The sequence below is a fragment of the Cydia pomonella genome, chromosome 8, assembly GCF_033807575.1.
Source record: "Cydia pomonella isolate Wapato2018A chromosome 8, ilCydPomo1, whole genome shotgun sequence".
Lineage (NCBI taxonomy): Eukaryota > Metazoa > Arthropoda > Insecta > Lepidoptera > Tortricidae > Cydia > Cydia pomonella.
Window position 1 is genome coordinate 2,412,778 of NC_084710.1, and position 72,089 is coordinate 2,484,866.

Here is a 72,089-nt window from a genome sequence, read left to right on the forward strand (position 1 = left end):
TATGATAAGGTAAGGTGGGGTAAGACTGACATAGTTTATATTGCTCGGGACAAGACAAACAGTATGAGGATTCCATACAAGTGTTTGTCTTGACCCAGTGACAGTCTTACCTCACCTTACCTTACCACCTTACCTTATATTTGATATCAACGTTTATAACAAAAATCTTATTTTAAGTAACTAATACTTAATACTAATTTTTCTATCGATACATCACTAGACTCTGTCAAAGCTCTTCACTGACTCTGGCGTAACAAAGTGTGGACGTGCCATTCTATCATATTCCATAATAATTTGATGACATTCCACACTCTGCCACTACAAAGTCTGTATATTTACCTTGGCCCACTACCTACTCAATAAATAATAAAAAAAAACTTATGCAGATAAACGTATGATTAAAGCTACTCTTTTCAAACTTGCTTAAGAGTCGCTATTACAGAGCCGCCGCCATACAAACGTAGCTCCACTCTTATTTCATAACGACATGCTAATAATTATTTGTTTTACAATGCCCCCTTGTTCCCATTGTTCCAATTGTTGTTGTTGTTGTTGTTGTTGTTGTTGTTGTTGTTGTTGTGTTGTTGTTTGTAATTACCGCTCGTGCTAATATTTTTCAAAACACGATGTTTAAACAAACTCTGTCTCCGAATGCAACACAAAATTTTTCACCACACCAACGCGAGAAAAAAACAAACTATGAAATACTACTAAAAAAACAAACCAAATCAAATCCAAATGAAAGTTATAAAAAATGTATAATTCAAAATAATTATTTAAAAGTCAATTCTGCCAGATAACATAAGAAAACAACTCAAAATTTGCATTTGAGTACTTAGCCCCACATCTAAAGATAAAATGCAACTGTCTCATTCGTTTTTGAACAATGTCTAGGGCCTTCGGTGTGGCGAAAAATAACATGAAACTTCGCATGAATATTGAAGCAGTGGCGGAGCAAGACAAAAATTTGGGGTGGGCAAGGTACAATTAGCGAGGCCCTCTGGTGGCGCAAGAAATAACGATTAACTTTTTACGGACCTCGGACCGCGAGGCCGTAGGCTATGGCCCACGTCGCCCACGCCTAGAGCCGCCTCTGTATTGAAGTAACATTTATCTATGCCTGAAATTATTTTTCATTGCTATAAATTGTAATACAAAGGAAACAGAGCAAGTAGAAGATTTACATACAAAAACTATAGGTAATCGCTATATTTCGTCTGTGTTGCAATTTCTAGCAACAAAAAATAATCAGGCATATCTATATGTTACTTCAATTTTCATACCAAGTAAATTCAATTGTATGAAAAGGTGAATTCGGCGGCTCTGTACTGGCAACTCTTAATTAGTTAATACTTGGAAAAATTAGACACCTTCAATGATTAAAAATCGTAAGCAAACACGACCCTAATATCAATACCATAGAAACGACGAGCGTAGGCGCATCGTTTTCGTCAATCCATTCGTAAACGTATTCGAGATGTTGCTGTTCCCAACTCAAGTTTTCGATGATGAGGTTTAGGGCGCTTTGGGCGGCCATTTCAGAATCATTGAGGTCGCTGTTGATGGAGTTCGCCCAGTTTTGGTACTGGAAAATAAATAAATAAATAAATATTATATTACAATCATGCAGATCGACTTAGTTCGACAAGTACAGGATCGACACTAGACCGGGCCGGGGCCGGGCTGGACCTTCCGGCGCTTCGTTTTCTATGAAAAGCATCACGTGATCACCGGTCAGCTGTCATAGAAAATGACGTTTCGTGCGTGAGTCATCCTTAACACGAAAATGCCTTTTCAAAAACGAACGAAAATGCCTTTTCAAAAACGAACGAGAATGCCTTTTCAAAAACGAACGAAATTGCTTTTTCATACAAGCGTAGTCCTAATAATTTCTGGATATTAACATTATTGAAAGTATTTTGATAGAATTGGTTGTATTTCAACCACAGCCCCTTAGTTTGTATTTCTCAATATTTTTATTATTATGAGAGTTAGGATCATTTAAAAACTGTATCAAATCTATTTTTCAATAGTAGTAAAGTCAAACGTATGGGCATGGCTATGGTTAATATACACCAAATTATGCAAACATATTTTCCATAATGTATATCCAGAGAGACAAATGAGGACGACGTTTGTATTTGGATAGATGGACAATAGCGAAACTATAAGGGTTCCTAGTTGACGTCGTAGAGCTGTGTGAACACAAAAGATGTAGTCTCATGAAATAAACATAATACTGGCAAAAAAAAAATTTGGACAAATTCGACTTAAACCTTTTTAAACCGGAGGCACAGAAATGACCAACAGAGGGTTACTTATAGTCATTTTGGTTGTTGGTCCCCGCCTGCGATACTTACCATCAACAACAATATTCTTGTGGGGCTTGTTTTCCTCTTTTTTAGTGTGCGGTCGGGTTTTTTGTTTTTTTTTATAATATTTTTATTTATTTATAACTTTTTAGTTACCCCCAAAAATTTCCTATCCTATGACACTCCCGTGATCAAGACGAATCTAACGATACGTCATACATCAAAATAGATCAAACCGTTTAGGCTACAGGAGGCCACAAAGAAACAGACATACATACATATACACTCGAAAAACATTACCCTCCTCCCTTTGACAGTCGGGTAAAAAGACATTTGTTCGCGATGATCACAGAACATGTACAAACATGTACAGACAATAATAGCAGAATCCCAGCTGAGCATGATGCTAGCTGTAAAGCCAGCGCCGGTCTTCCGTAGGGCAGATACATAACCCAGATAGCTACCTAGTATATTTCGTGTCATCCACGATGACGCTCAGATTTGTCAAATCTAACCTTTAATAATATGAAAATATGGGTCAAGACATGCGTCTTCGTGAATGACACGATCTATACTCTGTATCTTTAGGTATTCAGGTAGTTGTAACATTTATTGGTATATACAAAAAAACAGCCTGGATCTGTCACTGAACGACCTGACCTTCACCTACATTATTTTAGATATACCTAATGATACAAAGTAAAATGTTAGACCGTTTGGATACTCACGTCTATGGACAGGTCACCACCCGCCAAGTATTCAGACATATGCCAAACGATGTCTTCCAATTTCTCAGCTCCTCCATACCTGATAATATTAAACATCAAGGGTATTAAACATTTTAGAAAAAAATGAGATGAATGGTATATGGGCGTTATTCACAAACGTCTGTCAACTCTAACAAGCCGTTGAGCCGTTTGTCTCTATCTAACATTTTAACATTTGTTAGAAAAAAAAATTAACAAAGGTTTGTTAAGGTTTATGAATTAAGGGGGTTAGTGTTCGTTCACTTATATAATTATTTAATGGCAATCAACATGAAGTGACATAGGAGAGTGATATATTAAAGGTGGTCGCCGAGAAGATGGACAGTCCTATGATCACCCACTGGATGTCCATGCATGTGAGACCACATAATAATTTTAATTTAATTTAATTTAATTTGATTTAATTTGATTTGATTTTATTTAATTTAATTTAATTTAATTTAAGTTATTTAATTAATTATTTTAATGTAGATTTTATTTATATTCAGTAAATTATTAGATTATAAATTATTCATTATATTTAAGCAAAACTATGGATAATTATGTCCGAAATAAACGATTTCATTTCATTTCATTTCATATATCTATCCACATTAATGTATGAAAGTATGTAATTTATATAGTTTTGACCATAAGGACTAAAAAACTTGAACAATGTACTTATTGAATTAGAATCAGAATCAGAAATATTTATTATATAAACTGTGTAGGTACAAGAAGTATAACTAGGTACATTTTTGGATTCGTATCAATAGTATTAACATTACGCCGCATCTGCATCCCGACATACTTTTTTACTTTTCTGTGATTTTTACGGTCGTCTTGCTAAAATTGCCTAAAATACTTACTAATGGCGTTATTCATAAACCTTTGTGAAATCTAACAAGCGTTAGTCCCTATCCATCATTTTGATATTTTTGTTTGTTAGAAAGAGAGAAAATGTATAACATAGGTAAAGATACAACATTTTTAAGAGATATATTTATGAATAACGGGATAAGAAACTCAGGTACTCACATTGTTCTCACGTTAGCAGTGTTCCGTGAGAGCCAGTTGAGAGCAGTGCCAGCGTTGTCCGTGCTGGACTCCACTATGGCCTTGAAGATCCTGTTCCTGTCCTCAGTGCTATAGGGGCCGTTGGAGGCCAAGGTTTCTGCGAGATATCTGTTGAACACGACTCGATGTTAATTCGCTGTGTAGATTGGTTAAGGGACAAATACCAAGTGTACATATTTCTTGGGAGTCCACTTCTCAGCGTACTTAAGAATATAATGCAATTGTTAGGTTTACTGCAAAACACGGAAAAAACCATGTAAAACAAACGTTAGAACCATCTCGAAGGTCCAACGGATTATCGACTCTTTTTTAACAAACGATTACGAATCCAATAATAGGTAAAGGGCTTTTACTCCAGATTACCATTTTTAGGTAGTCGGGTACACGCCAGGGGTGGCCCCTCATCGACCTACCTACGTCCGACCTATTTACGACGAGATAAACGCCATGTCTCGAGAGCAAGCCAAAGACGCAAGAATGATGTAGCGCTTTCTGTAGGAGGGAGTAGAATGCGTTGATGACATTTTTGCCTGCTTCTCTCACCATGGCGCAGTATACTGCTGGTCTTTTTAGGTGCTATGCCAGGATTCTAAGCCTCTGTACCATTGCAATAATTTAGCCCATGGGCTATCCACAAGAATTTTCAAGTACCACTACGGATTATAGTAAATTGACCGTCAGCCCATTGGATCCGCTGGCGCTAAGACTGTGTGCTATTTACGTCGAGGTACACCATTGGCTTTATTTCGGGCGTTATATTCGGCCGAAAAACCTCAATGGCCGTCCTAAGAATTCGAATACTAGAAGGCCTTTAAGTGTTTTTAGTGAGTCTAATGAGGGTATTAGCTACTTACGTTGAAATAAACTGTGTGTCTTGAGAGCAAGCCAAAGACTGAAGAATGACGACGCGCTCATACATCGTCGGTTCTATCTCCAGGCGCGCGTACAGGGCGTTGATAACGTCGTTACCTCCTTCTCTAACCATGGTGCAGTAAACTGCAGGCCTTATTTCATGCGGTATGTCGGGGTTACTACAAAACAAGGATTCTGTTAGATCAGGACCTTTCTTTCGAAGGCTGTAACAAGTTTTACCATAGGAGAAGAAAAGAAAGCATTGATCACAATCAGGTCGAGGTTGAAACACGCTTACCGACCTATAAGGCGAAATATTCGCTCTTTATTTTAAAAATCAAAATAAATTTTGCAAGAACATCCTCGAGTCTTGGAAATGATTTTAATGGGACTCGGCGTTGTTTTTTACTGTCAAGTTATTATATAAAAAATTGACAGTAAAAACAGGAGTATTTTTAATCTTGTTATGAAGTTGAAGCCTTGTGTTAAAACTCGAGTCCAAGATAGAATAAAGAAGAAAAAACAACATGCTGGCTACTGTCCTGTAGACCTAGGCTATGTCCAACTTACACAACATCTCCATCATTAGGATTCCAGAACCAATCAATGGCTGCAGCCACACACGGCGCGTAGCCAGCCTTGCAGGCGTGCTCCATGACCAGCCCTCGCGTCATTGCCACATCAGAGTCCTCGGTCACAGAGATGTCAGGGTAGAAGCCGATCTCGTTTTCCACTCTGCCTACTGTCCGCCGGACCATTCTCTGTTAAGTGTGCAGTTAAATGATTATATCAATATAAATTGGCATTAAAAAATAGAGTCAAACTTATGAACTTCTCAACGATTCATATCTGTTTCTTTGTTAAAGATGTTAATAAACTATACTCCTAAACGCCTATCTAATGAAAAGCGTAACGAATATTATTATGATCGCTGTTTTGAGATGTCGTTTTTTTTTGTCGAACTTATAAAGCATTAGCAAAAGGTTAAAAACTTTAAACTGCGGATATAAAGGTACCCTAAAAGTTATGATTAATCTGCCTCCATTTTATTTTAAATTTCATCAATCTGGCACCAACGGCGGTCACTCAGTACGAATTAAATTGTAAAAAAGAAAAACAGTTACCAAGTAAATGTCTGGATCCAAATCCTCGTCGTCTTCTACCATTGCAAGAAGCCTCTTCTGCAAGAAGTTCATGTTCCTGACGAAGGCCTTCCATGGCGCATAGTTGATCTCATGTTCCATGGTGAGGACTACTTGGAAGGCGATGTCGTAGTCCAGTACACCGGCTCTTGCGAGGTTTAGGGCATCGTCTACGAGCTACACAAGGATAATTTCATTACGTATCTAAATTTTAACTGGTACCTTAAAAACTTAGGTGTACCTAAGCTATCTGGATAGCATCTGATTCTATACATATTAACTACTCCACTCCGATTAAATAAACAAAGTAAATACCACCAGCTAAAGGCTTTATTAAACCTATTAAACGAGCTCATTTAGATTTAGACAGCGCGCAACTAAACAATGCGAGTATATTTATATTGCGTACTATTATGTACTTCAATAGTCCTGGATGTACTATTGAAGTACTAATCTTAATACTGCGCATGCAATGTACTTGCATGTTAGTTTGCGCGCTGTCTATTTCTACATGAATAAATAAATAAATATTATAGGACATTATTACACAAATTGACTAAGTTCCACAGTAAGCTTAATAAGGTTTTGTGTTGTGGGTACTTAGACAACGATATATATAATATACAAATATTTATAAAATACTTAAATACATAGAAAACAATCCTTGACTCAGGAACAAATATCCGTGCTCATCACACAAATAAATGCCCTTACTAGGATTTGAACCCGGGACCATCGGCTTCATACGCAGGGTCGGTACCCACTAGGCCATTCCGGTCGTCATCCATGAGCTCGTAAATCTAATGTACTATCTAATTTAGCCGACCGATCAAATATCGCTATGTAAATAAAAATCGCATGAGGGTTCGCGCACCGTCACCGTCTAAATAAGCCATTTTATTGTCTTTAAAAGTGAATGAGAAAGTTGCGTTTTAATTTGCAAGTTTGCATTGCCCATGCCCATAGATACTAATTCTGATGAACGACACTAAACGTTGAAAGATTCCCACTAATAACATCAATCCACGCGATTGTTTGCCAACCCTCATTTGTCCAACTTCATAAGCAAGTTCAGCAACATTTGATTGATGGCTGTATTAAAATTCGATTAGACTTACTGTAGCGCGGTTGAGCGGGTGGATTAGTTCGCGTTGCTCGGGATCTTCCAGGGCCCATATAATCCTCTCCCATAGAGCCAAATCGTAGTTGACACGGTAGTAACCTGGCATATATTAAGTATTATTTACATATGTAATTTATGTGGACGGTATTTTTATTTGTAACAAAATATTTTAAGAGATTTTTTTATTTCCATTAAATAAACCAATCCCTGCTCGTTTCGATGTCAAATTAACATCTCACGGCTATTCGATACAACTTTTAAGGATAACTTTACTGCAGTAGATCTCATTAATTTAGACACATGATCCTTACAAAAACAGATTTGAAATTAGATATTTCAGTATCACTCTTATGTTCGAGGGAGGCCTCCAGAAACTCTGAGCCGTAATAAATTAAACGATTTACCTCTCGTCTATCTTTGATAAGGATCTTGGCAGAATTTTACAGTCATCGTAGTGATTATATGGTCTTTGGTCATCGTTACGATTTTTTTACGAGAACGATGTTTTCTACTCTATAGGCACCAAGTTAAGAGCCCATGAGCTTAGACCATCAATCATCCACATACGAAAAGTTTATGAAAAAGTAAAACTTACTGTGCAAAATGTCAAAACAGGGATCTATGTAAGTATTTTACTCTACGAGACTTAGCTGGGACACCGGTTATCGGCGACCACGACCAGTGTAACCTGCGTCGACTCGTAACGTCGGAAATAAAGTAAAATGATTTTATACGTATTCAAAACGCGAAATGTTTAAATTTTATTCTGTACCCCTAGTGTAAATAAATTCCATTTTGAAACGTGACGTACGCGTTTGCATTTAGTCTCATTTTGTATTGGATTTAGAAAGAGCGCGCCAAGCGGGACGTTTTGGAAACTCAAAATCCTATACAAAATGAGACTTAACGCAAACGCGTTCGTCACGTTATGATGTCGATAAAATTTACACTAGGGGTACTGTTGTTTGCATACGTGTCATACACATTGAATAGTACAGTCAGCATCAAAAAGTAGCTGATCAAACAACGCGTCAAACATATCTAACATTCTGTAAACAACTTACCAAAAAGTGATGATTCTATAAGTAGAACAATTAAGACTGTGAAACATACTTTTGAACTTGAATTTTAGAGATTTGTGTATATTTGGAGTCGTGGGGTCTTTGTAGTTTCTCATAGCTTAGAGGTTAGGTCTAGAATAGTTACATCTGTTTTACTTTTCATTTTGCTTTCTTGTATCTTAATGCTTGATTTTTTTTTGTTTTGTCTCGCGTAGGATTAGTAAATAGTGTTTGCCTTTAATTGGGTGAATACTCCGGTATGATTTTTGTGGTTATTATTTAAGTCCAATTGTATTTGTATTATACCTGTTGGCAAACCTTATTAAATAATTAAAAATATATATATATATGTATATATATTTGGAAAAGTTATCTGGAATATCAGATACTTTTGGCGCGTTGTTTCATCCGCTACTATTGATGCTGACTGTACCTATGCTTAACTCGTTTGCATCTTTCCTACGTCTCAAATTTAACCTAAACCTAACCTAAAGCTAAGACTCTACTGGCGGAATACATTTTTTCAGTACTTATGAATCAAATAAGAAAAACGGGATGTGTGTACCAGAGTAGTTAAGTTTTATTGTATTGTGATACCAAACACATTTTAGAATAAAATCACTTGTGTTAACACAGTTTAGAAAAACTTCACTTGTGTTAATACATTTTAGAAAAACTTCACTTGTGTTAACACATTTTAGAAAAACTTCACTTGTGTTAACAAGTAAACTTTTTCTAAAATGTGTTTGACTTCTAATGAAAATAACTTCATTCCACTCACCTTGTCCCTGAATGTTAAACAACAGGAAGTCTTCTTCATCCAGCGGAACGTTGATGGTCATAGTGTTATCCATCATTCTGATTTCGTTGATTTCGTAGTTGGGGCTGATGTTCGACGTCCAAGTGACTGGGATCTGGTAAGTTACTTGAGCCCCTGCGGTGAACCCGAACTTTTCCTAAAGTAATGAAGAAAGATTTTGATGAATGAATGCGGTTGGAGCGAGACAGAAGACAGGGCATGCTACTTTCACATGCGTAATAGTGAGAGTCTCCGCGGCAGGGTACTTCTAAATTGCTGTATTTTGATCTACCCGTCTTACGTGTTAGAAGATTAGATAGAAGACATGCTATTGTGATCGCTACAAACGCGATCTTAGTCGAAGGGTAGAATAGATATTAATATTCTAGGATAGTCATATGATCACCGGTCACCAGTAACACTTAGAAAAGGAAGTGCCGGAAGCCTCGGACACGGACCTTTCTAGCGTGAGTCATGCTCGTACTTTATGAAATACCTCAATGAGAAAAACGCTGCCCTCTCTCAACTCTAAGGTAAATGAATATATATTTTGGGTAGTGTTCTAAATTTAAGCTTCGAGGCGTAAACTACAAGACTCGAGTCGCGACTGCTGAGTCTAGAAGCCTTGAACCTTAAAGCCTCGGCCGTATAAGCCTCAATTTAATAAGTTCGCGTTGCTGCTTACGATTACAGAAACCTCGAGTCTTTAGGCCTCAAGCTTTAAAGCCTCCTAAGTTTTGAAGGTTTAAGTCTATAAGGTTTGGAGCATTTAAGTCTTAAAAGCTTGTAACAAATTAGATCAATCTATGCCATATTTGATAGTTATACAAGGTGCCCGTGAGGAACCCGAGCGATTTTAACAGCGTAATCCTGAGGTCATTAGAATTTAAAAATATTATATAATTTTTTTGTGAATAAGGGGAAAAAGAAAACAAAATTGGACTTTATCGCATTTTTGTTTGTAAACTATCAATTAGAGTGGATAAAACGTAAAGTTAAAGATTTATTTCGACTGCAGATGAATTTTATGAGAATTTACTTTTTGTGATCTGTTAATCACTACACTCAGACATGACAAAGTGGCAACGTAGTTAAGTTCATAATATTCTATAAAAAAACACAATAATACTTTCTGCCTAGAACGCTTATTGTTTGAGCTCTTAACGCTCGACTCATGCCTTCGAGGTTCGGGGGGCTTGAGCTTTCAATTGGCCCGAGTTTTTAAAGCTTAAGCTCTCTATGAGGCCCGAGTATTAAAAACTTACTCTTAAGAGCTCGTAAAAAGCTTGAGTCGTTATGGTTCTGAACCGTTTTTGAGCTCAAACCTTCAACGTTTAAGTATTCAAAGCTTGAACCTTCAAGGTTTGCGAGTCTTTAAGGTTTCAAAGTCTTCAAGACTAGTCTTTTAACAACACTAATTTTGGGACAATCTTACACTGATCGACCTAGCTCCAAACTAAGCAAAGCTTGTACCTACTATGGGTACTAGGCGACGGTATATATACTTACATAGAAAAATACATACTTATATACATAAGAAACAAACATCCATGACATGACATGATGATACAAATGTCTGTGTTCATCATACAAATAAATGCCCTTATCGGGATTCGAACCCAGGACCATCGGCTTCATAGATAGGATCACTACCCACCAGGCCAGACCGGTCCTCATAAAGAGAGGCTGGTAGCTTTGATGCAACCTTCGTTTCAAGAGCTGTATATCACACACCAAGCCTCCAAAGTGACCAAGGCCTCCAGTGCCCAAGGCGGGATCGAACCAGCGTCCTCTGCATTCGCGGCAGATACCTAAAAACGCTCGACCACCCGACTCACGGCGGCATTGGGCGAATTTTCTCACGTAGATCTATGTAATTCTTTAAGGTCTTACGGCGCCCTTTTCCAACTAATACTACTAGTTTAGACTTCCAATACTAGTTTTACGCGGTCATCAGACAGATGCGGATCCGCACGCCGCACCAATGTGTGAGCGAGCCACCGCAATGCACTTATATATCCATCGTAAAAATCGCCTTACATACCTGGGTAAGCAGAACGCCGCCTTGCCTCAACCCGACGTGAAGAGTCGGGTAGCCATTCGACTGAAGCCACGGCTCCAGAAACTCCGCTATGTCATCCACCATGCTATTGCCGTTGGTCCACCATTCAGCGTTTATAGCGTCGATAAAGAATCGCGAGTTTACTGTTTCTAATGCCCTGATTAGAATAAAGAAAACAATATAATTATAAGGCTGCTTTCCCAGAAAGGACAAATGAGCGGAGATTGGAGACGTACGAGAACCAACCAATACCATTGATATAGCGGAGCGCAGAAGAAATGCGAGATATCGTTATCGTCACAAAAACAACCAATCAGATTTATGTAACAGTTTAATACACGGACAGTATTTTGTTAATGTCCTTGTCTGACAAGTTGACTAATTTGAAGTTTGCTAAGCACGTGGATAGGAAACCTGAGTTCATTATTTCAGATGATGCTAAAATTGTACTACGAAATTCATTACCTGCTGTTCAAGAGTATCTGTCCAGCTGTCCGAATGAAATCCTGTTCCTCACTGCCAAGAATATGTTTGAGCATGTTCATTATCGCTGGTGCTTTGTATTTCAATAACTGATGGCCTGCGATGTGGTCCCTTATTTCGTCTTCTTCGAAGATATCTTCAGCAGGCTCTAGAGGACGGGCGATGGCGTAGCCGTCTCGGTACAAGGCTTCTTGGATGACGTCAGTTACAAATACAGTGTTGAAGTCCACGAGTGTCACGTCTAATAGTTGGTTATTTTGGAACTAAAAAGGAAGATTATTGATCACAATTGACCTTAGTGGTTTGTATTTCTCTTGTATATTTGAGCTTTTTAATAACTCGGATCCCGATTCAGATTTCACTTGTTACGGTTTCGATCTTATTTCGATAGGAGCTGATCGCTCACGCTGATTGGTGCATGTGAAATGAAGTGAGACTTGTGCATGAGATGAGCGTCAATAATTAAGACAATCGACAACAACATATAAATACCAGTTAAAACCAAAACGAATAGTTACATTAGAATCGAACCCTTGTTTTTCTTTAAGTTGTATATTTTACTGAGGTGTACCGATAAAGAGTATTCTGTCGATCTCTTGGGTGCCAAAGATTAAAAATGTTGCCGATATAGACGAGGTAAAGTCTAATCATTTTATTGGCTCAAGTTTACTTGAGTCCCTAGAACAATGCCATTGAGGTTGCTAACAAAAGCGTGCTACCCGGTGCATAATATAGGCTATATTAAAGATAAGTCGATAATACTACATTAGTAAAGAGGCCGAGAAACAAAGGGTTGCAGGCCAAGTAGATAAAGACTTAATAGTAGAAGAAGGATAGGGATACTTGGCCGGCAACCCCGTTTCTCGCCGAGATTTGTATGGTGCTTTTCTCAAACTTGCAATAAAAATGAAATTGTAGTAAATTTATTTTATTCGTAGGTTTACACAGCTAAAACATATTAAGAATCTACTACTATTTGATGCTTAAATGCCAAGACATAATTTGACGTTGCAAACAAAAGAACGTTGCTTTACAGGCCTAGGTGTGTAAGGCTGTATGAAATTCCTTTACATATCTTCTATCTTCACTCATCGCACCGGATACGTTGTATTTTCGGACCTAATTTGAAGTAAAGTCATGTCTACATTTCATTGTAAGTTTGAGAAAAAATACTTTTCAAACGGGCTCGTTTCTTCTTCGCAATGCTTAAAAGAAAGTTAGGCTTTGTTTAACAATTTAGTGTTTGTCAAAAAGTCACCTTAGTTTATTTCTACTACAGCCACCACTGTTATAATATATTTTAACAGAAAAATTATCTTACTTCTTTATTGAGCTCGTAGCCTGTGTAAGACGCAAGGCCTTGGATCACCCATTGGAAGCGCCAGTTCTCGGGATAGATGACATATCCATACCACTGCCTAGCTACTGCGATGGCTATCTCAGATAAGGCTTCCTTTCTCTGTTTCGCTGAATTAACCCGTTCCATCAAGAGGTATGGTTCCCTAGTGAACACAAAAATAATCTATATAAAAGCTGATTGCGGATTAAAACGTTCAATCGGTATAATCACAATGCATTGGGATCAAATTTTAAGAAGTATTTATTTTAAATAGAAAATAACAAAAAGTAATCTTACCAAATGCAAACCGTCGACAAGGCATACCAATCTTTATGCACATCAGGTAACGCAATAACAAGCATCCTTCCGTCTTGGTCCAGAACGATTTCATTATAAGGTTTCTGAGTCCACAGTTCCAGGTTGTTGAAATAGGAATTGATGGCAACTGAAGCCTGGTTCTCTTGGTTGATGACTCCTGGACGAGCATAAAGTTGCACGCCAGCAGTAGGGTTGTTGATGTTGTTAAAGTTGTGAGCAACCATGCCCCAAAGCACCGCAGGACCAAGCAATGCTTTGAATTGACCGCTAATAAAATATATAAAGTATTAGTCAAGATATCATCAAAACGATATCGCGAAACAAACTATTAGTTAAAGATGTACTTGTGTTCCTAATTATTTTAAAAACTGTAGAGATAAATCGGCTGTGACAAATCTGTAGGACATAGTTCTCTTCTATGGCCCTTGTCGTTTCTTTGTTCGTCATTTTGATTTTTTAGATTTTTTTATTACTGTAAAAATTAGGAGCGAAAAACAATTTCATACAAAATTTTAAATGCTTCTAACTCCTACATAATAATATATGTTGTTATATTATAATAATTAAAAATTCGAAAAAATCAAACGTACGCATAGCTGTGTGATGTTGATATACGAGTACAACAAATTGTGACAAAATATTTTCAATGATGTTAATGAAATAAAAAATGAAAAGGCTTTTTCACGCGGGTCCTCCACTTTCATCTTAAGGTGTAAACCATTTCAGATTGTATTAATTATAAAACGCAATATTACCATTAATCTATTATTACCACGTATAGAACCAGCACAAAGAACCAGTATTTTGCGCCAAGAGTTGTTGCCGGCGGACAACAAACTATGAAAGCGAAACGTGAATCTCGCAGTGGATCAAGGGACACAGCAACTCAAGACAAGGGACACAGGAACATGCTGAGACGCAACACCAAGGTAAAACACCAACAGTACTGGTCTAACCTAGGCACATGCAGGCAGGCGAAGGAGGCCCTCCCGACAATCGACCCCGGTTTGTCGAGGAGGCTGAGACAGCTGAAGAGGCCACAGCTCCGGCTTTTGACTGGGGCCATAACCGGCCACGCCCCACTAAACAAACACCTACTAACCCTACGTGTTACAGATAGCCCCCTCTGCAGAGCGTGCATGGAGGAAGAGGAGACAGCCGCCCACGTCATTCTTGAATGCCCAGGGGTGGCAGAATACCGGGCACAATACCTCGTTTCTCCGGGGTCTCTCCCAGAAGTCGTCGGCAACATCAAGGGTCTGCTAGGCTTCCTGGTAGAGTTGGGTTGGCAGGAGTAGTGCCGTCAACCCACCATCACGCAAAATAGGCGGGAATGGCGACGTCAAGTTGCGGAAACCAAGCCCGCGTATACGAATACGAATACGAACTTGAATCTCGCGACCAAAACGCGTAAGCGCTATGAATTTCACAGCACCTTCGACGTTTTGGTCGCGTGGTTCACGCCCCGCTCCCCTCCCCTACAGGTTACGATTGCTAGTTGCGACAATTTCATTGTTTGGTATGGCACCACTATACGAAGTAACAATAACTCAGTCAATATTAAACGACTAAAGTTTACTTACTTAGTGTTGTCTTCTAGAGCAGAATTCATGAAGATATTATTGTATGGGATGTTATTGAAGGTGAATGAGATAGTCGATGGTTCCGTGAGCTCATCCATGCAAGGGAACACCCGCCGGGCGTTCGTAGCGTGCAGGTTCATTGCCAAGTAGTTGCTGAAATTAAAAAAGAACTTACAAATTGCTCTCAGACATTAATTTTGTCGAAATATACTATCGAATACAAGTTTTTTGAGTAATTGGTGAAAATGTAATGTCAATTTTAAACCACAAGTTAGGAATAACATATAACAAATGTGGTTAACAAATACACACAAATGTATTTAAGAATTATTAGGTAATTTACACTTATAAATTACTTTTTTATTACTTCGTATATGTAACATACGATAATTATGAACTACAGAATAATTATCATGGACAAAATGTACTATGTAATGTTAACAAAAATGTAAGCTCTTTAAATAAAATATAATATGCCATTACATCCCGTCGAAATCGCCTTGAAAGAATCCGAAACCAGTTTGCATACTTCCAGTATACTCTATTACTACTATATAGTTCGAAGCTTCTTGCTGGGGCTCTATCTCCAACACGCCGCCATCAACACTAAAATCTGCTGAAATCGCATTCACTTCCGTAAAGATTCCAGTTCGAACTGCTTGAATATTAAGATCTTCAACGTGGAAAACAATAGGATCATCCATGGTTGCACTAGTTAGACGCACTTGAATTACTGCACGACCGGAAAAACTGTTTCCATTGGGGGTTATTTCGATGCTGTATTGTCTTGCTTCTTGACCTGGTCTTACATTTCGGAATAGAGACCGAGTTGCATTTGTTAACATTGTCACATTGGATTGTACTGCATTATCTTCTTCTGAAGGGAAAGGAACAAGAACTGATTCTGTTGTAGTAAGTACTTCATCTTCCACAGTGGTAGGTGTTTCTGTATCGGCAACTGTTGTAGTTAGAGATTCTATGTTACCTTTTGTGGTAGTATCAACTTCTCCATTTGGATCAAAATCGTCGCTTTTCGCATGTTCACTAAACGGAATCAACGGTATTCGAGGTAACTCAGGTTCCGCAAAAGCAGTATCAACTACGTTCAATGATTGTATTTTCCTTTCTATTGGTAAAGATTTTGCGAACACACTCAATAATATTAGGTTGATGAGGATGAGACACTTCCACTTGGTCTTTCTCCGGACCATTTTGGGATAGATAAAATGGCCGGAACAGTAAAATGTTAAATAATTCCTGTCATGCGAACACAACCACTTTTGGACTACTAGGAGAAAGAATGAATGATCCGTGGAATTAGATTATCGGATACTGTCATTCGAGACACAGATAAAAGTTTATCGCATTCTTTCGCTTCTCTCAAGTATTGAGAAATTTAGAGATAACGATTCAGCGATCGCGATATCGCGGTCAGTGGTTAGGAAAGCTGAAGAACTGCATTCATAGTAGGTATTTTATATCAAATTATAAGTAACACTCACGAGTAAGAAAACGTGTCATGTCTCTTTATTATTTTCTGTCTTTTTCCTTGTTGTCTGTTACCTTTCGTGATTTTTCTCACTTGATGGTCTCATCGGAAGATCAGCGCTGGAAGCCACCAGCATCATGCGGAGATGAGGCCATTTCGTGGCACTTTATACATTCTTTGTTTTTGTTATATAATGTGTCTTGTTTGTGTTTACGAATAAAACTTATTCTATTCTATTCTATTCTATTCATGGTGTATAAAATCCTCCATACATAGTAATTACATTGCAATTCGTATTAAAATTGTCTACTTAGATTACGGTTAAATATTGTAAGGAATTATTATAATCTTTTCATTAAATATTATAACGTATACATATAATGCTATACAAGGTGCCCGTGAGCATTGCGAGAGATTTTAATGGTGCTTTCCTGATGGCAACACAAGCAAAAAATGTTATATGACTTTTTTTGAAATTCGTTTTTGTTTTTTTTTTCTCTTTTTTGAACACTCCTCCTTTCCTGTACATAAAACGTAATTTTTATTGATAAACATATAACCTAAAATTAACTAAAAAGTTTTATTTTTATTTGGGGGTAGCCTCTCGAACACATTTTTTTAATTTTTCGATGTCAATCAATAGGTATGTCCAGACTAGACCTCAAAGTGACAATACCGCAGTCAAAATTGGTTTTGTACCGACTAATGGTGAAAGAATGATTTCGAAAAACATTTAATTATCTCTGAAACTAGGCCTAATCCAGAAAATTTTATATGACATTTTAGTTTCTAAATATTACCAGGAATACTTAGTTAAAATGTCTCGCAATGCTCACGGGCACCTTTTATGTTAAACTAATTAAATCACACCGATTTAATGATTTTTTTATTGTGATAATAATTTTACCAAATTGCGTAAGTGTCTGTTATTATCAAAATACATTATAATCTTAGCTGTTTAACAATTAAAACAGAGCGTTTGAAGTTTGAACCTGTCCACTCACTAACATCGCCTTGGCAACAAACTATTTGGCTGGTTAGTTATTTAGTTTAGCTAGTTAATAAACTTAGTTAAGAAGTGTTAAGAGAGGTATGGGCATTGTGAACGTCATCTCGCTTTGTGTAGTAGGGCACAGCGCAGCGGATATCATTCCAGATCTAGAGCAGAGCCCAACTGGGGAAGTACCTCCACCTTACAGAATACCGCAGCCAAATAACATTAGACCCTACTCATAGTGTTGTGTTCCTGACGGTGAGTAAGGTTGCCAGAGCTCAACGAGGGGAGAGGGGGGGTTAGGGTCAGAAACGCGCATGTAACTCTGGAGTTACAGGCGTACATAGGCTACGGAGACTGCTTACCATCAGGCGGGCCGTATGCTTGTTTGCCACCGACGTAATATAAAAAAAAATCACTCAAATCAAAACATCTCTTTATTTTTTTATGTTATTCAAAACTTGGTTCATATTCGAAAATCTTTATCCTTTCTGGTCCCTATTTCACCACGCTACATTTGTAAAAAATATTACAGAGACATTTGTCAGGGACGTGTGTTGAGTGACACAATTGTCAATTGTGTTTAACACGTTTATAAGCACTTCTATACAGAATAAATTTACGAGAATCAATTTATGAATTGTCAAGTGACAGTATTGACAATTCAAGTGACAGCTGACAAGTAAAGTAAATTTTGTACAGAAGTGCTTAAAAACGAGTTAAAATTAACATGTCTTGAAATACCGTAAAATGTGCCTACTTTGCCCATTGGGTAACATATTATGCAACAGTTTTTATGCATGAAAACTATATCATAACCTCATTTAAGTATTACAGCATGACAGTTATGATGGCCTACTTTAAATCAGCATATAAATAAGTAAATAAATATTTGGGGACAATCACACATCGACCTAGCCGCAAACTAAGCAAAGCTTGTACTATGGGTACTAGGCGACTATATACATGCTTATATACATAGAAAACACCCATGACTCAGGAACAAATACCCGTGCTCATCACACAAATAAATGCCTTTACCGGGATTTGAACCCGGGACCATCGCCTTCATAGGCGGGTCACTACCCACTAGGCCAGACAGGTAATCTACCAACATACTGACCACAACATACCTAATAATTTTAAACTTTAAACTAAATTTCGAATTTTGAAGCAAGTAGACACATTTTACGGTACCTATTGTGCGAAATTTTTCACATTTGTCATCAACGGAACATTTGGATTTCCTCTGCTTAAATTGATTGACACAATCTTTGTTTTTCAAGAATTCTGCGTGATAAAGTATTGGTAACAGATAGGTACAATCTATCTTCCACCTCCTCGTTTATTTTTTACCACTTGTACGAGAATATTTTACATTAACTGTTGGGTGTTGAATTCATCCGATTGCAAAACTATTGCGATATTAAAGATAGATTTAATTTCAATTTAAATCTTCCTATATAAGTAGATAAAAAATGTAATGTCACTTTTACTTATAGATTTACTTTACTCATTCACGAATAAACTGCCTTGATTCGTATTGTTATGTTAGTAAGGGTTAGATTTGACAAATTTGCGCGTCATCGTGAATGACCCGCACTATGGTAGCTCAAATAATAGGTGGTACTTACTATGCTTCTTCACGTGCATTTCGTTTGCGAAGTTAAATAAATGAATATGAACATGGTGCTACTGAAACTGTCAAGTACCGTAGGTCCATATTTAGAAAACGACTGAATTATATGTTAATGCTATGTTTATCAGACATTTTATGTTAACTATCGCTAAAATAACATTGTTATAAAGGCCGGGAAATAAAGGGTTGCAGACCAAGTAGATATAGACAGCCGAACGTAGTGAAGGCGAATAGGGATACACGGCCGGCAAACCCGTTTTTCGCCGAGATTTGTACATTGCTTTTCTCAAACATGCAATGAAACACAGCTAAAAACAAATTACGAATCTACTACAGTATTTGATGGTTGAATGCCAATACGTTGTGTCACAAAAAAAAGAAGGTTGCTTTACAGGCCTAGGTGTGTAAGGCTGTAAATTCCTCTACATAATTATCATCTTCACTCATTATACCAGATATCAGATACGTGTATTTCCGGACCTAATTTGAAGTGCCGCCAGCATCCTTGGTACAATGCCTCAAGGGCCTATTTTAGAGTTAATCTAGTTATAGTAATACTCTGTATATATCCATTATGTATATTGTTATTGTAAATAAATACTTATTTATACATCGATTTCACGTAAGTCATGTCAACATACATTGTAAGTTTGAAAAAATATGTCTTTCCATTATCAGCAGACCACTTTTTGAATCGAAAATCTGCTTAATAAGCCGAAGCTTATTCAGACCTTGAACTTTATAAAGCCTCTGAGCTTCATGATTAAAAGATACAACGCCATTGAGGTCAGAAGCAAAACTCATTTATTTCCAAACTACCTTCAGCTGTCATTACAATTCAATCCTGCAAGTACCTATCTAAATACATAACATACCTTTCCACCATAATCAACAAGTCTAAATCAACACTATTAATTACAAAATCATTATACAATTAATAATCATTAGGTATTCCTATGATGTCGGGCCATAACTCTGGCGGTGGTATTTCAATAGGAGGATCTTCTTCTGTTGTCGACTGAGATCCAAATTCAAGCGGTTGTTGGTCCCCAGTAGGAGCTTCCACCGGCTGTCTCAATGCTCGAGCTATGATTTGATCAGCATGACGACGATGCAGCTCTCCATCTTCCGTTCTTACCACATAAGTACTGGGTCCCTCTATTGCCTCAATCTCGCCTTTTGCCCACTTAGTTCCTGGCGTGTACATTCGCACGAGCACAGGTTGATGCAGATGGAATGCACGCACGCACGGCCGCTGCGCTGCCTGTTCTAGCTGTTGTTCGGCACGGCTCGGTGTGCTCTCCGGGTGCAAACTTGATATGGCTGTTCTATATTTGCGTCCATTAAGCATTTCCGCTGGTGTTTTATTGGTAGAGCTGTTAGGGACGGTACGCAAAGCGTATAAAGCTTTCGCCAGTTTTTCACTCCAAGGCATGTTTGTGGCAGCCATTTTCTTCAATTTATTTTTAAATGTCTGCACAGCCCTTTCTATTTGGCCATTGGTCGCTGGGTGGTAGGGCGGAGTAAATATGTGCCTGATATGGTTCCTCCTCAAAAATGAATTGAAATCTTCGGACGTAAATGTCCTGCCGTTGTCGGACACCAAGACATCCGGCAAACCTTGTGAGGCAAAGATGCGTCTCAAAATTGTAATTATAGTATCCGAGCTCATAGATGCAACAATTTCTGCCTCTATCCACTTGCTGTAAGAATCGATTAATAGCAAGAAGGTTTTTCCCTGGAAGGGACCAGCAAAATCGATATGGACTCGACTCCAAGGTTTGTCCGGCATTATCCATATTTGCGGATCTTTAGGTGGGTTGTTTCTCACAGACTGGCAGTCCTCGCACTCAGCCACCACCTTCTCGATATCCTTGTCCATGCCAGCCCACCAAAGGTACCCTCTAGCGTATGCTTTGGTCTGTACAATCCCGGCATGTGGAGCATGTAGCAATTTAAGTACCTTTTTGTGGAGCGAAGTAGGTATGACGACTCTGTTACACCACAATAAACAATCTTTATTGTGTGAAAGAGCATCTCTGCGGATCCAATATGGTTGCATTTCAGGATCTGTATTGGAGCGCGGCCACCCATGGAGTACGTTAAATAGCACCTTCTGTAGCATCTGATCTTTCTTGGTTTCTTCAGCAATTGCTTTTACATCCAGGTTCCATCCCAGTGGTTGCTCTTCTAGCAAAAGTACCTCGCCTAGACAGTCTACATTTGGGTTTACAGAAGACGTCTCCGGTTCTGTCCACCTGCTTAAAGCGTCCGCATTGCCAATCAACTTGCCTGGCCGATATTTGATAGAATAACTGTACCCGTTAAGTTTTAGCGACCACCGTAACATTCTAGGCGATATTTGGTCAGGAATTGGTTTCTCCGGGTTGAACAGACCAACTAAGGGTTTGTGGTCAGTGATGATGCAAAATTTCCGTCCGGCCAGGAATTGATGATACTTAGTTAGGCCGAACATTATCGCGAGGGCTTCTTTGTCAATTTGCCCGTAGCGTCTCTCATGTGGTTGTAATGTCCGAGACGCCATCATCACTGGACGTTCGGATCCATCTTCCATGATGTGGACCAACGCGGCTCCCAAACCATAATCTGACGAGTCGCAAACCAGTAACAAATCTTTATTTAGGTCATATCCGACTAATGTACAATCCGACGACAAAAGATTCTTAGCTTTATTAAACGCAGCTTGTTCCTTCTCACCCCAAGTCCACGGTGATTTCCCTTCCAGCAACCGGTACAATGGTTCAAGCAATGTTGCTTTGTCAGGCAAGAATTTCTCGTAGTACGTGTATAGTCCCAAAAATGCTCTTAATGTCTCTTTATTTGTGGGCGCTGGTTTACCCTGAATCTCTTCTACTTTGTCCGGTGTCGGATGAAGCCCCTCGGCGTCCAGCATATGGCCCAAAAAGGTGATACTCCGTGAAGCAAACACGCATTTATTAACGTTTAGTCGAAAACCCAGATCTTGCAGCTTTTTCAGTACTGCGTTCAATCTCTGGTTATGCTCTTCCATATTTCTCCCTGTGACGGCCACATCGTCTAGAAGACACGCGACTCCTTCCATGTCTGCCAGGGTGGTAGACATAAGCCTCTGGAAGATGCCCGGCGCAGCGCTCACCCCGTAAGCTAAACGATTCACCTTCATTAGTCCAATGGGTGTATTTAGTGTTAGCAGCGTCGCGGTATCATCGTCCACCTTGAGCTGGGTGTACGCCTGCTTCAAGTCCAATTTGCTAAATATGCTTCCCCCGCTAAGCTTCACGAATGCCTCTGTCGATGTAGGGAGCGGGTATGAGTCAGCATCTATTGATGCGTTAACCGTAGAACGATAGTCTCCACAGATACGCAAAGATCCATTATCTTTCTTAACAATTCTTAAGGGAGTTGCCCACTTTGAATATTTGATTGGTGTTAATACACCGTCCTTAATCATCTGACGCAGCTCATCCTCCACTTGCTGTTTTAGTGGGAATGGTACAGGTCTCGCTTTCATGAATCGTGGCGCGGTCCCGGGTCGCACATGCAGTGACACTGGTGGCCCGGTGTACTCTCCCAAACCCTCCATAAACAAATCTGGGTATTTATTCTTCCATTCAGCTACTTCCTCTTCTGACCAGCCCACGCCATCCACTTGCAGCCCCAGCTTCTTAAACCAGTTCCTACCGAGCAAGCTCGGTCCGCAGCCCGCGACCACCAACAGTTCACATTGAGCCTCCTTGTCGCCTAAAACTACTCGTACGTGTAACAACCCTAAAACTCTTAAAGGGGCACGGCTCCACGTAACTAGTTTCACATTTGTGGTATTTAATGGGGGCGGGTTGAACCACAACTTTTTAAATGTCTCCTCGGATATTATAGATCTCGAGGCTCCGGAGTCTATTTCCATTAATAATTTGGTTCCATTAATATCCACATTTGCTCTAATCGGTTCACAGTAATCCTCCGCGCAGACATAAATTCCATTCATCATGTCTTCCTGGTCAGAGTTGGAGTCGCATGAACACTTGTCATCAGTCAGATGGACCTTACCTAGTTTCTTATTGCAAGCCGAAGCAATATGCCCATGTCGCTTACAATAATAACACTGAGCCTTACTGAAAGGGCACCGCTCATTCGGTTTGTGAACCCGGGCACAATGTTTGCAATTCACTATTGACTGTATTTTATCAATTTCCATCTGGTCACTTTCGTTATGTGGAGTTTGCTTAGATGTACTAGCACGCGCTTCAGGGTACAAGTCTGGGAACGTCGCCTGGTAGTTAAGACAATACTGAACGGCCCCCGTATACGTGAGGTCCTTGGTCTTCAACAATTCGCGGCGCAGGCGCTCGTCGCGCACCCCCAGTACTAGTCTATCTCTCAACTGTCGCTTAAGATCGGCAAAGTTACATTTAGCACCGAGTAAACTTATCGCGCCGATGAACTCTTGCACGCTCTCTTGTTGTAATTGTATGCGTTTATGAAACTTTCCCGCTTGTAAAATTTCATTTACTTCCGGCTCAAAAAACTGATCCAAAACACGGATAATGTCCTCAAATGAAGCACTTGTTGGCCTCTGCGGGACCAGAAGTGATGCAATGAGCGAATAAGTGTCCTTGCCACACTGGGACAGAAACAACGAGCGCGCCCGAGCCGGGTCCTGCGCTACGCCCGCCACGTCCAATGCACATAATAATTGTTCCTTATAATCACACCACTTGTCAGTTTTTGGGTTGAATTGTCCGAGAAGCACCACATTTGAAAGATTACTGTTCATTTTGCACACAAATTACATTAATTTACCATAGTCGCCAATAAAAGATACAACGCCATTGAGGTCAGAAGCAAAACTCATTTATTTCCAAACTACCTTCAGCTGTCATTACAATTCAATCCTGCAAGTACCTATCTAAATACATAACAATGATTAATGACAAGTTGGAGCAAAAACGGAAGCTAGATTTCGTGTGATAGTGCTGGAACAATGATGTATTGCTTGCGGCTAGGGCATTGTCAGGAAAATAGAGGCCCTCAGACTGCTACATAGCAATAACAAATGTATATTTATGCCTTGTCACCTATCGGAACCCTATGGTTTCCCTACCCTAACCCGTAGATCTATATCTACCTATAATGTAAAATATTGCCTGCAATCGAAATGATGTCATTGGAATTATTGAATTCAGAAATAATATATGATTACGTATCTTCTGGTGCTCTAACTTTGGCTGTTATAAAATGTTATACAACATTGTGTGACAGGGACATCATGACAGTATTGATAGATTGATAGTAATTAATTATGTTGTCCCTGTCACACAATGTTATATAACATTTTAAACAGCCCATGTGGGAGCATCATTATTTGCTTTTGTAACAGTATATTCCAAAATATAATCACCCACTGTCGGCCGGATTCGAACTTTAAGCTACGTCAAATGGTCTAGATACGATATGGATCCGATATTTCAGTGTCCGCGATATTTACGTATTGGTACATTCAAAGCCGTTAAGAATCTGAACATTAGTAACGTTTTTTCAATTGTAATCTGCCTTTTTCACACTCATGAAGTGTTCATATACAGTGCCCGGCGATAAATATTGCAAATCCGAATTTCGGCTTCGTAGAGCGTTGCCTCTTTCTCACTCCTGTAAAGTGTAGCTTCCAAAAGGTACCGGTTTACAAGGTTTCTTGCCAACGGTTTAATGTAGAAAGTGGTTGTTGTTGATAGTAGGTATGGAGCATGATGAACGAGTGATTTTCAAGATTTCGATAAGTACAAAAGGTGGTTTAAATTTAGGTGCCTCTAATTGGTCACGATACAAAATATGTGGAGCGCTCCTATTGGTGCTTTTGAAAAAGCCTCCGAATACTAGCCGAGCCCGATGGCTGCGTCTAGCAGTTTAGCTGTTTTATACAATAGTAAGTTGCATTGGCAACACTATTTTTTAGCTCTTTCAATGGAGTAATTGAAACATACATAATGTTCAAGAGAAACGGATACTTAAATACTTTTGACATTTGATTTGTATATGGTCGAGATAAACTTATAGCAGATTAAAATAAAATGAATACAGAAATAAAATAAAAATACCCCACAAACTATTAGCCCCGTCAAAAATTAACTTTTAAGCCCCGAACTGTTCCCTACCTGGCCCAAACGTTCCAAATATGCCAGCTGCGTTGCCACGCTGAATGGCTAAGGATATTTGTTGGACCAGATAAGATCCAGCCCGGGGGTCGCAGCCTCTGTCCCTCAACCGGCGTCCAATATCTCTAACCAGCTTCTTGGCCTCGGCGCACCATGGCCCAGCCGTCTCGACAGCGACTGGAATAAAGTCATACACTGGTCCGAGGTTGGCGTATTTCCCATGTTTAAACTTAGCAGCAGCCTCAGCCGCTGCACCTGCCTTCTTACTTGTGTGGCTGACATGAGTGGGAGCAAAAGTACACACACATGTGGCATCCCACAGCAGGCTCCGACCTTTTGCCCACGGGACCAGTGTTAGACCGTCCGGCCTTTTGCCATCTGTACGGCTTAAACCAGGGGGTTCCAAAATACAGGGTATGTTTGCATAATTATGTTATAGACAACGACTTTCTGTTTCATATGTTGCAAACTTCACAAGCTGAGATTTACATTTCGATAATAAAAGTTATTACTTATTAACCATTGACTTAATTCATGCGTGCTTAGCAAACTGCAGTATGTTCGCAAAAGAATGTATGTACCTACAGGTTATTATAAATAAAAAAAGCTTTGTACTCACATATTATCATTATTGAATTCTCCCGTCCAAAATCCAGAACCAGTGTTACTCAATGAGCCAGTGTATTCAATGAACAGTGTGTACAGTGACATTTCGACCCCAGTTTCAATTTCCAAGAGACCATCATCGACGTCAAAGTCAGCAGCGTTCATTGTTGAACTTCCAGTGATTGAGAACATTACAGAATTTATATTCAGATCTTCTACATGGAAAACAATAGGATCCTCTAGTGTATTAGCATCACTTATTATCACTGAAGCTGTTAAACGTCCGCTAAAAGTGCCACTGGCTGAGTTAGGTTCAAGTTCTACCAAGTAGCTGGATACGTGCATGCCAGGTCGAATTTGATTCCTCATGGTTATATTATTTCCTTCTTCAATGCCATTTTCAATCATTATTGGTATATTATCTGGTGATTCGGGATGGCTTGGTTCACTTTCGTCGATACAATCTTCAAGCAAATCGGATTGAACAACTTCCGGGTTCTCAGGCGTGTCTATTATTGGTGTTGGTACCTCTGGATGAATTGGTAAATCGGGGTCGACTCCTTCGATTTCATCTTCTGTTGTCTCTGGTAATGGTAACTCTGGTAAAATGGGAAAATCTGGATCATGTTCTACGACATCATCTTCGGGTAAATCAGGCAGTGACGATTCTGGTACTTCTTGAAGAATTTGTAAGTCCGGTTCTTCTTCAATTTTTATTGGCAACGATGACACTACACCGAGAATGAAACAGAAAACAAGTACAGACCGCATTTTGTTCGCGGATTAAAAATTTACTTCTCGAACGTGGTCTTGCATCGATGCGTAGATCTTGGGCATGAGTTCTAAACTGATTTTTTTATCCGTCAATATCTACTATAAATTGATTGATTGCTGTAGCTAAATGACTTTTTGGTTTTTCACAGTTGTAAGATAAAGCGTTGAAATATTTATCAGACACAACAAGGTTAAGTATGGCCAAGTAGATGCTTACGATCAAACAACGCACTTTGAGAATACCTATGAGTCATTATCACCAAGTGATGTATATGTATAGTCAGCGCCAAAAAGAATGGACTATACTGCGCGTCAAAAGTATCTACTATTCTCTAATAACAAAGGGAGACATGTCTCTATATGTAGAGCAATTAGATTAAAAAAGATATGTTTGGGCGCGAATTATAGAGATATATCTCTATTTGTAAGAGTATTAGAGGGTGGCAGATAATTTTCATGCGTTGTTTCATCCACTACTGTTGATGCTGACTGTACCTACTTAGTACATTAATTAATTCTGCGACTTAGCCTTCTTAAGGCCAAAATGTTTTTTTTTTAAGTAAGTTTAATCTTATATATACATGCCCATATTTTTAGAAAATGTTGTAGGTATACTTCTATTTGAATGTGTCAAAAAATTAAATATAGTCCACAATCTCGTCACGATGTTAACTTGATAGGGTAGGTGGGGAAGTAAAATGTAGTAAAACTATTGATTATTTTAAGGTTTTCTTAAAAAAACATCTTTATTCTGAAAGTTCTCGGAACGTAATTAGTAGGATCACATGTGATGCTTAAGTATAACTAGTTTGTTATTTGGTTCCTTATCTTTATTTATTTCCTTTAATAATTAAATACAGCAACAACAACAGAGAACAGGACTAAGAAACTAGAAGTGATGCCAGTTGCACTGTTCCTGAAAGTCAGACTGAGCCAAGAGTTGACCCGGGCGTAGTTGTCAGTAGACCAGGAGATGGAGGCAGCGACATTCTCCCTGATGGCGCCGATGGAAGCCTGCTCTCCGGCTGTTAAGATGGCTTGGTGACGGCTGACCAGCTCGTTGATCTAGATAAAAGTAGGGATTAGTTAGTTGGTTATTAGTTACTTCTTTATACAAGACAGACCGATAAGTCTCCCACGATGTAAACTGACGACCTGGTTAAAAAATTAGGGAATCCTTGGACCGACAAGTTTGTAGGACCGGTCGTGAAAATCCTTGAAATCCATAGACACTGATGGTCATAATAACGATCTAACGAGATGACTTTGAATTGGGCACAAGAGAGTTTCTCCAGATTTAGGGAAGTAGAAAGGAAGTAAAAAATATTTTTGAGAGGTAAAATCGTTGCTACTTCGTTACATCTTTGGCACATGGGCATAAATTATTGATAGCTATTTCCCTATTGTTTGAGAGATGAAATATCATAAAAAATTACAACGAATGTGGAGTATCTGAATCTATAACCCTGTAGATACGTCGAATTCTCTGTAATGTTTCAAGTGTATGAAAATTGGACATGTATGTAAACAGGGTGAAATTTTTGTTTACCATATATCATACGCTAAGGGGTGAATATGTGTGTCACACTGAATAACTTTTAATATGGGGCCAACCCCGAAATCTCGTTTTTTTTTTACAATTTCACTCTGTATTTAACATCATGAATGCTCGATACACTTGGGGAAATGTCATCAACCCATGAAACGTACCTTGTCCAAATGCGCCTGTGTTGTGAGCCGACTGGCAAAAGCATTGAGGATGTTGGTCGTTCCGGTTAAGCCTTGCACTCTGTATGAAAAAGGATACGAAAACAAAAGTAAGTTTTTTTTTCAATCTTCTATGTTTTGATTAAAAGAGCTGTCGCAAAAAGTGTTAAAGAAAAAATAAGCAATGTATCCAGCCAGGCCAGATTTTATCCAAAATTTTTGAAAAGCACTAAGCTGTAATTGTCAAAATAAGAAAACATTTATTTACTGACTCTCTAGCTATTATTTCTAGCTTAATAGTTACTTGTTGCACAAGGGAGCAAAGTTGTTGTTGAACTTGTCTTGCTAATATTGATATACGAGCAAGCAAAGGATTCCAACATTGAACCGCAAGTGCAGTGAGCGGTTCGTAAAGTGGAAACCTAAGCGGTGCAAGAGTTTCAAGGAACGAGGGTTAAGCATACTTTTCTGCTGAGTGAAACCTAATTTTTTTACAAAAGGTAATCTTATACAAATCAAATCCAAATGAACACTAATTTATATTTAATTAATCATATGTCAATCTTACATTTGAATAAACCCAAAATTGCACTTTGCTACTCTTGTGGATAAAATGGAACTTGCTGATGTGATATAAAAAGTTTACTTGTGTAAAAAGGTTGAAGCATTTATTATTATTTTTCATACTAACCTGGGCTGAATTTCAGGCCAGTTTTCAATGACGAACTCCAACGCTGCCTCCATACCCTGAGGACTCGAGTTGATAACGGACACAACAATCGTATGCTTGTCCTGCTCTCGCACGGGCGATTCGTCATCGATCACTTGGTTCAGATAACTGCGGAAGTGTACAATCATCGTGAGTTGCTCCAGTGAATCATAGTGCGTCAGAATTTTACGTTATTACCTATGATTGTAACGCTAAGGGCCGATTGCACTAAGCCGCCTATCACATTGAAATTAGCACGACACGCCGATATATTAACGTATGTGCGTATATAATCCTTATTGCACAATACATGAAGGTACAAATGGCGGACTTAATGCCTTAAGGCATTCTCTACCAGTCAACCAATGGGTTAAACCAGAAAGATAAAGTAGGTGCAGTGTCTTTTAAAGTAAATGAATTTGTAACTGAGACTATATATGAATATAAACTATATATTGATAAACTATATATTGTGATGTCCATGCTCACACACCAGAGCGATGTGCCAATTCGCATCCTTCACATTGGACCACCTAAGTCTTTTGATAGTTTACTCGTACACCGTTCAAATTCAATAAATAATAAATGTGGTGCTAATGAAAAACATGGGCTTTAACACAAAATAATAGGAAATCCCTAGAAATATACCAATACAATACAGAGAGAAGTATCCTCAACGTCAAAAAGAAAGACAACATAAGACTAAGCAGCATAAGAAAAAAACACAAAATTAATGGATACTATGTAACAAATAAACTTAAATGGTAATGGACTGGACACATGTTAAGAGAACCAGGCCAGAAATGGTCAAAAAGAGCAACCAACAGAGAGGATTGGAAGGTCTTAGGGGAGGCCTGTGTCGGTAGCCAAGTCCACCGATGTCAATAATAATATGAAATTGTCATTTCAAATTTTTAAACCTATAAGAATGTAATATTTTAAAATGAGGTTGAAATAAATGGTTATTTTAATTTATTTTATTTAATGCAAAGCAAATGTCGTGGCTTACAGGAACTTGGCCAAGGACTGCGAAAACTGGGGCCTATTCCACCAACAAGAGCCATGCTCTTAAATGATGATGATGGTGCTAATAGAGGAGATGAAACATTTGCATAGTTACCATCAAATAGGATTCGAATTTTTATATTACAAAGATCAAAATTATGGAGAAAAAAGCAAAATAGCTCATTATAGTAAAAACATAAATTTGATCTTGAAATTCTTAGCTAAGGTTCCTTTCTGACAGTTATGGTCAATGGACGATCCTAATAAACTTCGGTATTCGTCTTTTACTCACTTTTGCCTAATTATCTCATTGCCGGTACAACCCATAGCGTTCAGCAGGATGGATTGTTCGCTGGAATCTGTGCTGGCTTCAAACAGCTGCCACAAGAAGTTAAAATTATCTTCGTCTCCTCCGCGAAGACCGGCGCAGTAGACCGTTGTCTGGATGTCAGGGTTGAGGCGTTGAGCTAGGAAGAGAGATGTTATTTTTAAGCATAATCTATTCTAATATTTCGATATGATGGTCTTGTTGTGGGGAAGCTTTAGATGAGGGCAATTTACAACAGTTTCTGTGGATAATTGAGGAGGGTTAAGGTCATGGTACTTCCCTTGCGCATTCAGCGCAGAACTGGCGTTCAATTAAAGATACTCGACACTCTATGGAGCTAATATCCAGGGATTCTTCGAATTTGAACCCCGTAGAAAGTCAGTATAATAAAGATAGTATTAAGATCATTTAATAATTCCTTATTCAACAAAACAGGCAGAAATGTTCATTTATCTTTTGGCTGATATTATGACTCTGGCGAGGAAGAAAATGATAGACTAGTAAATATAGGTAACAAAAAATAAGTGAATAATAATGGGATATAGGAGTTTAGGATAATGGTTATTTAAATGTAGAAGAAGAAACAAATGCAAAATAAAATCGTAATGAAAATAGACAAAGGTAATAAATAAAATTGCGTTAATATAGAACTTACAAGGATTATCTCTGAACTGCTGTAGCAGCTCCGACGCCCTATCAAGACAGTCTTGGTTGCCGTAGCGGCAGTTGAAGTCCAACATGATGGTCCTGTGGTAGGCGGTCACATGTTCCTCGGTAGATAAAGCGTTGAAGCCCAATTCCTCGTACATGGGCGCCGTGAGCTTCAAGACGTATTCCTAGAAAGATAAGGTTTGGTAAGTATTTTCCACAGACGGTATGACTAGTTGGAAGATACATAAATATCACAGAGTACAATATAAACATTATTTGTTAACTACCAGACATCCAATTTATATGGGCTAAATTTAATGGCACGTCAAAGTTTCCATATCAATAAACTCAATTACTTTTGTACATTGTGTCCACATAGTCCATTTACTGAGTGCCATCTAGTTCATCTACTGGGCCTTACCGAACATCAGCATCGCGGAGTGTGCCATGTGGCTCATACCGTGACACCAATGAGGAGTGAGGGTGAGAGTGAGGACCATTTAGCGCAACTCTCAATTTTGTGTAATTATTTTTAGCTAGTTTTAAGGTTATGTTTTTGTGCTAATAAATGCTTTTTCTTTGTTTCTCTTTCTAATAGACAAGTTTCCCAAATACTAGTGCTCTCTCCCAGCTTTGCTTGAAAGTGAATATGTTTAGGGTTCCTTACCCAAAGGGTAAAACGGGACCCTATTACTATGACTTTACTCTCCGTCCGTCTGTCACCAGGCTGTATCTCATAGTTAGACAGTTGAAATTTTCACAGATATTGTATTTCTGTTGCCGCTATAACAACAAGTACTAAAAAGGCGAGTTCGACTCACACTTGTCCGGTTTTTTTGTATCTAAGCATTATTTCAGTGTCGATGGTAAAGTTTACACAAATCATATTTGAAATTATAGCCAGAAAAATGATCAGTGATCGAAGATGTAACGACTGAAGTCTCTAAAACCATCCCGAATACCTCTGGCTTTTTCAATGGTCTTATATCTATATTATTATGTACTTTACTATAATAAGGGATATATTTAAATGCAACCCATATCTGAGTACCCTCATTTAATATTAAATATACCCGAATTATAAGAGCCATATTTCCTGCCTCATATTTCTCACAATACATTCAATACGGTGCTCACGTATTGAAAAGGTCAAATCCATGCCTATTCATTTCGATCTTCCATACCTTTTCCCCACAGACTTCTTTAATTGCACTCCGTATTTGGAATCGTTTACGGAAACTTGTTGTTACTACACATAGTAAAGGTGACATTTGGATGACCAAATGCAGCAGCATTTCTGTCAATGTCAATAAAAAATATGTAAAGGAAATTACCAGAGACATTTCCTACGCCAACGACGCAGCAGTTATGCCACAACAGTAACATTGTTCCCGTTCCCTGGTTTGTCTTTTTTAGTGTAAACTTGTTTACGTGCAATAAACTTATATACAAACATACATTTCTAATATAAATAACGAACCCTAAGCGCTACTACTCTACAGAAGTAAGCGATGTATCCACGAGTTGTCTAAAAATATTTCTAATAAACAAAAACACACATTCTCTTTTTTTCCGAGCAAATATGAACTTGTTATGAACTTGACCGAAAACTCGTATAAAATGTGTTATTAAGTAAAATAAAAATCACTCTGGTAGGTACTTATATTTTGGTCTATAGGGAGGGTGCATGAACTGTAGGCGGCAGCACAGGAGCCGTCAGATTCTTGGCGCGAGGCGTAAATGTGATGTTTATTGTTCCGATGTAGCCCACAAGATGGCAGAACCTACTATTCACAAGAAAACACGTGACGTGTACATGTGCATGTTTATGGTTACGATTCAGGCCACAAGGTGGCAGACCCTCCAACGCGCACGGTCCCTATCACCCCGATTTGAAGAATGATTAAGACACGTTTAAGATCTTTAAAAGATCGATAGCTAAACGACATGTCAAAATTGACGTTTATTTTGATTCCGCTGTGATCCCAATAAGATCTATCTACGATATTTCGAACGTCAAAGTGACATTGGTTGCCCGAATCGAGCTGCTTCTGTAAATTATACGACATACACACAATATCTAAATGAGAAATCTAAACCAGAACTTATCGTTATTGTATATCATTCTTCGAATTGGACCGTAACTATGGGTAAGTGATCTATATTTTCCTCTGAATAGCACTTATTCAGAGTCAAGGGGTAATAATACCAGCCTGTTAGTTGAAGACTGTAATGTAATAACGTGACTTATCATATGTATCTGTTTCATTGTGGAAATGTAATATCACTGAAGTATTAAGTATTATTAAGTAATTTTATTTGATGTTGGGTTTGCCATAAGTAATCATCATTGAAGAAGAGTTTTTGTACTTAGTCCCTGGGATTGGTTTAGAAATTCGAGTTGTAAACATTTTCGTACAACAGGAAAACGGTAAACGTCAGATCAGTTGATATTTTTTTACTTACTAACTACTGCTTACTCCTGTAAACATGGGTAGTCCTGGAAACATGGGTAAAGCCCGACCAGAAATATACAGGGTGACCTTAGCCATTGGACGAACCCTGAAATACCACGTAGGGTTACTTCTCAGGAATGCTCTGACGTTAATATTTTTTTTTATTAGAACAAAAGATAAAAAAATAAATTTTTCGAACACTGTGTTAATCTTTGGCAGTGTTTTTGACAATTTGTTTGAAATATTTGATAATGATGACATTTTTCAAAAGTCAGAAACTTATTAATGTCATAAATCTCTTCTTCCTCGCGTTGTCCCGGCATATTGCCACGGCTCATGGGAGCCTGGGGTCCGCTTGACAACTAATCCTAAGATTTGGCGTAGGCACTAGTTTTTACGAAAGCGACTGCCATCTGACCTTCCAACCCAGAGGGTAAACTAGGCCTGGTTGGGAGTAGTCCGGTTTCCTCACGATGTTTTCCTTCACCGAAAAGCGACTGGTAAATATCAAATGATATTTCGTACATAAGTTCCGAAAAACTCATTGGTACGAGCCCGGGTTTGAACCCGCGACCTCCGGATTGCAAGTCGCACGCTCTTACCGCTAAGCCATCAGCGCTTTTTTTGTAGTGTCATAAATAAAAAAGATAATCAAAAAGGTTGAAGAAGGTTCCATACTATTCTTTGAGGATATTACCTTAGGAGCTACTAATACATACAGGCTGCTCCAAAGCAAAAAATGGTACTTAATTTGTTAATTTCTTCGAAACCGCTACACCGGCTGTTATGATACTTTGTACAATGGTTCTAGATACCCAAATGCATATTTACATTTCGGCTTCGTCCAATGGCTAGGGACACACTGTATAATCATTGTCAGAGAGCGCTGTTATTCTCATGTATAGGGTGACATTTCAGTTTAGGATGCAAAATTTAGTTCCATTCAAATTCCGCAATTTGGCGCGTGATCATATATTACTGGTCAGGCTTTAATTACTTGGGAAATTTTATACGCTGCTGAACCACTGAGCACCACGTCCAGGTAGTTCCAGGCTCTCTGGACAGATCCCCAGGGAATGTAGTCCTTCTCATCCTGCAGGTACAAGGAGAGCTCGAACGGGTAGCGGTAGTTCTGGATACATGGGTACTTACTTGGAAAATGTCATACGCCGCAGAGCCACTGAGCACCACCTCCAGGTAGTTCCAGGTTCTATCTCCAGGGAATGTAGTCATTCTCATCCTGCAGGTACAAGGAGAGCTCGAACGTATAGCAGTAGTCCTGGAAACATAGTTACTTGGAAAATGTACGCCGTTGAGCCACTGAGCACTCGGTCCAGGTAGTTGAAGGCTCTCTGGATAGATCCCAGGGGAATGTAGTCACTCTCATCTTTCCGGTAGAAGAAGAGCTCGAACGCGAGGCGGTATTCTTCGAAACTGGTATTCTTGGAAACATAGTTACTTACTTGGAAAATGTCGTACGCTGCAGAACCACTGAGCACCACGTCTAGGTAGTTCCAGGCTCTCTGGACAGATCCCCAGGGAATGTAGTCCTTCTCATCCTCCAGGTACAGGGAGAGTTCGAACGCGTGGCGGTAGTCCTGGAAACATGGTTAATTTAAGATGGAGCTAACACAAACTGAAAATTCTATGGATTTTTACCCGTTTTTATCAAGGGTAAATGTCATTAAATATTCACGCGGAAACTGGATTATATTTGCAAGGGCACCAAAACTTAAAAAGGTAAAAACTGTCTCGATACAAAAAAAAAACGAAAATATGACTACATTTCATTTATTTTCGGTAGTATATTTCGTGTCATTCACGATGACGCACAGATTTGTCAAATCTAACCTTTCATAATATGACAATACTAATCAAGGCACGCGTCTTTGTGAATGACACGACCTGTATACCGTTACCGTGCATTCGGTAACAATATAAGTTTATATAACAGAATGCGCCATATTTGACAGAATAAAGAAAGTTTTATTTATATTCATGAATTCCTATTCGTCTATTCAGCGTCCTCCTTGACTGATTTAAGACAACTTTTTTGTGATTACAATCAATATTTTTGCATTTATCATTTCTTGAGTTATTCTTACCAATTCTTATGCAGAATGTGATGCTTGCTTTTGAAATATTCTCTCATTTAAATACTTATCTTTCTCTGTATATGAAAACTTTTATCAAGAATTTATGGTAACCATGTTTTAGGTAAAATATGCAAAGAACTTGTACTAGGTAGGTACTTGTACTGTTTTAAGGTATATTTATTTTCGCAAATAGCTTTCACTCACTACTTGGCTCAAATTCCAACAATAATAATCCATATACATTCTATACTCGCCCCATCACGATAAAAAGCGTTTGTGACGTTGAAAGTTACCGAATTTCACCGACGTAAACAAATAGAAAAGATTTTGTAAATTTTACCACTGAATGCCAAAAAATTGTTAACCTAAGATGTAAGAGAAAATATCTCGAACACAATAAAACATTTACATCAACAAAAGGACGAAGGATTGCGTAATATTCCATCGTTTGAAATTGGCCGTACCGGTACGGTCACGTCTGAAAATATCGATACGAAATATGTGCCAAAAATATGTACACTCGCCTTTATTGCCCATATATTAAGGTAGTGTATACATATTTTTGGCACATTTTTCGTATATTTTCAGACGTGACTGTACCATCAGGTACTAACATGTAATTAACTATACTTGACGTACGCGAATTGCCATAATTAAAGCCCGACCAGAAATATATGATCATTGTCAAGAGGGCGCTGTTATTCTCATGTAGGTACGTATTAATTGGGTGACAGTTCAGTTTAGCATGAAAAATTTAGTTCCAATTTAATTCCGCAATATGGCGCGTGGTCATACATTACTGATCAGCTTTTATATAAGTTGCTTATAGCAACACTCTATCAGGCTAAATATAAATATGTCAGACTTGAATACTGACTTTCTTAAGTAATACAGCATATACCTCCACCTTACAGAAAACCGCAGCCAAATAACACTTGACCCTACTCATAGTGTTGTGTTCCTGTATGCAGAATATCTCACATTGTTCTAGCGGGAATTCAAATTAAGAAACTAGGACAATGTAAATTAATTTCTCTCCGTTAGAAATGCAAATGGGATGAAAAACTACACAATTTTGTTTACAAACTTTTTTTAGCTTTTAGTGAAGCATCGAAACAGCGTGTTTTTTCATCAATTAACAATTCTCTCTAATAAGCTCTTCTTTGTTGGAATATTTATGACATCATTTGAATAATTTCAAGGAACTAAACTAAAAATTAGGTACTTACATGCATCCATGAAAGACTGCATGAAATAGAATAGCAGAGATTTCATTAACATTTTTTCTAAAACGAAATTCAAAACAAAATATATATATACTTCACAATCTTTAAGTAATTTTTTTTTAGGAATTCGTTCATACTAGTTATAGTAATCATCTGTATATATCCATTATGTATATTGTTATTGTCAATAAGTTCATACTCCAATTTCTAATTATTTAACATCATAATAAATAGGTAAACATAACAACGAAAAGCAAATTCCTTGACTGCAAGTAATGAGATTTGAGTACGCAATATTTGTCATTTCTATACACTCGGTATAAACTATATATAAAATGAAAAGTGAGCAAGACCTCCAGTACCAATGGTTGGGGACCGAACCAGGTTTCTCTGTATTCGCAGCAGCTGCCTAAACCACTAGGCCACCCGTGGCTCGGTGGCATGGCTCGATTTTTCTCAAGTAAATGCCATCTCTTAAGGGCTTACGGCGCCCTTTAGCCAATTCTAAGGTAGAAGAGTGTGGTTCGTACCTCCTATACAGAATTTCTACTTCTATACATTATTATTTTCACACACACACACACAGAAACATTGGGCACAATTGGGCATTATACAACTGTGGAGCTGCGCTCTAAGTGTATGGCCTGAGTGGATGCTCGAGTTGGGCGTGCAGCGGGGCGGAGCGTGCGGCGTGCATGTTAAACAAATGCAAACGTATAGGAGCGGCCTTAGTGCACGCTGCTCACATCACGTGTAATTATACTACTACATTAACAAATAATTTATTTGTTAATGTAGCTTTTAATTGAATAATAATTATAGCCTTATGATATTTACTAAAAACTTCTAAACTTAAATATATAAAATTTTGTACTTTAGCGTGTAGCTGTGCTCTCTCGGAAAGGTTTCCACGGAAGACCAGCGTCGAGATCCTTAGGTGGTATCTTGACATTAAGCTGAGTGGAGACCTTTTCAGTGACGCTTAATAATAAATTGATTCTGTCGTCTCATGTATTACTTAAACTTAAGCGTTTTCTGAATAAATTTCTTCTATTCTATTCTAATACTTAAATAATAGACGTAGCTCGGAAAGCGGTTAAGTTGAAATGGGACCGGGCTGGTCATGTCTGCCGAATGCCGGACGACTTGTGGGCCAAGGTAACCACTGAGTAGGAGCCCCACGAGTCTAACCAAGGAGCCGGTAGACCTCGTCGGCGATGGCGGGATAACTTGGACTCCTTTTTTGAGGCTGGCCAGATATAGCACTAAACAGAGACAAGTGGAAAAGAAGGAGGAGGCCTTTTAGCAGTGGGACACAGTGGGCTCCGTATAATAATAATAACAACTGCGCAATACTTAAGCTCAACATCAACTTGACTATAAAATTAAAACTTCATCTACCTCTGAAATACATAACAAAAACTCCCTAGCGCTGAATCTAGTTATTATTCAGGGCAAACTTTCAGTTAATATCGCAGACCACAATTTCTGTTTTGTTCCACTCCAATTATTATAATAAATGGACGTGCCATTAGCAACTGCAGCCACTGTCAGACGTTAACTGAGACTATAAAAATGTAACTGAATTCCAATTATGCGTTCAGAAAAACTGGAGGACAAATTCAAAGTTGCATTGCGATATTAAAATGATGCTTAAATTAACAAATAAATTATGTGCCAGATAAAACTTACTACTTTATCTACCAGTTAAGCTAAATGATAACTGTATTTGTCAGATACTTGGCAAGTACTTTATTCAGGACTTTACTTGGACATTTATTGATTTATTTTTTAAGATACACCAACAGTACAGTCAGCATCAAAAGTAGCGGATGAAACAACGCCCCAAAAGTATCTGATATTCCGGATAATTTTTCCAAATATAGATAAATTTCTAAAATTTGTGCTCAAAAGTATATATTTTACAATTTTAGTTGTTCTGTATTAAATACATCACTTTCTATTAAGCTGTTACAGAATGGTAGATACTTATGAAACGTTATTCGCTACTTTTGATGCTGACTGTACATAAACAAAGCTAGTAAAGTAACAAATACATATAGTGGACACGTATATTATCTATGGACCAATAACAGGTGTGCAACAACACTCAAACAGTTCGAGGCTTTTTACACTACATTATTAACTACAACTATACATTAATAGATTAAGTGATTGAAACATGCATAAGAATAAAAACCGGCCAAGAGCATGTCGGGCCACGCTCAGTGTAGGGTTCCGTAGTTACTCTTCCGTCACAATAAGCTAAACTGGAGCTTAAAGTATAGTAAATTGTTAACCAAGGGATGAAACGGTACCTTTAACCCGAGTTAAACAAATAGGCAAATTTGCATAATCAGTACCTAGTTAAAGTAAGTCTTTTTACTATGAAGGGAAAACTTTTTGCGATAACTCAAAAACAGCTAAACTGATCATGTCCGCTATAGTTTTCATTTAATGTCTTTCTTAAGCTCTACTTCCACGATTTTTTTCATATTTTTTGGACCTATGGTTCAAAAGTTAGAGGGGGGGGGACACATTTTTTTTTCTTTCGGAGCGATTATCTCCGAATATATTCACTTTATCAAAAAATGTTTGTTGAAGACCCCTATTAATTTTGAAAGACCTTTCCAACGATGAAGCAAAAAAAAAAATTTCACCTCCAATTTACGTGTAGGGGAGGTACCCTAAAAAAAATTAAATTTATAGATTTTATTGTACGACTTTGTCGGCATTGATTTATATATCCATGCCAAATTTCAGCTTTCTAGCACTAACGACCACGGAGCAAAGCCTCGGATAGACAGACAGACAGACAGACAGACAGACGGACATGGCGAAACTATAAGGGTTCCTAGTTGACTACGGAACCCTAAAAAACTAACTACTACTACTACTAATTAAGTACTAATATATTACCACAAGCATTTTAAGTTTGTTTGAACATTCTGCGCTTTAAATAATGAATAGAATCACTAAATATGTCTTTTTCGAAGTTTTTTTGAAGTGACAGAACATTGTGAAACAGACCCTAAGGCGTCGTATTAAATTGTCTTATTGTAGGATTGTTAAATAACAAATACTTAAGTAATACGGTTTTTTTTATTAGTACCTATATGATTTATAAAATACGCAAACGATTGCTTAAGGGGGGTCTATCTTTGGCTGTCTCTTTTACTTAGCTATGTAAAGTTCAAATTAAAGAGTGTTTAAACTTACTGACTACAAGAACACATACGGTCGTACAACTTTTGGCGTAAATTGATATTTCCGGTGTACACCATCAATCCATCATGTATGACGGCTTTTTCGTTAACTAGGCACTCGGGTGGTCGGGTCTTTTAATTTAAATTAAGAAAAAATTAAAATAATTTTTTTTTAGTCGAAATTATATTTTTCTACAGGGCACCTGCTTATAGATAAAATAAAAATATGACATCGACGAAATAAGCACCACCCTACTAGATTCTCATCTTATACAATAATCTTTAGACTGGACGGTTGACTGAAAAGGATCTTAACAAACAGTATTTAGATGGATTGGAAAACCTTGGAGTATGTAACACCAATCTCAAATGGTCACGACCATATCATGACAAAATGAGGAAGATATTCTGGAGTTACTTACATAATCAATAGTCTAAAAAAGTTTAACGACACATAAATTTTATACATCTCAACTATGTATACCACCCACTCTCTAAAACATTTTCACATATTTACGTTCATCACCTGATGGTCCCAGTATTACATAATTCCTGAGAGCTATAAAAATTCTACAGGTCTTACAGATCCAGCAGCCTGTTAACTTCGCGGGTACTGGACCCGAAATTATAAAGACATTAAAAAAAACTTACAAGGCGACCATTCCTAGCCAGGTTGAAGGCATCGTCTACGAGCTGAGCACGGTTGAGAACGTGGATAGTCTCGTGAGAGTCGGTCAGGACTTTCGTCAAAGCCTCCCAGTTGGAAGTATCGTAGTTCACTCTATAGTAACCTATGAGAAATAAGATACACTTCAATAATGTTGTCATGTCCTGTCTTGTTATGATATTGACAAGCTCATATTAACGTTTTGAATTTACGACGTAATTTCGAGCGATAACTAGTAGCAGGAGGAGGAGGAGGATAACTAGTAGTAGTGGGTAGTAGTAGTAGTAGGAGCGGTAGCTCGAGTATATTCAGTCTAAATTAGAAGAATTCGACTTAACTGGATTGCTTAAAATGAGAGATTATTTCGCTGTAGTTTAACTTAGAAATATTAGACTATACGTACCAGTTTGTTGCTTATTAACGATGAACCACTCAGCGTCAGCCAGACCGGGGATGTCGAAGGACGTGGCAGGGAAGGTCGGCGGCAACCAGCCTTGAGGGCTGGTGTCGTTGAAGTCGATGTTGGTAGACAACACCCAGTTGAGGGGAACGTGCCAGCGCTCGGCGGACCGCTGCGAGCGGTCGGTCAGGTAGCGTTCCTGGGATAAAAGAAGAACATCAATACATGTCTTGTGCCGATCTCTTAATAATTCGGGGATTTTTATTATGATACATATAACATATAGGAAGCATACGAGCAAACTAACCTCCTGATGGTAAGCAATTACCGTCGCTCATGGACTCCTGCGGTACCAGAGGGGTTGCAAGTGCCTTTACCGGTCTTTATGGTGGACGTGGAGTACGCTCTTTTTTCGAACTTTTAAAAGTCGTAACGCTCCAGAAACACCGCGCCAACTATCTAAGTGCTGAAGATGGAAATATGGGGATGAGGCAGTTCTATCTGCAATCTGCTGATATGTATTGCTTGTGTCATGTTTTTATATTTTAGTAATAACTTGATCTCGCAATAGAGGCCGAGAACTTTAGCGTTGGCCAACTAGGTAGCCTGATATAATCAAGGAAAGGAAGAAAGTAAGGACAATTCTTCTTAAGTACGCAATTCCTATTAAGCGATGTAATACCGTTGGAGACGGAAAAAACGACTTGTATTTGAAAAATGTAATATTGCATCTCATGATGATTAGGTTCGGTCAAAGGCCAATGTATCAACCACGTCAAAGCATACTTAAATATTGTCGTCTTACCACTTTGTAGGTAAATTAGTTAAGCAGCATATAAACATGCTAGCTCTTTACTTCAGGTACCCCATTTTTGCGGAGTTGTTTTCAAGCTCTTTATAAATTCCATCTCACGTTTTCACGTAGTCAACCTACCTTTTGTAAAGCAACTTAAGTGTTTTAGCACGATCCATTTGGTTAAGTGGCTTGCCCGGATTATCTTGGGAGCCGACCGTTCAGCATTTCAGAACGATTCTGTTGTTATTCGACTACTAGTCGATAAATTAATAAAAGGGATTTAACTCTTGATTTGGCAAATCACCGATAAACGAACGTGATTTTGTATTTTATTCGGTTTAAGTATTTGTTAGTTTTTGATTCAAATCAGTATAGCCAGCTTGGAAGCAGACACAGCTGGAGGCCTAGTTAAAATGACTATAGTTGAAAGAAAACTTCAATCGAAACTTAAATAATATAAGGAAATAGTCACATGACTTTTCATAGCATCTGTCAGCCTAATACATTTTTTCTTTTATTTTGTTAATCCCATAAATTTTTCTTTTATTTTGGCGTTGTACGATTTTTATATTAGCTAGGTCATCTGAACAGGTAAACGAGTAACAAATAAAGAACGAATTTTCCTCAGGCGACGTACGTCTCACGTTCAGAAACGGAAATAAGCCTTGAGTCTCACAAAGAGTCATATTTGTTGTATGAGAATTGGTGTAGTTTATGATATTTACTGCCAGAACTATCTTGTAACTAGTTACTTACTTGAACTACGAAGATAGAATTGGACTCAAGTGACGTTCACCTCACGTTCAGAACCGGGAATCTGCTTTGAGTCTCCCAACGAATCATAACTGATAGCTAAAGCATAGAATTGTGTAGCAAAACTCATTGAAGACTTGGTGAAGTTTATGATATTTACCGCCACAACAAACGTATAACTAGTTACTTACTTGATCTACGAAGATAGAATTAGACTCAGGTGACGTACGCCTCACGTTCAGAACCGGGAAACCTCCCTGGGTCTCCCACCGAGTCATGACTGTAGCCACTTGGAAGTTAATGGTGTGGTTGGACTCATTGAGGGCCTGCTGCATGGCGGCGTAGAGGCTGGCTGGAGTAGCGGCGGCACGAGAACTACAAAAAAAAAACATGGGTAGCTTGATACTATTATATATGTAATTTGGGGTAGACCTAAGTTTACATGCGCCGACTAGAGGGATAGTTAAACATTTTGTATGTCAGGTCCGAAAATAAATACTTATTGAGCTAGCTCACTGTTTCATATTTAACAATTTTAACTTTTTGATATTTAACAATTTTAACGCATATCGGTGAAAGAATAAGGATCAAAATAAAATGGCGTTCTAAAAGTTTTAATCATGCGCCGAAAGATAGAAGTAAATCTACTCCAGCTACAAAATTTGCTTTGACAATCCATCTCTTTTTCAAATTTTCTTTGGCGCTATTTTTACTGCCGTCTGATTTACTTGGGAAGAGTCCCGTATTTCAAAGAGGAAATCTTATAGGTATATTCTAAACCTGTGCTATCTACCGTGTTTGTACTCCCTGCATTGTTATTGGATCCACATCGATGGATCAACATAATTGCGTAATGTCTCACAGTCTCTTTACTTTGCAACAAGCTTGTACTCGGTGATTAAGTTTGTTGCTAATTACTCGCCAAATGAATAAACATCTTGTGAATTCGAGAAACAAATGGCGTCGCATTTAAAAACGGTCATTATTCACATTCCGCTGTCGTCCGGTAAGCCTTCAAGGGGCTTATTTTGTTTGGAACTTCTGTTAGAAAGTTTTTTCGGTCGCTTCTCGATCATTAGGCTCATAACGCTTTTAATTTGCGAGCGGAGTTTTATAAGCCATCTGTTTTTTTGTTTACAATAATTATGGGCGCTATATAAAAGAAACAATTTAGATAAAACTGGTTTTAAAAGTGAAACTGTAAATTAAGTTAGCAATAAAAATGAACTACTCCGTCCGCTTGCAGAAAAGCGAAGCTATTTAAGACATTATTATGTTCGAAATAGTAATTTTGTAATATAAGTTGAAATCCACAATCCTATTGGACTTATACCCTATTGTGCTTCTATGTCTTTTTTGTTTGCTTATCCGTTGCGGTATGTACTCTTTTTTTGCGACAAGAAATGACTTTTAAGTACTTTATTCTTACGTCAGATTTTGCAACAACACAATACATTATTTTACTAGATGGTATAATAAAATAAATGGAATACATAGTAGAAATAGGTAGAATTCTTAACATCAGTCACAAGATCTTCCTTGGTCTATAACGTTTTATGCCTCAAATGATATACCTATAGTCACGATTGATTCATTTTTTTACATGGTAGAGAAAATTGATAGTACTCATACTCATACTCATTTATTGATAATATTAATATTCTTAAAATATTACATGTCAACAACAGAAAATACATTTAAATCATTGGAAGTAGTAAAAGTAAAAAATATCTATATATGTTTCGAATTAAAAGTACAATAAAATCGTTATGTCTAATAAATTATCATAAATGTCATAAATGAAATATCATGTCATCAAATACCTACATTGTTATTTTGGTAATACATTAATTATTTTTGTCAAACACTAAGAAATCCATAACAGTATCAAAGTAATAAATATAATAATATATTTTATACTTATTACTATCCATTTAACAAAAAAAAACTATAAATTTCACACTATAAATTATAAATACCGGTCTGCCCTAGTGGGTAGTGACCCTGCCTATGAAGCCGATGGTCCCGGGTTCAAATCCTGGTAAGGGCATTTATTCGTGTGATGAGCAATGGATATTTGTTCCTGAGTCATGGATATTTTCTATGTATTTAAGTATTTATAAATATTTATATATTATATATATCGTTGTCTAAGTACCCTCAACACAAGCCTTATTGAGCTTACTGTGGGACTTAGTCAATTTGTGTAATAATGTCCTATAATATTTATATTTATATACAGATGTCAATCACAATGAAAAGATCAACAATTATCAACTCTGGTCAACGTGGGACTCGAACCCACATCTTTGGATTGCCGGTCCTATGTGTTACCAATGTTATGTTGTAATGTGGTACGTTCCACAATAAAAAAGGAAAAATATATATTTACATACAAATTCCACCTTTATTTATTATGCTTATTCCCTGAAATGAAGTCGTAGTAAAAATAGAGCGGCGAGTAAAAATGGCCAGAATACTGAACAGTAACAAGGTAGCACTTACTTGGCCTGTATGTAGATAACGAGCCCTCTCCGGAACACTTCGGGCGTGAGGAAGTGCTGCATCATGCGAATGACGGAGCCCGCTGGAACGAAATGTTACGTTATTGACTTTTCTTTGGATGTGTTTCTATTTAAAACTTAAAAATATGGATCAAAAACGTTAGGGAAAAATCTTTTCTGCAGACAACGATTTCATCATCATCAGTTTAGCCTCCATTCGCTCACTGCTGAGCATAGGCGTCTTTTCGTGTACGCCACTTATCCCGGTCCTGGGCTAGTCGCATCCGGAAGTGTACCGCGATTTTTCGAATGTCATCCACCCAACGAGCCCACGGATGCCAGGCGCTTCGTTCATCCGAAAGCGGCCACCAATCTGTCAACATTTTGGTACCTGCCATCACTCTGCCTGGCAACATGTCCTGCCCAATTCCATTTCAGCTTGGTAATGACCTCACCTACGTCGGATCTCGACATTCCTCACTCGGTCTTGAAGTTTAATGCCAAGCATGGCGCGCTCCATGGCTCCAACGATTTAGATTCATTTTTCTATGAATTTTATCAAATAAATTTAAAGAAGAACCGTCGCCTGCGGTATTTCCGGATTCCCATCTTAAAGGCCGACAACGTACTTGCAACACCTCTGGTGTTGCGGGTGTCTATGAGCGGCGGTAATCGCTTACCATCAAGCGATTTGTCTGCCGGTTTGCCTCTTATATCACAAAAGAAGTAGGAATTATGACGACCGGTCTGGCCTAGTGGGTAGTGACCCTGTCTACGAAGCCGATGGGTCCGGGTTCAAATCCTGGTAAAGGCATTTATCCGTGTGATGAGCATGGATATTTGTTCCTGAGTCATGGGTGTTTTCTATGTATTTAAGTATATGTATATATTATATATATCGTTGTCTAAGTACCCTCAACACAAGCCTTATTGAGCTTACTGTGGGACTTATAGTCAATTTGTGTAATAATGTCCTATAATATTTATTTATTTATTTAATTATAGAGTGTCAAAATTCCCTTTTAAAGTACGTTCGTTTTATTATATCCACAGGGGGCAGATTTTTGAATTTCGATTGCTGGATTTCATGCTTTCCCTTTAGCAATATCTCCACTACTAGGCATTTAAATTCTACTAATAAAACTGAAACCGAATGGTCAATACCACTAGATTCCCAAATTCTGTATAGCACAATCGGATTAGGACCAACCTCGAAAACTCTGGAACAGTCATGAAATTTGGTATGTATATAAATTAAAGGCCCCTTTTTTATGTCCACACCATTTGACATTTGGGGACCTCGAGAAATGGCAGCCATCTAGGAAAAGGGTCTAGCAAGTTAAGCTAAGAAGATTGGCCCCCGCAGGGGATTTAGTTGTAATTTGAGGTGCAGTAGTGGCAGGTCCTAAGAACACTGTATGCGTAATATCAGCCTTCGATCTTCTTTTGTTTCAGACTTATCCACAAAAAGGTCAAAAAATCAAGGTAATTTTTAAACTGTTATTGCAGCTAAACCAAGCAAGCGAGAGCAACCAAATAAGTTCAGAATTAAGGAGCATAAAATGGGGTTCATAATACATATTTTTACAGACATTCATTTCCTCACTCACTCATTTGGTCACTTTTTTGCTGTCTACCAGATGGGCCTATATTTTTTATGTTATCAAAGACAACAATGTCAAATAAACAACAATTTTTAATGTTGACTGAAATTAAAAGGCAGTTGACAAGATACATTTATGTAGTTGTCTTTGCGCTTCGGTTTCAAAATTCAAACGCGTTTCAAAATATACATCAGAATCATCCTTTTATATACTAGCATCTTGAGTTTTCAAATACATTTGATGGTTGCCCAACTAAATATCTGTTTTATCTTACGTTCACACGTCATTCTTTCTTATCCACAAGATGCTTTTATCAATAGTATCAAAAATGATAATAAATACCCTTATCATTGATATCAGTCGTGAACAAATTCGCGGATTATCTGTTCAATATTATCACTTGGTTGTACCTACACTTAAGCAGATTGAGTAGACCTTTATTTATTTAATATTTGAATCTGGCAATAAGACTTTGATTACAAATATCGTATAGAGCTAGGACGTATATACAGAATGGTCAACACTTACCAACATTTTTGATAAACCGCTATTTTAAATATGACTGAAACTTTAACCCTCTTTTTTTCTTAGCCAGAATCATTACTACTACCTAAGAGAATTCGAAATAGAGGTGGATTGTCAAAGAAAATTGTGTAGCCACAGTAAATTTACTGCCATCTTTCGACACATGATTAAAGCTTTTAGAACGCCATTTGACTTTCATCCTCATTCTTTCACTGATATGTTAACCTTTTGAACGCCACGCCTATCGCACGCGGCGCGTACTCGTGAACCATGTCGGTACGCATGAAGGTTGATATTGGGTTGTAGCCGTGTGCTTCATATGACGTCTTTGGCGGTCAAAAGGTTAAATATGAAAAATTCGCGCCATTTTACCAGGCATCGGCTAAAGGTTGTGGTGCCATCGCTCGAAACGATGCTACTATACCTTTGGCCTATGATCTATTAGATGGCACGACTTTTTGATATGTAACAAATTTAACACGTCAAATAAGGTCAAAAACAACGTCAAAAGGCATTATAAAAGTTTTAATCATGTGTCGAAAAATGGCAGTAAAACTGCGGCTACAAAGTCTGGTTCCGGCTAGTTCTGTGCGCTAAGGAGGTTTGAACTCACGACCTTCCATGTTTTCTGTGGGTTTAAGGGTTCATATATGAGTATATGACATATATTTCACTTTATAACTTACATTTCTGATAAGCTACGGCGTTGAAGGTGCCAAGGATTTGCGAGGGAGTGTATACAGGGTGGGTCATTGAGTTGACACTGAGGACTGCGTCGCTCTGCATCACGTTTTGCAGAATCAACACGAACTGGTCCATCATACGCCATTCTGGGAGCACCTGTTAAAAAATAATAATCAATAAACAATTTTGACAGAGAATTACAAGAATTTTTGAATAATAAATTTCAGTTCATTATTAGTCAGCGCTGGATGGACGACATCCGATGACACGGAGGTCGGGACTGGATGAATCGGGCACAAGATCGACAGGAGTGGAAGAAGAGGGAAGAGGCCTACATCCAAGATTAGATCAACAAAATGTCGCCATGATGATGATGATGATTAGTTAGCATACATTTTAATTTATTTAAAAAGCTTGTATTCACACCTAGTACTAAAATAACCGATAACAAAGAAAGAGTACCTGAATTATTCCACTCCTCCACGCATGACAACCATACTTAACATTGGAATAGATACGATACAAGTGCGAAAAAATTGGAAATTTACAGCGAGTGGGGATAATTTAAAACATGTCCACAGGGAGTGTTTTAAATCGACATGAGTTGCAAATTGCCTATTCGCACATGTATCGTAGAACAATTTACAGTTCAAATAAGGCCCTTTAATATTTCGACATAACAGTTACGTAATGTGCTAATTATCACACTAGTGCGGTAAAGAAGCACCATATATTATGTACTGTGATAAAACAGTTTGGGTTTTCAAATGAAAATTTAGACTTTCAGAAGCTCTAGTACAAATGAAAAGCTAGGTACTACACACAAAACTAGACTCTCACAAATGTTTAACCAGCCCCAGAGGTGAAGACTTAAAACCTGTCTATAATTTTCAAGTGTTTTACTTGGAGCGTGAAACCATGAATAGATTGAATTCACCCATTTCCAATCGACTACTCAATTGAGTAGTACCCTCTAATATAACTGACCTAAGCTTACTATCTCATTTACAAAACATTGTTTCTCATCACCAACTTAACCAAGCAACTTGATCCTCAGAGTCATGAGAACTACACCACATTGGAGGTCACGTTGTATACTAGTAGTATTCAAAGAGGAGAATATATAGTTTCATGAATAGTGCTGAGCGGTTTCAACACTATGCAAATGCAAATTTGCGACGAGGAGCATTATAATCACTTGACAAGATCTAGCGATTCAAAGGTTGAGAAGAACCAGTAAAAGTTTGCGCTATGATGCACGGTTGTTAAGTATGTATAGGTCACTTTATATTAGCTGATGCTAGGATTGACGTGCCTACATTCGCCTAGCTAGTCAGAATACGTAGCCACGCTAGGTAAATGGCCAAGGAGTCAGCTAAAGCTATTTGCTCGAGGCGCTTATACGAGTAAATACTTTAAGAGAAGATGGCCCCTGTTTTGCTACGAAATGAAATTTTTGATGGCCGAGTTTCACTTTATTCTGTCGTGATGTTTTCTAGAATAGAATAACGTTTAAGGTCAATGCGGCAAAATACGTCTGAGAATTTTGTATGTATGTACATGAGCGTATTTATTTTATTTTTTCAACCATCCGCGACAGCGTATCGTCTATTAAAGAAAGAAAGAAAATACATTTATTTAACGCCACAACATAGTACATATAAAAAAGTAAGTATGCAGACATGAAAAAAAAAAACATTTACTTAAACACAAAAAACATATTTAAAAACATTAGATGCCCTATTGATTCTCAGAATCAAAAAATCAAAAAATACGCCGATTATCGTTTCGCCCACAACGATTCGCAACCGGGTTCTTCGGCAGAGTAACGATTGATTGGCAGAATCTCATTGCGTATAATAGTCGTTTGCATGAGTAGTCAGTACGCAGAGCATTGATACGCATATTTAGTTTTCGTAGAATAATCATTTAGTAACTAGCACAAAAGTAGGTAACCCGAGAATCGATTTTCCGGCGAATCGTTGTCTGCGAATCGATAATAAATCGGAGAATCATTCGGTACCCCGTCTATTAACTATTAGCAATAAGCAATTGATAGATGAAGTTAACAAAAGTGTAGGTACTGTTGTTAGAATAAACACGGCCGTGTTCGGTATTTCTCGCAGATGGATTTGGGCACTTAATCGGTTCCTAACAAATGTCATTTGTTTTGAAAATTCCTGTCTGAAATAATCGGGAAACAGTGTCTGACCGAAGTTTCGTTGGTTCCATAAGTTCGGTTTTGGTCGAAAAAAGAGCAAAAACGAACCGAAAAAATATAGTTTGGCAAAAAAAACCGGTTTCAGACAGGCACTGAGTAATCGATTAAACTCTTTAAAAAATAACAGCAAACCTACATAAGTCAATTGCTATAAATATTTAACTTAACATTCATTCTACTAAAGGCTTGTTTGTGTGCCAGCCGGCGTACAGTCGCCTATAGATATATCGAAGCAGCCAAGGTGCTCACAAATTTCTGTACACGCTTCTATTGTCCTAACACTAGAGCGCGTGTTCAGATATATTTGAGCACCTCGGCTGCTCCGATATATCTGATGGCGTCTGTACTATCCGCAACTAGTCAAGAAATAGGTCAAGTGCTCAATTGATTCGCGCGGAACGAACGGATATCGACGTTTGCAGGTAGGATTCACATAATCAATGGAAGTTTTCTTTATTAAACTATTTTAACGTTAGAGATAAGTTTGTGTAATATTGCAAATTATTCTACACTAGTATCGAACATTGGAAAACTAAAGCTGGTTCCGCCAACCTCGCTTGATATACACACAGAAAAACATAATAATAATTGAAAATATTTTCATTGGTTTAATAAAAAAATGGTAAAGTGTATTTTTCTGTCAAAAATACGCCAAAATAGATTATCAGAGACAGCTAAATAGTCGCGGTACCAAAATGATAATAATAAGTACTGATCATCTGTTTGGCTGTTTAATGGACCTATGCCTTCGTTTGATACAATGATACAGCCATTTCAACTTTTTAAAAAGTTAACTCGACAGATAATGGAATTTGTATGCATGCTGTCCCGAAATGGAGACTTTTTAATTTATGACTGACCACTACGCACTTCGCGACCGTTTTTTATCGGCAAAGTCGACTTTGCCGTCCATTTTTGAGAAAATATCTAATTAATATTTGGTTAAGGCAATTTGACTGTCACAATCTTGGCTTAGTATTGAATAAAGAAATAGAAAAAGGCGTAACAAATTTTCAATACCAGACCTAATTTCTGATACGTTAACAACTAGAAGGTATTCATCGCAAATTTATTAATGGAATACGTACGGCTTTTTTCAATGTCACAAAACTGTAGTAATATTATAATATATACTAGACCGGTCTGACCTAGTGGGTAGTGACCCTGCCTATGAAGTCGATGGTCCCGGGTTCAAATCCTGGTACGGGCATTTATTTGTGTGATGAACACAGATATTTGTTCCTGAGTCATGGGTGTTTTCTATGTATTTTGGTATTCATAAAAATTAATATATTATTATATATCGTTGTCTAAGTACCCTCAACACAAACCTTATTGAACTTACTGTGGAATTTAATCAATTTGTGTAAGAATGTTCTTATTATATTTATATTTATTTATTTGAAATAATTTGATAACGTACCTATACATACATAGCTACCAATATTTAACCCTGACTCCGCGAGTCTCTGCCTAGGTAGAAGGATATTATTATATCTCTTCAAATATAAAATCGTACTAAAGAAAATTTTCAGAGTGCACGTAAAGTTTAAGTTCTTAAAGCATTGCATAACTAAATAGACCGACGTTATTATGGACGGCGTTTAATATCACGTCTTAACTAATGCATCTAACATACATACAATACAATACTCTTTACAGTACATATGGTGCTACTTTTCCACACTAGTGCGAAAATTAGCATATTACGTTACTGTGTCCAACATTTAAAGGGCCATATGTACTGTAAAACGTTGTACGATACATGTGCGAATAGGTAATTTGCAACTCGTGTCGATTTAAAACACTCCCTTCGGTTGTGTTTTAATTTATCGCCACTCGTTTCGAATTTCCTATGTATCGTAATGTACTATTATTGCACACCTACATAGTTCACAATACATGCACGGAAACATTATACAAAACAAAGACAACGAGGGCTATTGCTTTTAATTTCGCCGTTAGTGGCGCTAGTGTAGACATATAATTTTTGGAGGTTACAACTTACAAGCTAGTTTAAAAACTTGTGACATGTGAGGCGTATGCAAAATATTATTTTGCATTTTGAACTTTTACATATATCTCACCAGTTTAGTAGCAAAGCTGTTGAAGATGTCGGCGAAACCCTCTTTCAGCGAAGGGTAAGCCATTACAATTACAACCATAAGGGTGGGCTAAGGAGGCTATTCCGACCTCATTGTCAAACCACTAGTACACATTTCTCATCGCTGTTGGTACACCACACATTACAGTCACCATAATCTAAGTAGTAACTCACCATCTCCGTAGCAAAGCTCTCGAAGAAGTTAGCAAAGCCCTCATTCAGCCAAGTGTATGTCCAAGATGCAGGTCCAACCTCGTTGCCGAACCACTGATGGACGTTTTCATGGCTGATGATACGACCGATGTTTTGCTTGGTAGCGGTGGTGGTCACGCCCTCGGTGACCAGAAGTGCCACTTCCCTGTTAAGTTAAACAATTGTATCATGTTGGTGGGAATATTTGAAAATATAACATAAATGTCGTATCAGAAATTGTCATTTAGCCTAGTTGGTTGTTCCCTGTCTGCGAAGCTGGTGATCTTGGGTTCAAATTCCGGTAAGTGCATTAATTCTATGACAAGCACGAATGCGTTATTACGCAAAAATCTACGTAGGGGGCGCGCCTCTAGCACATACTGAGGGCCTACCGCGAAACACGAAAATCGAAGCATTGTTATCTGCCTCTCGATCACTCTTGCATATTCGAGCTATAAAGAGACAGATAACGAAATTTAGATTTTCGCGTTACGCGATAGGCCTCTGTAAACAAACCGCCTTGATGCATCAACTCAAACACGAAACTTATCCACGAATTGCTCTTTACCGGCCTCTGCAATAATGTACTATTATCCACTCAAACTTCTACCTCTAGTATTTTGCACTACACCAATACAGCGACCTGGGGGGCTAATTTGAGAAGTGCTTTCCTTGTAATGAGTGCCCCAGAGTGTCACGTTACTTCAAAGCTTATGAAAGAGGTTGAAAGGGCCTTATTAAAAACTCGAGAACGCCTTTGGAGCATTTTAACCGTTTCCTATTTAAAACGCGGTGAATAGATAGTGTAGCTTTGAAGATTTGCTTTATGATCTCAATTGTCTTCATTAAAAAACGAGGATAAAGAATTTTCTTTGGTGTCTTTCTAGGATTCTGAATGGGAGGTCTGTGTTTTTAGGGTTCCGTACCCTAGGTCTAGGTCAAACGGGACCCTATTACTGATACTCCGCTGTCCGTCCGTCCGTCCGTCTGTCACCAATATGATGTTATGTATCAGGCTGTATCTCATGAACCGTGATAATTAGCCAGTTGAAATTTCTACAGATTATGTATTTCTGTTACCGCTATAACAACAAGTACTAAAAACAGAATAAAATAAATATTTAAGAGGGCTCCCATATACAAAAGTAATTATTAGATAATGATACGGAACCCTTCGTGCGCACTTGGCCGATTTTTTAAAAACCCAGCTAAAAGTACGGGGCCGCCTTATGAATGAATTCCATTCGTAATTGTATCCATGTCATTTTTCAACTCAGGGTACATTGAAAATTTAACGACGGTGTAATTCGCTTACTACTAGATACTGGCGCCATTTAAAGAAAAAAAGGATTATAGACTTTCAGGCTGGTCAAGATTGTGGACATTTAGGTACCTAGACCTACAATTAATGCGTAAAACAATTTGCGTTTGAAAATTTCTCATTTGATTTTTCTTTCAATGCCAATTATTTTGTAAGAGCTATGGTTTAAAACCCACAACCATACACTCAAAAAATTCATACTTACACCAACTATAGTAGGTATGTGTGATTGGTGCATGAGTGACCCAACACTACACCACACTCACCTGTAAACAATCAGCCCCCAGTTCTCCATAGCTCCAGCAGCAAAGTCCGGGACAGCAACATTATCCAGCTTAGGGAACGCGTACTCAAACTCAGTATACTCCTCCAATGCCACCATGTTTTTCTGGCCAAAGTCCATCGCGAACTCAGCAGTGTCCAAAATACCGGGCCTTGTGTATACTTGGAAGGGCACGCGGTATAAAGAGTCCTGGGTGTTGTTGACGGAATCGAACGTGGACACGAGGTAAGCGAGGAGATATGTGGACATCACTAGCGTGTCTTCGAATTCGTGTTTCACGAAGCCGTCGAAGTCTTCTCTGTAAAAAAGTATTGTGTTAACTTATATTTGTAAAGATTAATTTGAGTGGCTATAAAATCTTAGCTATAATATAGAACAAATTTTTAGAGTTGCACATTAGATCGTGTCAGGTAGATAAGTCAGGTATTATGGCGTGTGAATTTTTCGAGGAAAATATTTTTACAGATGATTGAACAAATCGGGGTGTATAAAATGTCTTATGTAGGTAGCATCTCTAAAGTTGCGGATGTTCATAGGCTACGGTGGCTGCTTGCCATCAGGTGGGCCATATGCTTGTTTACCACCGTCATGGTATAAAAAATGTAGGTTATATAATCGCAGCTGTTCTAACGGTACTGTTGCAAGATAAATTTGATTATTCATCATCTCATTATTATTAACGTTTATTTGATACTAAATATTAGAAATGCAACGAATAGTGGCTTGGCCGAATACCGAATACCGAATATTCGGCGGAGCCATCGGCCGAATACCGAATATTCAGCGGAGCCATCGGCCGAATAGCCGAATATTCGGCCGCCGAATAATCGGCAAGAAGTTTTACCTAAAATGAAAAAAAATTAAACGCGCGCGTGCATGCGCTGTGCAAGTTGCAACTAATTTCTCTCTGTAGGCAGTCTTTGATAGAAATTGCTCTTATTCTGCACGACATTGCGGTGCCTTAGATTTCGTCGGGTTTGTAAAAAAAATATTTTGTATTATTTTTCTCATCTTTTTGTATTACTAACTATGAATATAAAGGTAATCTGAATTGTAGTTTGTTACTTTTATACCCATCGTTTGCCGTTATCTACGTGTAAACGTACTATTTGGTATTCGGCCGAATACTATGCAATTATTCGGTATTCGGCCGATTAGTGAAATTGTGGCCGAATAGGCCGAATACCGAATAATGGCCGAATGTTCGTTGCATCTCATACTAAATATTGTAAGTTTTATTTATATTTGAAAACAAAAATGATACGTATGTCCATTAATTTATTCGGTTATAAAATGAATGAAAGTTATTTAAAAAAATCATCGGCATTGGACCTCTGTCAATTTCACATAGATTGAGGCAACAAAGGTTGAAAGAAATTTACTAACGCTAATATGATAATTGCTGAATCGCCTTCTAAAAACCTTTTAACATCTTACAAGACTTAACACAGAAAAAGTACACATCCTGAACTTTAAATTGAAGCGGATATTGAAAATAAAAATGAATCGGGCTGGATTTGAACGCACATTTCCGATGGGTATCCGGGGCCATTCCGCTCCGAGCTACATAGGTCACCCGAGGATTATAATTTCGTTCGTTCATTCGTCTATTTGCCTTTCTATCACTCGAATATTATGTAATAGAGATAGAGAAATTTAAGTAACTGAAATGTCGATGTTCGATGTTGGTGGTAGGTTCTCAAGTCAGTACAGTTTTGTTTACGGTAATTCAGTTATTACCGCTTTCTAAATGGTTTCCCCAATAATCATTTCCTAGACCAGATTTGTTTTATAATCGCTTTGTATCAATCTTATTCCAGTCTTATTTTACTTCGGATAGATTAAAAACTATTAAATTTTAAATCTAATAAACCCTATGACAAAAAAAAAAAAACATTTTATTTCAAAAATGTCTTAAGTACATCATTTTGGAAAAGAGCTGATACACTTCAATCTGCTGGAACAATTTCTATCGAACACAGCTAAGAACCAACGTAAGGAAAATCACTTTCCCGTAAAAAAAGCTACATCGAAATCTGTCCGTCCGTTGGAGAGCTACGCTGCCAGAGACAGGAAGACAGACATTAGCGTCAAACATTAAACAAACACACAAAAACACTCCTTATTTTGCTTTGGCAGTTAATGAAACAGATACATCCAAACAAAAAAATCTTTGTTGAATTTTATTTGAGGTGACACGCACTGCAGTTGCTTAATAATTTTATCCAAAATACATCTGGTGTTTTCTTTAATTAAAAAGCCCATCAGGAAACCCGATATAACTTTATACTAGAACTTGAAAAGCCTAATATTATTAAGTACGGTCGAGGAAATTGATTCTTTAGCAATTTGTGGTTCAAGTAAATATGGTTGTACGTACTTATGCTAAGAGCTGTCCAATGTAAAGTGAACCGTAAACTGCTAAAGAATCAATTTCCTCGACAGTACATATGTGAGTAAGTCATATAGTATATAAATAAATACATTACAGTATTTCTATTTGTGTATTGTACGAGTATATATGTAATGTACAGTTCATTTATTTTTAATTAAAAAAATCTTCGTTTGCACCATTTTATCTCACTGTGTAGCCATAGTTGACTGGTAGAGAATGGCATTAGTCATAAGTACGCCATTTGTATTTTTTTTTTGGTATTTTATTCAATATTTAAATGCGGCATTATCTATGAAAAGGGACCTTATTGTCGATGGCGCTTACGCAGCATTGCGTCGCGCAGCATTGTATTTGTATCGGAGCATCTTTTATAACGGCGGAAGCGCCATCGACAATAAGGTCCCTTTTCATAGATAATGTCACAAATAAATTTATAAATTGAAAAAGTAGATTTAAGTAGCGGATAGTCAAAATAATAATTTTCGACCAGACAATTCCTACTTACTTCAAATTAGTCGTTCTCTCAGGCATGTTAGAGACGACGACAGGGTACGCAGCAGGGGCGTATATAGTGGTCCTGAAGACAGCTTTAAGCGCCGGCTCGTCGTAGCAGGGGAACGCGCGCCGCGCGAACGTCGGCTGCAGCTGCGACGTTATCAGACGGCTGGATGAGATAAATAAAACTTATTTTTTCTTATGGTATCAAATTCAGTCGTCACTTAATACAAAATTAATACAAACAGGAAATTCTCTAAATATTTAGCAGTCATGTTAAATTTTCAAGTCTTGGACTCTGAATTGCATATTCCATCCGGGCGAAAGCGAAGATCTTAGTTTCAGCTTGAGTAAAAATTCTTTCGTATGTCTGGATGTTCTTATGCACAAAATATAGCATATTTCAACAGGTTGGATAAATATATATATTTCTTCGATTTAGTGTTTGGAAATTTTCACAGTGACGGAATCATGAGGTTCGTGAAGTCTACAGCTCACAAAACCAATAGTTTCTAATTACGGCAGTCAGCAAAATATTATCAGCGCAAGCTTTAACCTACACTAAGTTATCGACACGCGACTAAGTTACAAATACAAAATCTAAGCTAGCATAAAAACAGCTGTTGTCTTTGTTATTGACAGTAAAGGATAATGGAGCCTGATTTCCGTTGTAGCTTGTATTACTAAAACTGGGCCCGATTTGGTCATGTGCGGTAGCAAAATTATGGACACAACTTATACTTAGTACTTCAAGACAAATTTGAACCTAATCCTGTTCATGATCCAGTTATGCTATTTTAGTGTCTATCATCATGTGCATCTTTTATATACAGATAGGTTATTCTATGCAAATCTTCTCTGAAAACTACTTACGCAGGAGTACCATCCTCAGCCTGATACGTAGACAAATAAACTCCAAACATGTTCTCAGCGAACTTCGCCACGTAATCGATATGTATGATATGCGGCTGGTTAGGACTGATCTCTCTTGTCAAGTTGATCTTCAGCAGATGAGTATCATCTGTAGCTAAATCAAAGCCATTAAACAAGTCTTCGTCTTCATCTCCATCTCTATACACTCTAATACTGTCGATATCTGTCTCCATAGCTTGCATGACTATAACATTTGTGTCATAATTGGCTAGGATCCTTATAGAGACGTTGCCGTAGAAATAATCTGGGTTGTCCGGATTGAGAAAGAGTCTGACATCGTAGAACGTGGGATAAGACTCTCCTGGGAGAACGTATTGGGCCACTAGATCGTCGTTCCGAAGCACGGTGTTGGTGGAGAGAGGGACGGCGAGCACGCCCCCCAATAGAGTGAGGCCGAGAAGTAAATACATATCTGGAAATGCATGGAACATTGAGAACCTGTCTGATAAATGTGTTATTAACAGTAGGTATTCATTGTGGCTGATAAGACTCAACGTAAAAAGTATCTCATTTTATAAAAGCTTTCCAAAAAGACGTAGGTATATTCATATATGTAAAACAATTAGTATTGCCGTTACTTTTAAACAGGAATTTCCACGCATGAAAAAATGTCTCTCGTTTGTGTTATTACAAACCGCATACGAGATTTTGTCCAAAGTAAACTGTGAAACGTAAATAGATGACGTAAACCAGTAAAACTCTTTATTGTACAAAACACTGAAAATACCTAAATTTTGCTACAGGATTGCAAATACCGCAAGAGAAACTAATCCCTTTATGGGATCACCTACAGCTTGAGTCGTGTTTTTAGGGTTCCGTAGCCAAATGGCAAAAAACGGAACCCTTATAGATTCGTCATGTCCGTCTGTCTGTCCGATTATGTCACAGCCACTATTTTTGATTTTATAAAGGCTAATTATATTATTTATTGCTGGAGAAAAATTAAGAATAAATGAAAAATTACATCTGTCGATCGTCCTGGTGATTGGCGAGCATCTCACGTAAGATTTTTACTTTTTTTTACATTCACCAATCAGCGTGAACGATATTCAAGGTCGTACGGTCACGTCTGAAAATATCGATACGAAAAAGTGCCAAAAATATGTATACACGACTTTATTATATATTAAGGTGGTGTATACATTTTTGGCACATTTTTCGTATCGATATCTTCAGACGTGACTGTACCAAAATATGATCAAAATCGTAACACGTTATTAAATTTGAATCGGTATCTGTATGCATGTTACTCTAGTTATTGTGTTTACAAAAGTAACTATATACGGCAGACCATTATTGAATCTAATAAACTCAGTCTTGTCTTATCTTATGTTATGGTTTACGGGGGCCCTTGCGGATACACTTCGACCCATAGGGATATTTTGTGTAATAACCCCCTTAGGAAAGATCAGTCAACTACTCATGAGCTTTTCCGATCATCTCCATATGATGATGATGATGATGATGGAGTTCATGGGTAGTATTTTGAATTCCTTTGGTTCCAGATAGCCTGCTCCAAAGTCCTTCATTGTTTGTCTGGAGAGGGCGTGACATTCACACATCAGGTGTTTTAATGTCTCTTCCTCTTCGCCACACATTCGACAATCGGTGTTGTCTAGGCCGAAACTGCTTAGACCCCGTTCTCTTCTCTTCTTCCTCGCGTTGTCCCGGCATTTCGCCACGGCTCATGGGAGCATAGGGTCCGCTTGACAAGTAATCTCAAGATTTGGCGTAGGCACTAGTTTTAACGAAAGCGACTGCCATCTGACCTTCCAACCCAGAGGGTAAACTAGGCCTTGTTGGGATTGGTCCGGTTTCCTCACGATGTTTTCCTTCACCGAAAAGCGACTAGTAAATATCAAATGATATTTCGTACATAAGTTCCGAAAAACTCATTGGTACGAGCCGGGGTTTGAACCCGCGACCTCCGGATTGCAAGTCGCACGCTCTTACCGCTAGGCCACCAGCGCTTAGACCCCATTATGGCCAGTAAACACCTTGTTATAACTTGGAGTTGTTTTTGCTAAGTTTCCATAGCTTTTTGCTTCAACCGGAGCCTACTTGCCTAAAGAGCTTTGAGTGCTTTAGATCCGTCAAACCATGGAGCCAGTCTACTTGGAGACTTTAAAGCTCTGCTAGAGATACAATCAATTAGTCTTTCAACAATAAAAAGAAAACATAATACACACAAACTTTTTTTTTTTTTTTTTTTCATCATCACGGTCATACAACAAGCATCTCTATGTGTTATCTCTTCACTACAGATATAGGGTAAACCCAATATCAGATACTACATCAGTCCCTCGCTCAACAAAGTTGAAGTATCCTGTTATACGACAAAACGAAGATGAAGTTAACATTTTACATTATAAAATATTTAAGTATCGGCGTTTTCGCAACAATAAACAATTTATACCGGGTATGGCCTGTAACACGAGCAATAAATTAAACTGTAGGCTGTACACAAACTGATCAACATTTGTTCAGTGACTTATAAAAATAACTTTAATTAATTTTATTACATTTTCAAATTTATTCTGGGATGTAATGTATTGCAAATTTTATTGTTTAAAGCGTGACAAGCAACGTCAATTACACTGAGGATAGTGTACAGTCAAAAGATTTAATTTGTGACCCATATCGTACCTTGACATCAATGCCAGATTTAGAGGTCTGGAGGCCTCTAGCAATAAAGAAGTGGAGGCCCCCTGGCCCCAAATTATTTTCCAAATAAAATGGTAAATTTTCCGAAGTCTATTGTGGGGGCCCCTCTTTTTTGGAGACCCCGGGGTTGTAGCCCCCGCTGTTTCCCCTAAATCCGGTCCTGTGACACAGTGACAAACAACATGAAAGTCGCTAGAGACCTCATACTATTGTCACTGGCACAAGGTACGAAATGGGTCACAAATAATTTTTTTGACTGTACTTTGAAAATAATATTTAATCCTTACGTCGCTTAGCTTTAACAGACTTAAAGTTCATGTCATACACGATGACGCGCAGATTTGTCAAATATAGCCTTTAATAACATGACAATACGAGTCAAACCAAGTCACGTCGTGAATGACACGATCCATATTTGATAAAGTTAATTATAATAAGGATAATCAAAACTTACTGACTTGACTCGAATAAAAGAACAAGTTATAGGTTTAAGATCATGTAATCTCATTAAGAATTTTTACAATTCACTTGCACGAGATAAAACATTAATAATGAAAAGATTGTTATAATATGGATATGAGCGCACAGGCACTAAATTATAACATTTTAAAACGTAAAAAAAGGGGTACCTGATCAAACAAATATTTATTGACCGCGCGCTTTCGAAAATGCATGCAACTAGTGACAATAACACCGTTATTGTTTCAATGCTTGAGTAAAGTAATAACTTTTCGAATGAAAAAAACTTTCCTAAATCATAAATAAGATTCAAACCAATTTGAGTACAAATGTGTGACGGTCCACGAGTAAAGGGACCTTATTAATGGGCGGCGTTTCCGCTGTTAACGACGCACCAACACTTATTTATCGTATGGCATTTTTATTTAAGTACTGGATTTAAGTTAAATTAAATATTAATCTACAGATTAATGTTTGCACTCTTCAGATGCTCGATGGCCCTTTCGCTAAGGTTCGCGAGGTCTTCAATCCGTCCCTTAAATTTGGTGAGAGGGCATTCCAGAACAATGTGTTCGACCGTCTGCTCAGTGCTCCAACACTAATGAGATGCTACACGACGTAAGCGCCAACGGCCATAAGGTACCTTTACCCGTGGAGTCACATATTATTATTTGAAGAAATATTTCACGTTCTACTGAGATAACTGGATTTAGTCATATTGATAGATTAGATAAGTAACTGATACGGGAGTACACATCCACTTTAAGTAATATCAGGAGACCAATTCGAACGTAAATTTTGATATCTAAATGTCATTTTGCTATCATTCCCGCGTGCATTTTGCTCGTACTTATTTGGACATGTATTGGCGCGAGCGAGACGCAAGAATTAACATAATTATATATTTTTTTATGTCTACATGTAAGTTTAAATTGGCCTCTATAAGTAGTACGCTATTTATACTTTTTCATATTGTATAGTCGCTATCAGATATATTGGAGCGGCCAAGGTGTTCAATAATATCTGAACAAACACTCTTAACCCCTTGAAAAAATAGAGGCGTGTTCAGATATTTGTGAGTGCGTTGGCCGCTCAGATATATATCTGATGGCGACTGTACAACGCAGAGTAAGTCGAAAAAATTTAAAGTATATTTTATATGTTCTTAACTTGATTTATTTACACATAAATGAGATCGGATTTCATCATTTATTGCATTATTACCCAGCCGTGAACCCAATCTTGGCTACTTGACAGTTTTTTGTAAATAATGTCAAACGATCTTGATTTTCCTGAGGATTAAATGTCTATTGGCATTTAAGCAACACAAAGCTCAGAAATGAGAGTTAAAGTCTGACGCTCGCACTCGACGATTGAAACGCCTCTAACAAAATGATAATGTGATGTGACGTCACATTATATAAGTGTGTCCTAAATGTGTGGAAGATCAAGGAAATTGCCATTTTGACCCTGAAATATTGCGTTTATGTGTATAGTTGTCAAACAATTTATTTTTTAATAAAATGTAAGGAATCGAATGGTACCATTTTTTTTCTATTTTTGAAGGACAAAAAAAATTTTGCTTGAGACTTTGGAGCCTTGTATTTTTTTATAGTCTCAATATAATTTTTTAAATTCTATTTTTTTATAATGGATGGCTCATTTTCTATCCATTTAACTAAATTTTGTTATAATATTCAACATGTGTCAAGTACCCATTAGCAACTTGGGTAATCTGTAATAAACTTGAAATTAAGTCCATGGGGTCCAAGCGTGCACAAGTTTTTTGTTGAAATCTCGAAGCGTCTGGTTGACGTAACTGATGGTGACCGAAGAGCTAGCGGCTTCCTCGCACAACGTATCAATATATTTTTCTTATACTACGTCGGTGGCAAACAAGCATACGGCCCGCCAGATGGTAAGCAGTTTCCGTAGCCTATGTACGCCTGCAACTCCATAGGAGACATCCCCCCCACCCCTCGTTGAGCTCTGGCAACCTTACTCACCGGCAGGAACACAACACTATGTAGGGTCTAATGTTATTTGGCTGCGGTTTTTTGTAAGGTGGAGGTACTTCCCGAATTGGGCTCCGCTCTAGATCTAGAATGACATCCGCTGCGCTCCCTACAACACAAAGCGAGATGACTTTCACAATGCCCATACCTCTCTTTTGGACGTATTTTGGGTGCGACGAGGAAATGCCGCCAGCATCCTTAGTACAGTCAGCGTCAAATACTTTGTAGCAGTCAAAGTGGCCAAATAGTTCGGTACACCATACTAAATATATGGTGTACCGAACTATTTGGCTACTTTGGTTGCTACCAAGTATTTGACGCTGACTGTACAATGCCTAAAGGGCCTATTAAAATATGCCCCTGAAGCATTGTCATCTAAAGATTTAAGCTAGTTATAGTAATCTTCTGTATATGTGACAGTTTTTATCAAAAGGGACCTTATGGCGGTCGGCGCTTCCGCTATCATTAGCGGCGTGACAATACAAATGCGGTACTACACGACGCAAGCGCCAACCGCCATAAAGTCCCTTTTGATATGGACTGTCACACATATCCATTATGTATATTGTTATTGTAAAGAAAATGTATATTATAAACTGAAATAACTGTCATATACTAAGAAAAAGTGACCAAGGCCTCCAGTGCCCCAGGCTGGAATCGTACCAGCGTCCTCTGCTCAGCGTTTTCTTAGTATATGATATTTATTTCAGTTTATAATTTATATAATAGTGTTTCTACTTGAAATAAAAACAACTTAAAATATTTTCTGAAAATTATTTAATTTGTTTTTCTAATACTTCTAATAAAATGTATATTCATCTAAAGTATCATTTTTCGTTACAATATTAAGTAACGATATCTCACAAACCGTAAACCTGAATTTTGTAAAAGATCACTTTAATCACACAAGACTCTGCGATTTAACGGCATCGTTTTATAGCTGGTTTATAAGTTAACGACGTCATAAAAGCATTATGTCTGATCTCGTCATAAAGCGAGGCCACGTCAGGTTTTTTAAACTCGAAATTTTGATGAAGAATATATTTTAATATTTTATGGATGTTTAGGGGTCTGTTGTAGGTGTGTTAACCCCAAAGTTTAGATACCTATTAAGAGCAATTCCTAGCTGAGGAACTATTCAAATCTCGAATTTTTGAAGCTATTTTTCTGACGCGCTGCGGTGGTCGGGAGTGCGTGCGTGCGATAAAGACAACTGCAGCTGGGACTAAAATCCCCACGCAAAAAACTCAAAAATAGAGGTTCTGCTTTCGACTGTTTCCTCCTCCAAAACGCAACCAATCATTATGAAATTTTGGAAACTACAAGAGGAAGAAATAATCTATGCCGCTATGTTTTGATTTTTTGGTTATTTGTTGTCATATTTGTATACTGTGCCTTTTTTTGCAGCCAATTCACACTGAGCCGTTTGCTCTAGAGCCTCTTTCCTCTTTGCTTTAGAGCCCTTTTTATAGTTAAACAGTAATAAGATCAAAAACGTAAAGAACAACGCCCGAACTGTTATCATCTTTAGAGGTTGGATTACACATTATTTACACCAATATAAAATGGTATTATCAGTCAATATTATAGTAGATAAAAGTTATCCCATGACACATTTCTGCCGTAGTTTTAACAAACTCTTAAATTTATTTATTTTGCACCGAGTTACATTATATCATAATTCTGGTGCCCGATCGGAACTTACAAAAACTCAGGAGCGTTTAAATAATCATTACATATGCATTCTTTAATATTCGTTCTTAATTTCGTAACTAAACAGCCTACTTGCTTTAAGCGGGGTCCCCGTTTTAGGCTCCTCACCTCTAGGCTCAACTCACTTCTGGTATTTTTAGAGAAGTTGCATTTACCCCGTAGTTGCAATTACCCTGGCTGGTCTTATGCGTACATTGCGTACCTATAGTAATAACGAATGAAGAAATAAACACAAAAACCTTACCGCTACGTATTTACACTGGCACTTATAAATTAAAACTAGCTTAGTGTAATCAATTAATGATGAGCATTAATAAAATGTTATCGATTTTATCGACCGATAACTGGAATGTATCGGAATGCGTCTAGGATAATTAAATTATCGGTGATAAGCGTAATGGATGTGCTTAAATCGGTCGGAATATAACTAACCTTACTGTACTGGAAAGTATTTATTGTTTATTTATTTATTAGACATTTATAAGCTTAAGTGCACCAAATCGCTTACAAACTAGTTATCTACAGTAGGATTTACAAAACAGAATACATACAATAAAACAATTCATTATTTACAGAAATGTGACATTATCTATGAAAAGGGACCTTATTGTCGATGGCGCTTACGCCGCACTGCGTACGCGGCGTTGTTTATAATATGGGAGCATCGTTGATAATGACGTAAGCGCCACCGACAATAAGATCCCTTTTCATAGACAATGTCACAAATACTGAATATAGGATTATTAAATAAATTAATTAAATGAGAGTCATCATTATTATCATTAATTATTTATTTAAATCATCATAATTTTAACGAAATAAAAGTCAAACATTGGCTTAGGTATACTGAGAGCTATTTGCCAAAACCACCAACACTATCCGCGAATATGTCAATCTGCGTGGCAACGATGGACATGACATTAAGGAGAGAGAATGCCCGATCCGTGGAATTTACCTACATTGCTATAGTTTTTTAAAGCAGAATTAGAAAACAAATGACAGTTGCATGACTGAATTTTTCATCAATTATTTTTTTGCAAAACCAAATTGAAGGGACTGTCATGCGGATCATCAATTTCCGCGTCAGGTGTGTGCAAAATGTTCAAGTTGATAAACAAGACCACGTGCAGATAGTTCGAAAAACTCGCACGGCTAGATGTTGTTGATGTCAATTTTAGCCAGTCTTTCTCCAAGGTCGCGGGGCAATGCCGTCCTCGAAAAGTCGGAGGAAATTTTAAATCTGATGTATAAACGATTAAGTCCCGTATCTGGCAGACCTCGTCGGCGATGGCGGGATAACTTAGACTCCTTTTTGAGGGACTGGTCGGTCGTTGCTCAAAACCGGGATGAGTGGAAGAAGAGGGGGGAGGCCTGTGCCCAGCAGCAGCAGTGGGACACAATGGGCTCGTTATAATAAATAATATAATAATAATTTAACATTAAAAAATTCCATCACTTTTTCTGTTTTCCATTATTTCAAAATTAAAAAAAAAAATTAAAAAGCTTTTATTTCGGACTAGCTATTCATGACCTTTGACGATGAGCTTTGACGACCGGTTTGGCCTAGTGGGTAGTGACCCTGCCTACGAAGCTGATGGTCCCGGGTTTAAATCCTGGTAAGGGCATGTATTCGTGTGATGAGCATGGATATTTGTTCCTGAGTCATGGGTGTTTTCTATGTATTTATTTAAGTATTTATAAATATTTATATTATATTATATATATCGTTGTCTAAGTACCCTCAACACAAGCCTTATTGAGCTTACTGTGGGACTTAGTCAATTTGTGTAATAATGTCCTATTATATTTATATTTATTCATATTACACTATGAATTTATAATATTATTATTTTTTATGTTAATTAAATTCATACAGCATCCGCGCAGTATTTCATGATCCATAATCAGATCCTACCTAATCTGACAGTAACGACTGATTGATTGCATTCCCACGGATAACATTAATTTCGGGAATCCGATACGTACGCCATTAAGGCCGGGCACACATGAATACATTATGTTAGTTTCTGGTTTTAGATATACATTTGGATTGGCAAGCGCAAATAGAAAAGATCCGTTGTAAACTAAATAGATTTGTTTATGTACTACGTAAGTTTATTTTATTTTATTTTATTTTATTTTATTTCCCACACTTACAACTATTTTTACAGTTACTAAACCTAAGACAATTAAGACGCTCATCAGAGTCATCAGGTTTACATACAACGTTAGCCACGTATCATGAGTATATTAGTTCAGTGTTAAGATATGGGCTTAATTTGTGGGGAAACTGCACGAATTTTAACATTGCATTCGTAGCACAGAAAAAATGTATATCTACGTACTATTTGTAATCTAGCCCCATAAAAGACATGCAAACCATCTTTCAAAAGACTTAGGATCTTGCCGCTGCCATATTTATACATTTTAGAAATCTGCATGTTTTTAAAGAGGCATATTATATGTATTTATTTACAACAGCTGAAAGCGCTTCGGGATCTTGGAAGGTTGGTTCTTAATTGTGTTCCCAGGACAGCATTATATTCCAATCCCTGTGAACTATTTTGTTATGTGTATGACACTTTTCAACAAGTTACCAAAATATACGCCGTGTTTTTTTTTAATTCCGTTAACTTCATCGATAAGTACATTAAAGGAAAGTAAATAGCATAGTTAATTACCAAATATTTGTATTTTTTCCATTTTTTTTTATTTTGTAAAAAGTATTTCAATTTTGCATATAGCGTTGTTGTAACACGGGTTTTTCACGGATAAAATACTGACATGATATTAATCTGCGAGTGACAAAAGTTATGTCTTTGGATTCCAGTTTTAGTTATTAGATCTCATTCCAATATGATACTGTACCCCTAGTGTAAATAAATTCGATTTCGAAACGTGACGTACGCGTTTGCGTTTAGTCTCATTTTGTATTGGATTTAGAAAGAGCGCGCCAAGCGGGACGTTTTGGAAACTCATAATCCTATACAAAATGAGACTTAACGCAAACGCGTTCGTCACGTTATGATGTCGATTAAATTTACACTAGGGGTACTGATCTGATACTGATATGTCAGTGTCAAACGTAACGTTTTTTGGTTGATGGTTGACATAATGCGCAATTCAGCAGGTCCTCTAAATGAGATTGGAACCATCTCATATTGGAATGATGACAGATCCATGTTAGATCAGTATCACATTATATCGTTGGAATTAGCCTGTTGGTCTCTATTTCTTTAGTATATGTCATCTATTGCAGTTTATAACTGTAAAACAATGTATTTAACTTCATAAATCATAGGATATAATGTATTTTTAACGGTTCGTCAACAAAAACATCACGCGGTGCGATCGCTCTGCTCGACATCGACTGACTTTAACTGTCCGTGACATCACCACGACGTAAGCGCTCGAGACGTCTTTACACTACGATAACCATAAGAAAATCTCAAACAAATGACATGTGCGACCGACTTAACTTACCATCGTGTCATCAAAACGTCGTAATCACATCGCCCGTTCGTCCACATTCGCCCATTCGGTTTGTCGCCTCCATTTATCCGCTGCCAGAAGATTATAAGAAAACCTGATTTCACAAGGACTTCAGCCAGTTTTGATGTGAGCTCGCCACAAATTGGAAATTGATCTCACCTGGAAGCATAATTAATATTGAGTTCACGGAGTTCGTTAAGATTTGGGAATAAGCTGAGAAATAATAAGGAAGTCCATTAAGACTTAGTGACATACATTATGGATATCCGCTACCTAAAGGTTGTCTGGAAGAGCTTTTTAGCGATAAGTCCGCCTGTTGTCTACCTCTACTTTACTTTATATATTGTGTTTTTATTGAGGTGTGCAATAAAGAGTAATTTGTATTGTATTATTCCGTGTTTAACTTATGACAGATTTGTCCGCGAGACACATTTACCAGATAGAACTTCGATTTTCGCGGTTATAGCCCAGCTTTATACTCATCTTCTGGAAGTGGCTTGTGCAACTTTGCGTGGAGATTCCGACTGCCCTGTCCTAGTGGCACAGATAGTGAGGCTCTCTGTGCCTTTCCTACCCAAGCAGGAGGCCTAGACACCATAACCTTCTTGCAGTTCCAGCAACGCGTACTGTAGCACACCTGAAATCCCCACTCATTCGCGCTCTAAAATTTCTGAACGCGCTTCTGTCACGGGCTCCTGAAAGTGATTTGTTTGCAAGTCGATGGGCAAGTGTTGACGACCAGTCTGGCCTAGTGGGTAGTGACCCTGCCTATGAAGCCGATGGTCCTGGGTTCAAATCCTGGTAAGGGCATTTATTCGTGTGATGAGCCTGGATATTTGTTCCTGAGTCATGGGTGTTTTCTATGTATTTAAGTATTTATAAATATTTATATATATTATATATATCGTTGTCTAAGTACCCTCAATACAAGCCTTATTGAGCTTACTGTGGGACTTAGTCAATTTGTGTAATAATGTCCTATAATATTAAAAAAAAAAAAGTGTCTGTAGTATCTGTCTGAAGTATTGTGAGGTGATGGATGGTAGCGGTATTTTATTAAACTGTTGTTGTAAAGTATTGTGTACCGTAGCGTATAAGTGTCTCTAAATTGTACAGCTATTTGGTTTAGACTGTCAGATTGTATAAATTTTGTTTGAATAAATAAAATAAAATAAAAATTATAGGCTAAGAGTCCGTTACGTAGTTACAATAAGTAACTAGATCTCCCGAAGATACTAGTGGCTTCAAGTTGTAAATTTCATGACCCGATTAGGGTTCCTTATTCAACTTGGAACCCTTCCTAAGTTCCCTAAGCCACCCTTCGTTTAGGGTTGTTAATGAAGGAAATCAAGCACTCCTGGCAGCTGAAGGTCAAGCTTCAAATTACGCAGGCAAAGTTTATAATACCTAGATTAAAGGCCTAGGCACAGAATAAGTAATAGTACTATCGTAGAGAAAATCAACTTCCTACAAAACCGAAGTTTGACAGCGATTCAGAGACGAACCATGCTGTCCCTTTCTAATGTATGGCACTATCCCTATCGACTATTTAGAGTTGTCAAAATTCAAGTAATTATCTTATTTGTGGTTGTGCACGCAAAGGGACGTCAAGTTGTACTAACCCTTATAATTGGTCGGAGCAATGCTGAGCCGAATAGAGCCGAGAATGACCGAATGCAGCAGTTTCTCCCACCTAGCCTAGGTCTGCCATAATTATCTAAATAGGTATTAAAACTATATTTGTATCGGGCCTATCGCGAATTTATTTTGTTACTTTTAATGACATCCTAGCTCAGTCGCTAGTGACCCGGAGCAGGAAGACCCGGGTTCAAATCCTGGTAAGGGCATTTATTTGTGCTCATCACAAATATTTGTTTCTGAGTTATGGACTTATGGATGTTTTCTATGTATTTAAGTATAAATAATATAGATATAAGGGCAAATCTTGCATTATTAAGAGGAAAGAGGACGGTCGCGTCCCCGTACAAACGTAGTCCCCATTTTGCTCTCTGAATATTGATATTATGGAAAATGTTTTTTACATAATTTGATGAATTAATAACCATAGCTATGCCCCGTTTTACGTTTGACTTTTGTCGATTTTTTTTATTATTGTAATAATTAGGAGCGTAAAACAGATTTCATAAAAAAAATACATGTTAGAAGAAAAAACTATTTTAATAATAAAAAAATCGTAAAAAATCTAACATAGGGGTATAGCTGTGGTTGATAGACAACAAATTGTGTCAAAATATTTTCAATAATGGTAATATCCACAGAGGAAAATGAGGACTACGTTTGTATGAAAAGGCGATTTCGCACGGTTCTTCCACTGTCGTCTTAATATACAAAATTCTTAATTCTTGCTTTTTAGCGATAATACCGCCTGTTGTTACCTGGTTCTATTTTTTTTTTAATTTATTTGTAGTTTTACATGTATGGAAAATGTATAATTGTTGGTGCAATAATAGTACATTACGATACAAGTGCGAAAAATAGGAAATTCGAAACGAGTGGCGATAAATTAAAAGACGACCGAAGGGAGTGTTTTAAATATTTTAATAATTACTGTGTCAAACATTTAAAGGGTCATATGTACTGTAAAACGTTGTACGATACATGTGCGAATAGGTAATTTGCAACTCGTGTCGAATTTATCGCCACTCGTTTCGCATTTCCTATTATTCGCACTTGTATCGTAATGTACTATTCTATTACTTACTGATTTCTTCGTGTTTAGCGTCCTTACTTTAATAATATACCGCTTGGGCACCATGTCCGCGTAAACTATCCCAAACAATGATAAGTTTAACGTGACATTTTACTGCGAATATATTCATGTCTCATTTCAACTCGGCCGGAGTGTCATCCATATTGCAACGGAACGGGTGAATGCACGGGACACGCGGGAGCGGAGAAGGCAGCGTTTTACACCTGTAATTACAAAGTAAAACCATAGTAAAACATACTAATTTAAATATATGAGAGTAATCAAACAACCAAGATTTTTTACAAATTTAAAAGTTTAAACGATTTGTATTAAGATTTAAAGTAAAGTAGCTCGATTAGTATATTTTAGTTACTTCCATAGCATTATGTCATATGGTATTTTACTGTGGGGTGGTGCTTCAGAGATAAATACCATTTTTGTTCTGCAGAAGAGGGCTATTCGAGCAATATATAAAATGAACCATAGAGACTCACTGAGAGATAAATTTAAGGAAATTGACATCATGACAGTGCACTGTCAATACATTTATGAGAATATTCTGTATGTGCATAAAAATATTGCCGATTTTAAGAAAAATTGTGACATTCATAATATTAATACTAGAAATAAACATAAGCTCGCCGTGCCCTCCATAAAAATAAAAAAATCATTCATGGGTAATTGTGTGAGATTTTATAATAAACTTCCAAACCATATTACTGAGTTATCAATTACTTAATAAATTTAAGAATCATGTAAAGCGTAAACTTATTTCTAAAGCTTATTATACCACACAAGACTACATGAATGATAAAACAACGTGGGATTAATTGTGATTCGAAATGATTAATTATTTATTATATTTGAATAATGATGATGAAATGGATACTCCAATGCATGTATTTCCTTTGTTGTTTTTATTATATTTGTTTGACATTTAGAATTTATTCTAGAAACAATCTAGACTAGTATTTTTTATAAAAAAAATAATGTATGACTATATTTTGTGAAAGTTTTAGTATTAAATTTGATCTATGAATTATATTCATTAGTATTGTATATGGAATAACATTTACAACATCAATAAATTGCTCTGATAATTAGATTAAGATAATTATATGTAATACTATCTTACTATTCATAAGTGCTTGTTGCTAGGCCTACATGAATAAAGTATATTTGAATTGAATTGAATTGAATTGAATTAAAGATTAAGATGTAGGAGTA

The 72,089-nt window shown here is 37.6% G+C and overlaps 2 protein-coding genes across 3 annotated transcripts; both read right to left on the bottom strand.

Moving 5' to 3' along the window:
* Nucleotides 1–1,043: 1,043 nt before the first annotated feature.
* On the bottom strand, nucleotides 1,044–27,184 carry LOC133520369 (aminopeptidase N-like). Of its 2 annotated transcripts, none has more exons than XM_061854749.1 (14): nucleotides 25,788–27,184; nucleotides 14,898–15,050; nucleotides 13,294–13,581; nucleotides 12,979–13,159; nucleotides 11,640–11,920; nucleotides 11,157–11,331; nucleotides 9,095–9,269; nucleotides 7,248–7,351; nucleotides 6,112–6,306; nucleotides 5,558–5,748; nucleotides 4,990–5,166; nucleotides 4,097–4,243; nucleotides 3,041–3,119; nucleotides 1,044–1,585 (listed from the first exon to the last, which is right to left on the bottom strand). In XM_061854749.1, exons 1-14 carry the CDS (start codon nucleotides 26,543–26,545, stop codon nucleotides 1,373–1,375), a joined length of 3,117 nt encoding a protein of 1,038 aa, XP_061710733.1. In that variant the 5' UTR covers nucleotides 26,546–27,184; the 3' UTR covers nucleotides 1,044–1,372. The 2 variants fall into 2 exon arrangements, with proteins under 2 accessions (XP_061710733.1, XP_061710734.1); XM_061854750.1 differs by lacking the exon at nucleotides 25,788–27,184 and adding an exon at nucleotides 15,381–16,695.
* Nucleotides 27,185–27,264: 80 nt separating this feature from the next.
* On the bottom strand, nucleotides 27,265–58,319 carry LOC133520371 (aminopeptidase N-like). Its single transcript, XM_061854751.1, has 15 exons — nucleotides 57,750–58,319; nucleotides 56,887–57,045; nucleotides 53,970–54,284; nucleotides 52,365–52,548; nucleotides 47,868–48,021; nucleotides 45,054–45,135; nucleotides 42,740–42,923; nucleotides 41,003–41,198; nucleotides 40,584–40,723; nucleotides 34,868–35,002; nucleotides 30,953–31,133; nucleotides 30,262–30,436; nucleotides 28,947–29,093; nucleotides 28,259–28,337; nucleotides 27,265–27,613 (listed from the first exon to the last, which is right to left on the bottom strand). Exons 1-15 carry the CDS (start codon nucleotides 58,238–58,240, stop codon nucleotides 27,392–27,394), a joined length of 2,844 nt encoding a protein of 947 aa, XP_061710735.1. The 5' UTR covers nucleotides 58,241–58,319; the 3' UTR covers nucleotides 27,265–27,391.
* Nucleotides 58,320–72,089: the final 13,770 nt, after the last annotated feature.

Coding starts and splice junctions, on each gene's coding strand:
- LOC133520371 (XM_061854751.1), bottom strand. CDS start 58,240: ATGTTCCATGCATTTCCAGATATGTATTTACTTCTCGGCCTCACTCTA. Junction 30,437..30,952: donor GCAGTTCAGAGATAATCCTT/GTAAGTTCTATA, acceptor CTCTCTTCCTAG/CTCAACGCCTCAACCCTGAC. Junction 28,338..28,946: donor TGGCCTGAAATTCAGCCCAG/GTTAGTATGAAA, acceptor TTTTTCATACAG/AGTGCAAGGCTTAACCGGAA.
- LOC133520369 (XM_061854749.1), bottom strand. CDS start 26,545: ATGCGGTCTGTACTTGTTTTCTGTTTCATTCTCGGTGTAGTGTCATCG. Junction 13,160..13,293: donor TTGTCGACGGTTTGCATTTG/GTAAGATTACTT, acceptor TGTGTTCACTAG/GGAACCATACCTCTTGATGG. Junction 1,586..3,040: donor GTGGTGACCTGTCCATAGAC/GTGAGTATCCAA, acceptor TTTATTTTCCAG/TACCAAAACTGGGCGAACTC.